Source organism: Schistocerca piceifrons, chromosome 2 (genome assembly GCF_021461385.2).
Source record: "Schistocerca piceifrons isolate TAMUIC-IGC-003096 chromosome 2, iqSchPice1.1, whole genome shotgun sequence".
NCBI classification, from domain to species: Eukaryota; Metazoa; Arthropoda; class Insecta; order Orthoptera; family Acrididae; genus Schistocerca; species Schistocerca piceifrons.
The window spans coordinates 978,817,056-978,889,144 of NC_060139.1; positions in this window are offsets into that span (position 1 = coordinate 978,817,056).

Here is a 72,089-nt window from a genome sequence, read left to right on the forward strand (position 1 = left end):
TAGTACTGCACCATTTTGCCTTCGGTATGTTTTTTTTTTTTTTTTTTCTGGGAGTGTTAGAGTGTTACTTGTGCATCAACAGTGATACACAACAGTATGAATATGTTTACTGAAGAGGAGTTGGCAGGTACGCACTTCGAGTGTGTGTCCTTGAATGCAATGGAAGAGTGGTACAACAACCTCCAACTGAGTTGTTCTCTAAGCGAAGCAACCACATCACAGCACTTGTTCATCAGTACTTAGGTACGTACGACAAACCGGATAGTGTTATACACTATCAGTGAAGAGCCTTCCACCATTAGTTACGTGCGTTACATGATCTCTGAACAAGTTACTGTTTTGAGAATGTTGCATGAACATGAACTGCACCCGTAACATTCACAGGAGATAGCCGAGTGGAGCCTGCAAATTACCTTCCACAGCAATGTGCACACAACCAGTTTCCTTGCTTTTGTTTACAAGACAGGTCGTATTCAACAATAGGAATAGTAATTCACAGTATATGGGACGACGGAAACACACGCGCTGGTTTGTCGCTCCTGTCAACACAAATTAGCAGTGAACGAGTGGAGTAATACTGCCAAAGACTGTCCTAATGAAATGACCAGAGTTTTATTCAAAATGAATCTATATGTCCTTCCTCATTTCCTGCTGAGAAGTAGTTAGCTTATATGGTTTTACATGATAGGCTGCCGGAACCCATAAAACAGTATTAGAAGACACACTGATGCAAAATTTTGACAGCAATGGGCTAGTCACTGTTTTCCTGTTCCATTGTCAGCTCGGTCGCCATACACGGCAACAGTGGATTTCTTGGGCCATTTGAGGGGCCCAGTGTACGAGACTCATGGGCCTGGTAGGATTATTGTGGCTGTTGTGAGGTGTATCAAAGCATCTGTGGCCGGCCTTGAAAGTTTCAAGGAGAGGAGTGTGACTGTATTCAAGAACCTTCACATTTATGAATTTTGGAAAATTTACTTTGAGAGTGATGCATCGCTGGTGATATTTTCCCGTAATAGGAGGAGAAAGGTTCCAGCTGAGAGTATTTCTATTTAGATGAAGAGGCATGGTAGTACCGATCCTGCTTAGCGTCTGCTATTAGATGCTGTCGAATTGCCTCATACATAGAATTCAGCCAGCGGCAGAATCGATGCTTGGGGAGTACCAGGGAGGTTACCGACTAAGGCAGTCAACAGTAGATCACATCTTCAATCTCAGGCAGCTCAATGAGTAAATATGGTAAAGATTTGCATTATTTATTCGTTTATTTTAAGAAGGCCTATTATTGTATACATCGCAAGAGCCTGCTCAGCTGTTTAAGGGAGTTTGGTATGTCAGAGAAACTCAGCAATCTGATAAAGATCTGTCTGAGTTAGTGCATGCAAAGGTGAAGGTGGTAAATCGCGTAACTAAGGAATTTGAATCTGTGACAGGGCTCAGGCAAGGAGATGGGTTGTCCCCTATCCCATTCAATCGATTTCATCATATGCGAGACCTTCCAAGAGAACCAAGTGATTGAAATTGAAGGAAAGAGATTGGCATACTTAGCCTCTGCAGACGACACCTGTTTACTCTCTAGGTCTGAACTGGAGTTGGAGCAAATGACCAGAGCACTACAGGAGGGTGCCAGCAAATTTGGGCTAAACATAAACGAAGCCAAGACAGAGTACCTCGTTATGACTTCTAGTCAAAGTCAGACTGCTGGTCATCTGCAATCACTGCAGATGGGAAACCACTCCTACAAGAGAGAGCATAAATTTAAATACCTAGGGGCAATTTTTACCGAGGACTCGTCACGTGAAGCAGATATCAATGCCAGAATACAGGCAGGAAACCGAACTTACCACGTCCCAGCACAACTGCTTCGGTCCAGATATCTCTGCAGACAGTTCAAGATTTGACTATACAAAACCCTGATCCAGCCTGGTGTTCTATATTGCTGTGAGACGTGGCATATCTGGAAGCAGGGCTTCCATAAGTTCCTCGTTTTTGAGAGAAAAGTGCTTCAGAAGATCTTCGGTCCAATGCTGGATGCAGACACAGTGGAATGAAGGATCAGACACAACCAAGTACTTGAGGAACTATGCCAATAGCTCAACATAGTAGGAACTGTCAAAGCCAAACGAATGCAGTGGACCGACCATGTGGCCCGGATGGAAGATCACAGCTGGCCTCGGAAGATCCTGGATTTCACTCCTACAGGAAAGAGACCCCCCGGGGGACCCAAGAAGCGTTGAAGGGATAGCTTCCATGAAGATTTAAATCACGCATCAATACATGAGGACGGATGGCGGATAGCAACAATGAGTAGAATTCAATGGAGGAAGAAACTTGTAGCAGCGTGCGGTCCACTGGGCATGATCACGTAGAAGATGAAGGAGCAAATACTTCCTTTCGCTTTATTTGTTCGAAATGAATAGGAGTAACTTGTGAACTACAGATGCCCTCATTTGATTGAAATGAAACTCGATATGTGCAGAAAATATAATGGCGTGACTCTACTACTGACCAGACTTCATATTTTAGAAGCATTTGCTTCCAGAATGAAGTCAGAGCACTAGCTCCACATTTTATTCATAAATTTTGAAGTGTAAGCTTCGAAATTCGAAGGAGAGGACTTTGCTTCGTATGGTCCTTTCAGCCACTCAACATTACGCGATGCGTGGACGTGTGCGTTACCACGCTACTGTGTAGAGGCTTACCAAAAGCATTAATCTGACACCAGGATCAATGTAAATTAATAATAAAGCTGTCAAAGAACTACTGAAACACTTTCCTTTCCAGTCGCAGCTACGGAAATGGTACACCAAATTCCTGGGATTACTGAAAGTGTAAAACAGTCCATATTACGTCGCTGTACGCTCTGACGTGAATGTCGCTCTACAGTCCGACGTGATCAACGTTGTTGTCATTTTGAACACAGACTAAACACACTCTGATGAAAGCGTACAAGTTTCTCGTCTGTGAGTTGTTTCATTACCCTGTTTTGTGTTTTACGTTTTGGTTACTGAATACTGCAGCCTGTTTCACTGTTGTGAAGTTACACTGATTAGCCAAAACATTATGACCACCTGCTTAATAGCTTGTATGCTCTTCTTAGGAACGACATTCATCGCTTATTCTACTTAACAGCAATCCGACCGCTATTGGTAGGCTTGTGAAGGCATGTGGCATTGCATGTTTACGCACAGGTTATGCAATTCGCGTGAATAACGGGCCCCCTGATTTGCGTACGCTGTGAAAGCGTCCGATATTGGCCCACATGAGTTCAAATGTTCAAACGTGTGTGAATTTCTAAGGGACAAAACTGCTGAGGTCATCGGTCCATAGACTTACTCACTACTTAAACTAACTTATGCTAATATCAACACACACACACCCATGCCTGAGGGAGGAGTAGAATCTCCGGCGGGAGGATCGCGCAGTCCGTGACATAACGCCTCAAACCGCGCGGCCACTCCAGATGCGTTCCATGGGATTTATATGATGCGAATTTAGTTGCCGACGGCGTTTTTGGTGCCGACCATCGACCTAGTGTAGCCAAAATGTGATTCATCTCCTGAAGAGCCGATACGTTTCCCTCGATCGATGGTCGAATCCCGGTGGTCCCGTGTCCACTGCTATCTCAATGGACGGGACGATGTCGTTGGGTCAACATGTGAACACATAGGGGTGGTCTGCAGCGGAACTCCATATTCACCTATGTACGATGAACGGTGTGCTCCGAAAACTTGTGCATGAACCAACATCGTGCTCTTTCAGCAGAGATGCCACAGATGACCATCTAGTTTACACAGCAAGCAAGCCTCCGAAGCCGACGTTCTGTGAAGAGTCGTGGACATCCAACGATTTAGCACCTAGTGGTAATTTCACTGCCCTTCTACGTGTTTCCCTAGATGCTCATGACAGTAGCACGTGCGCATTCGACCAGCTTTGCCGTTTTCGAGATACTCGTTCACAGGCTCTGCGTAATAATAACCTGCCCTTTGTCTAAGTGGCTTATCCCAATGCATTTCTCCATTTGCTGGACATATCTTCGCTAGGATGATTCTCCGGCTGTGTCTGCTACACTTACATGCCTTTGTTAGCGCGTCACGTGCCCGCAAAGCCACCAGGCGGCATCCAGCGTCGCTGTGGACAGTGATCATAACATTTGAAACGTCCCTTTAGAAAAATTTGTGAATTATTGTGCTGATAAACCTCTTACATTATCTGATTTTCAAACAGCTGAGCAAAACTGAACGTACTCAGACATTTCTCTCTTTACTTATTCTGATGAACACTAAACTGACACACAACATTTTTAGCACAACACATTCTGACTTTCAAAAATCCCTACAAAAGAATGGCCCTGACTAACAATAACCTATACCTTTCATGCATCACTTACCTCACAAAAATCTTCGTTACTCTAACTACTGCAATACAGCGAGCGCCAATACTGCCAGCTAAATAAAAGATTCTAACTACCGAAGTTACTAACTACTGATAGGCATTGTTAGCAAACGAAAGATTTTGATAGAGAACAAACAATGTATTTACCTTAATAGTGTTCAAAAGTCATTTTATATATATCCTTTCATGAGATCTAGTCCCACAAATTTACTGTCTCTGATGGACACACGACGAGATCATCCGCTCTCAAAACTCTGCCGTCCCTCTCCCCACATCCACCACTACTGGCGGCTCACCTCCAACTGTGCAACGCTACGCGCTGTTCACACCCAACTGCCCACTACGATAGAGAATTTTTCAACAATGCCAACCAGACACAGACTGTACACAGCACAGCCAGTGATCTTCATGCAGAACGCTACGTGGCGTTACCAATACAAAAACCTAAACAGCCTGCTTACACATTTTGACAAATGAGTGTGTTTTTACAGAGGCAAAGATATCTGCGGAAAAATGGATCATAATTACTGTTGTGAATGTAGTAACCAAACTTTTCCGTTACTTTAGCCCAAACACCAATGGTGTCCCTGCTACTATTCCTAAACGATATCTGATTTGTACACTTGCAAATAAGCATTTACTGATAGCCTGCTGCTGTTGCATGACAGGGACATATGGGCCCCTGTTGTTCGTTAGAGTCCAAGCGGGAGAGCTATTCCTCCAAGGTGGTGATTTTTCGTATGTTGTCTTGACTTCATGATGATGGCCTTGCAGTCGGCTGGGACGGCGTCTTATTGACGCATTTGCGACTTATCGGTCGCGAAGCAGGTGGGGCCATCTGGTTGCGTTAAGTCGCTGCACCCGGTGACCCAGCGCTCGGAGGAGCGGATTTGTGTACCGAGCGAAGATCCGTGCAGCCTGGCGGTACCTATCACGGACAGTAGGTATGTTTGAGACCGATTGAGGTCGGCTGCAGGGTAATCCCGAGGCAGGTGAAGTGCCATCCGCAGTATCCGGTTCTGTAGCCGTTGTAGTCGTCCGAAATGGGTCGCTGCAGCATTGCCCCAAACCACAGCGGCGTAGTCGAAGATCGGGCGCATAAGAATGATGTAAAGCGCAACACCCAATTCAGGTGGAAGCGCAGTCGACGGATTTAGGAAGGGGTATAGTTGTTTCTTTCTACCCCTGACCTTCCTGACGATGATGCTGTCGCCATGTTAGTCCTCTATCCAGCGTCACACGCAGGTACTTAGCTGTAGTACCCCAAAGTACGGCGATTCCCCTGATGGTGATCTGCGGGAGGTCGGCTGGGATGTGTTTACTGATAGGACAGAAACGTAAAAAAAATATTTGACAACAAATAATAAATAAAAGATCGCACAGTCTGATGAGTTGCACTTGATGACCTCTACCTAACACAACGATATCTGTCTAGCTTTGCTGTCTCTTCGCAGTGGATGGGCTGTCACTATAGCTGAATGAAGTTAAGCAGCCTCTCTCGTAGTAGTCGTAGTTCTCCACAAATAGCTACTGCTTCGTTGGAAGGTACCATTCAGCGTACTGTACTGAACCAATTTAAGTCGCAGATGGGGACTGTCTGACTGCTGGTTCGTAATTTTGTGTCCACCGTCCGCCGTATTTTGACGCTGTCGGTGGAAGGATTCGCCTGTCCGCCAGTAGAAGGCAGAAGCGAAGTAGTCTGCCGTTGACAGCGCTCCCTATTGACTGTTGTCCAATCTATCGGCAGCGCTGGAAGAAGTGGGGCGAAAGCGGGAAGAGAAGTGGTATTGTGTGCCTCATGGATCTGAGAGACGCTAGGCGATTAGTTGTGGCTGTGCGGTGAAGGTCTGTCGGGGTATTTGTTGCCTAGCTCGCTTGGTACAAAAGAACTACGATATTACTCTGTAACACCTCACTGGAGACTACACTTTCCTTATGATAAAATACTCAGATGACATGTTTGAACGATTTCCGAAGTATTGTGTGCAGAGATATGGGTTGCAACGTACTCTATGGAATACAAGTAATGTACTGTACTCTAGTTATATAACTTCAGCCGGAGCATTCATTCTATTATTTGTTGGCAATTGCAAATATCACGCTAATTTCAAATTTTATATGCTCATAATTAGTAAAATGGTTGAAATGGCTCTGAGCACTATGGGACGACCGTAGTGATCACGCGGTTCCAGACTGAAGCGCCTAGAACCGCACGGCCACAGCGGCCGGACATAATTAGTAGTAACGATTAATGTAAATTAGCATCACAAAATGCGTCAGCCAAATAATTAGTGCGTAGATAAAATTAGACTAACAAAAATTGGGTAGTACAGTGCATAACGCACCAGTGAACCATTTTCAAAATTATCGCTTCTTTTCTTAATTTACTAACTTGATGCACAGTCCGGGCAATACTAGGAAGGATGGAGGTTTCGGGTTTAGTGTTCCATCGACGATGATGTTTTGAAGTTGACGTTCAAGCTTCGAATAAGGAAATATATGGAAGGAAATGGGGCAAGTGCTTTTAAAGGAACGAAAATGGCATTCGACATGTAGTGAAACACTGAAAACTAATTTGGGAGAGAAGGAAAGGTATTTGAGTTACTGTCCTTAATTCAGTTCCAGGCGCCTCATTACTGCACGACGCCACTCGGTGGCAATCTTAGTACACAAAAGCAATCACTATCTGATTATTGAAATTATTTTACTAATTTATCTAAAAAAGTAGCAGATGTGTACAATGTTCGGTTTTTACAATGCAGTTTTTTACTCAGCTGCTTTGTTCACAAAACGTATATTGCGGAGGTGTGTGAAACTATTATTAAAGGCAGACAATAGGTCACCATACCAATAAATGAACTGCTCACGTCTGTTGAATGAGAACCATTAATTCAACCCTTGATCTATGCTGAAAAACTAGAACACGGTCAAGCATCTTTCTCCAGAGAGTTAGAGGCCTCTAGTGTTGTGTCTAGACAAGACAGCCTAGACACAATGAGAGGAAGCCGAAAGGCACGCGCTAAGCCAAAGCAGGGTGCGTGAGGCCTGAAACAGGATACGTAATGACTGCTATAAAGAAAAGTACGTGGCTTCTGGAATACTTAACTTTAATCCATCCTTTTCGTACATCTGGAGATTGTGGCGATACATGTGAGACTCTTTAGATACATGCAATGTTACTAATGGCGCCTTGCTAGGTCGTAGCCATGGACTTAGCTGAAGGCTATTCTAACTATTGGCTCGGCTAATGAGTAATGCTTCGTCCATGTAGTCACTGGCAAAGTCGTCCGTACAACTGGGGCGAGTGCTAGTCCGTATCTCGAGACCTGCCTTGTGGTGGCGCTCGGTCTGCGATCACACAGTGGCGACACGCGGGTCCGACATGTACTAATGGACCGCGGCCGATTTAAAGCTACCACCTAGCAAGTGTGGTGTCTGGCGGTGACACCACATTCCTCCCCCGTGTGATATGGCTTCCGCCCGCCGTGGGGAGGACCCCATGTTGACGTATGCGATGAGGTGGGGAGCCTAACAACAGGCGAGGCTGTGCCACCCGCACCCGGCCATTCGGTCCGAGGCGATCTAGGAAACGCCTGAAAACCTAGTCCAGGGTGCACGTGAACATGCGGTGTATGCGCCCGTAAAGAGACAGGAGGGGCCGAAGGGTCGACCTCCATTGCGTCGGGGTATCCGACGCGCGATGACGTCATGTGGTCCGGAGCGGGCAAGAGTTCCATGGCGGAGGACAGCTGGTCACGGGAAGCGATCGGCGGCGCGTGACCCAGGGAGGCGCTTGGCGGCTGCAGCGAAGCGTCCACTGCGGGCGGCGCCGGCTGGAGGACAGGCGGCAGCGGCGGAGGCGGCAGCGGCGCGTCGCCATGGGGCAAAATGGAAGGCATCGTCGGTAACACCTGGGGATAAGGCGAGCCAGTAGATGGGTCCCCAGGGCGCTGACCGGACGGCACCGTCGCTGAAAGCAGACGGGGAGCGCCAGAACCCGTGCGACGACAGAGGCGCAGCTGATTGAGATGCCGACGCACCTCACCAGAGGCCCCCAAAACCAAATACATCGCGCGGCCGAGGCAGCGAAGAATGCGCCCTACGAGCCAACGCCGTGAACCTCGATAGTTGCGATAGAATACAACGTCGCCTGGAGCAAAAGCAGAAGTCTGCCGCTGCACAGGAACCTGATGCGGCGGGTGCAGCAAAGACATCAAGGTTCGATGAGGACGACCGTGGAGCAACTCAGCCGGCGAGCGACCATCTCGGGGCTGAGAGCGATACGATGACAAAAAGAGCAACAACGCGTCCTCCCGAGAATGCGACTCTTTCAACTTCAACATCTGTGACTTGAAAGTCCGGACCAATCGTTCAGCGGCACCATTTGACTGAGGCGAAAACGGCGCGGATGTCAGATGTTGAATACCATTGGCCTTGCAGAATGACTGAAATTCTGCTTACATGAATTGTGGGCCATTGTCGGAAACAATAGTCTGCGGAAGACCTACAATGCAAAAGATAGCAGACAACGCCTGGATGGTGGCAGAGGACATCGTGGAAGACATCCGGACAACAAAAGGAAAATTACTGAATGAATCTACCACAACCAACCATCGAGCATTCCAGAATGGACCAGCAAAATCGATGTGCAAGCGTTGCCAAAGGGAAGTGGCTTTTGGCCATGCAAAGACTTTCCGCGGTGGTGCGGATTGTTGTTTGGCACACGCCATGCAAGAAGAACACATATTCGTAATTGCAGCATTGATTCCGAACCAAGTACAGTGCTGACGAGCAAGTTGTTTCGTTCGCACTATACCCCAATGGCCTTGGTGAAGAAGCCGTAAGACAGAGGACTGTAACGAACGTGGGACCACGAGTCTGGACTGATCATTATCAGAACGCAACAACAAAACACCACGTCGAACAAAAAGTCTCTCCTTCTGAGCAAAAAATCGGCGAACCAACGGATCCTCTATCCGAGACTTTGACAAAGGCCATTGCGTAGCAACAAAACGCAAAACGGTAGCAAGGACCGGGTCAGCAGCTGTGGCGGTAGCTACACGACGAAAATCAATCGGAAACGATTCGACCACTTTATCGGTTTCCGAATCACTGAACATGCAAGCAAGTTCAGAAGAATCGTATGCTCTATCCTCAGCAACAGGCAAACGGGACAACGCATCGGCATTTCCGTGCTTAGCAGTGGACCGATACAAGATATCGTAGCGGTACTGCGAGAGGAAAATAGACCAGCGAATGAATTTCTGCGCTGTACGCGGAGGTACAGGCTTGTTCGGATGAAAAAGCGACGTCAAAGGTTTGTGATCTGTGATGATGGTAAAGTGACGACCATACAAGAAACCATGGAACTTAGTAACACCAAACACGAGAGCCAAAGCTTTTTTCTCTATCTGTGAATAATTTCTTTGCGCAGACGAGAGCAATTTGGACGCAAAGGCAATAGGGCGATCATGTGACCCATCTCTGTGCGCAAGCACAGCACCGATCCCGAAATCCGATGCATCTACCATCAACAAAAGGGGTTTCTGGGGATCGAATGGCGAAAGGCAAGCTTTAGAAAGCAACGCCGATTTCAACTGGCGAAAGGCGCGTTCGCATTCCGTCGTCCAGACGAACGGAACACCTGTACGGCGTAAGCGATGAAGCGGAGCTGAAAGGGAAGAGGCATTGCGCACATTCACTCACACCTTGTGATTCTAAATCGTGAAATGTTCTTGCGACCTCATCACGCAATGCGTGAGGAACCTTGCGCGCTCGGAAAAATTTCGGTTGCGCGTTGACTTTCAGTTCCAAATGTGCTTCATTGTTCTTAGCGCAACCAAGGCCCGGTGCAAAAATGTCCGCAAATTCTTCACACGGACGAGAAACACTGCTGAAGGCACAGTCTGATTCATTGATAGGACCTGATTTACTATAGACATGTTAAACAACTGAAATAAACCTAAACCAAACAAGTTCACTGCAGTAGAAGAACGAAGAACGTAAAATGACACAAGTTTTGTTTGTCCCTTATATGTTGCAAGAAGGCTGCACTGTCCTAACACAGGGATATTCTGACCTGAATAACTATGTAACTTAACATTTGCGGCACACAACGGAGGTTTGCCCAGTTGTTCGTACGTGTCGTGATTGATCAGTGAAACAGCAGCTCCGGTATCGAGCTGGAATGCTATCACGTGGCCATGAATGTCCAAATCGACAAAAAGTTTATTGTCCTGCTGTCGACAAGAGCGACTGTCTTGTGCAATTTGAACTGACACTGGTACAGAAGCACTTGCGACTTGACGCGATTTCCTGCGACGTCGACGCACACTTTGTGTGGGACGAACACAGTCACTGATAGAGACAGTGGCACTGGACGAAGTGGAATTAACTACATGAATGTCCATGGGTGAAGGTCCACGAGCCTGAGTGTCCTTGGTTCGATTCTGGCGCGAAGCAAAGGGCCTGGAATGGTTGTGATTGGCTGATCTGAGCTTTTTCTGGCAAACACTTTGAACATGTCCTTTCTTATGACAGAAAAAGCAAATAGCTTGGCGTGACGGGCAATTTTCACGCGAATGTCTAGTAGCACACCGCGGGCATGATTTCACTGCATTTGTATGCTGTCGCGGCACACCTGGTTTAGAGCGTGGCGGCAGCTACGCGGACGTGTGCGAGGGCAGTTTACCGGGCCGTGCAGCGCTCCTGGCGGGCCATTTAATGTTACACACAGCTGGTGAAGTTGCAAATGATTCCTGAGCAAAGTCAAGCGTGTCTTGCCTATCCAATATGTCTATCACTTGTTGAAGGGAGGGATTAACTAGTTTCAAAATCTGTTCCCATATACGAACATCAGAAACGTTCTGTGCTATTGCATCACGTACCATAGTATCTGAATAAGGGAGTCCACATTCACACTCAAAAGCACAATCCCTTGTAAGGCCTTGCAATGTTGCAACCCACTCCCTATTAGTTTGACCGGCCATATGTTTTTTACGAAAGAACGTATACCTTTTTGCAACTACATTAACTGTTTTCTTGAAATAGGCATCTAAAGCAGACAAAATGTCTTCGTAGGACAGAGTTGCTACGTCGCGTCGGTGAAATAATTTCACTATTACACGGTACGTTTGCACCCCTACACACGCCAATAAATGAGGCTGCCGCTCGTTACCTTGAATTCTGTAGGCGGCGAGATGAAATCCAAACTGGCGTGACCACTCCGTCCATGTTTCCTTAGTTGGGTCAAACGGCCTAAAAGGCGGTGCAACTGCGAGTTGTGGCTGCGGTAGCGGTGAAGCGGCGGCGGCCGCATCGTTTTGCAGCGCACGTTGACCCTGGACGAGCTGTCCAAGGGCATCCAATAACGCCTGCGTCTGCTGATTCTGCAAGCGATAAAATTCGGACAGTACATCTGGCGAAGCCATGACACAAGTAAATGTAAGCAATGAGAAAGAACAAGACCGTTTCCATTGACTCGTCGGCAAAAATTGTTGTGTCTAGACAAGACAGCCTAGACACAATGAGAGGAAGCCGAAAGGCACGTGCTAAGCCAAAGCAGGGTGCGTGAGGTCTGAAACAGGATACGTAATGACTGCTATAAAGAAAAGTACGTAGCTTCTGGAATACTTAACTTTAATCCATCCTTTTGGTACATCTGGAGATTGTGGCGATACAAGTGAAACTCTTTAGATACATGCAATGTTACTAATGGCGCCTTGCTAGGTCGTAGCCATTGACTTAGCTGAAGGCTATTCTAACTATTGGCTCGGCTAATGAGCAATGCTTCGTCCATGTAGTCGCTAGCAAAGTCGTCCGTACAACTGGGGCGAGTGCTAGTCCGTATCTCGAGACCTGCCTTGTGGTGGCGCTCGGTCTGCGATCACACAGTGACGACACGCGGGTCCGACATGTACTAATGGACCGCGGCCGATTTAAAGCTACCACCTAGCAAGTGTGGTGTCTGGAGGTGACACCACATCTAGGACCCTAGAGGCAGGATACTAAAGTGGACAGTGTACCAATGTTAGCAGGTCGATGGTTAGCCAACCAAGAGAGATGGGTATGGATACTCAAAGGGTAGACACCTGTCTGATTCCCGAAATCGTTAATAAAACTATATTACTATTTTAAACATTTTTGTCCGTAAAAGACAATAGCCAATGTATCAATCGTCAAGCAGCCGGTTATGGCGGGTACACAACCTGTAAACACCCACCTGGTAATTACTGACAAGGGTGCGACCCAGCTGTGAGAGCGGTGGCGGCAGAGACGGCAGTGTCAGCAACGATTTGGTCAGTATGCTGAAAGCCACAGCTCCCCATTAGTCGCGATGTAGTAACTGGCTTTTCTTCTTCACACAGGACTTGCTGGTCTATGGAACATCAAAGGCGAATGGACGAGTAGAGCGTCGACCAATGTAGGCCTCCGTTCTCAATAGGGTAGCTACAAACCGATTAGAACTCTACAAGACCAGAAGTCACATTAATGCAGGATGGGCTCATGTGCCGTTGTATGGCGAAACAGCAATCACATTGTTCGCCCCGCTTTTCTCGTTTGGTCAGCTGTCTTGATAACTTCAGTACTTCACAATTTTACAGTCAGATCCTTTCTCTGCCATATCAGTATACTGACTTAAACTTTCTTCAGACACTTTTCCCAGTCAGCAGTATCAAGATGCCCGTCCGCCACTACGTTGCTCCTCGACTCCTCAGCTCAGTCAGGGTGTTTCAGGAGGTTTCGTGTTTGCTGCTACGCCTTGGCGGTCATTTCTCGCTGGTATTCCACCTGGGTATTGTCGCGTTTTGCTCTGCCCGTGCGTTGCTTAGGAAGACATCCTAAATTTTGCAGGCTGCACAAAATATACTATTCTCCTGTGCAATAGGGCTGCGACTGGTCTTAAAACAACTGTACATGCAACGCACTGGAATACCCCATTGACAGCATGGTGTGTTCACACCAGGCCCATACGAACACCATTTACATAATACGTTCTTCTACAGCAGAAGTTGGCATGGGATTGTACTTATTAAAATTACTAAAACAAGTATAGTGTTTAACAAGAATTATACACTCCTGGAAATGGAAAAAAGAACACATTGACACCGGTGTGTCAGACCCACCATACTTGCTCCGGACACTGCGAGAAGGCTGTACAAGCAATGATCACACGCACGGCACAGCGGACACACCAGGAACCGCGGTGTTGGCCGTCGAATGGCGCTAGCTGCGCAGCATTTGTGCACCGCCGCCGTCAGTGTCAGCCAGTTTGCCGTGGCATACGGAGCTCCATCGCAGTCTTTAACACTGGTAGCATGCCGCGACAGCGTCGACGTGAACCGTATGTGCAGTTGACGGACTTTGAGCGAGGGCGTATAGTGGGCATGCGGGAGGCCGGGTGGACGTACCGTCGAATTGCTCAACACGTGGGGCGTGAGGTCTCCACAGTACATCGATGTTGTCGCCAGTGGTCGGCGGAAGGTGCACGTGCCCGTCGACCTGGGACCGGACCGCAGCGACGCACGGATGCACGCCAAGACCGTAGGATCCTACGCAGTGCCGTAGGGGACCGCACCGCCACTTCCCAGCAAATTAGGGACACTGTTGCTCCTGGGGTATCGGCGAGGACCATTCGCAACCGTCTCCATGAAGCTGGGCTACGGTCCCGCACACCGTTAGGCCGTCTTCCGCTCACGCCCCAACATCGTGCAGCCCGCCTCCAGTGGTGTCGCGACAGGCGTGAATGGAGGGACGAATGGAGACGTGTCGTCTTCAGCGATGAGAGTCGCTTCTGCCTTGGTGCCAATGATGGTCGTATGCGTGTTTGGCGCCGTGCAGGTGAGCGCCACAATCAGGACTGCATACGACCGAGGCACACAGGGCCAACACCCGGCATCATGGTGTGGGGAGCGATCTCCTACACTGGCCGTACACCATTGGTGATCGTCGAGCGGACACTGAATAGTGCACGGTACATCCAAACCGTCATCGAACCCATCGTTCTACCATTCCTAGACCGGCAAGGGAACTTGCTGTTCCAACAGGACAATGCACGTCCGCATGTATCCCGTGCCACCCAACGTGCTCTAGAAGGTGTAAGTCAACTACCCTGGCCAGCAAGATTTCCGGATCTGTCCCCCATTGAGCATGTTTGGGACTGGATGAAGCAACGTCTCACGCGGTCTGCACGTCCAGCACGAACGCTGGTCCAACTGAGGCGCCAGGTGGAAATGGCATGGCAAGCCGTTCCACAGGACTACCTCCAGCATCTCTACGATCGTCTCCATGGGAGAATAGCAGCCTGCATTGCTGCGAAAGGTGGATATACACTGTACTAGTGCCGACATTGTGCATGCTCTGTTGCCTGTGTCTATGTGCCTGTGGTTCTGTCAGTGTGATCATGTGATGTATCTGACCCCAGGAATGTGTCAATAAAGTGTCCCCTTCCTGGGACAATGAATTCACGGTGTTCGTATTTCAATTTCGAGGAGTGTATATATATACATATATACATATATATATATATATATATATATATATATATATATATATATATATATATATTCAGAATAATAGATAGAAAGTCAGTAGTGTTATATCTCAATGAGGAACTGGAAACTTTCAGCACAGGGCGGGAGCATACAGGGGAACTCTGGCTCAAGACAGAAGTGCAGCCTGTAGAACAGTTCATAATGGGAGGGAACCTCCTTGCTATACCGTCACTATAAAGAAGATTCTAAAGAAGCAGACATTACTGCATAGTTCGTTCAAAACAAAGCTAGGGATTTAGATAGAGAGAGACTGAATGAAACTAATTTGCCTGTCAAGAGAGCAATGCGGGATGCCGTCAGTGACTACCGTAGCAAAATATTGTCAAGTGATCTTTCACTGAACCTAAAGAAATTCTCGTCGAATGTAAAGGCTGTTAGTGGTACCAAAGTTGCAGTCCGGTTCGTAGTGAATAAGACAGTAAATGAAATTGAGGGTAGGAAAAGAGAAAGCTGAAATGCTTAACAAAGGGAAGCCAAGGATAATTTCCCCAATTCAATCTCGTATCACTGGAAAGTTGAATGAAATAAGTATTAGTGTCAGTGGTATCAAACAGCTCAAGTCGTTAAATCTGAAAAAAACTCCAGGGCGCGATGGAATTCCTGTCGGTTTACATACTGATTATTCGGCTGCGTTAGCCTCTCTTTTAACTGTAATCTATTGCAGATCCTTCGAACAAAACACCGTGCCCAATTCTTGGAAAAAGACTCAGAACACACTCATCTACGAGAAGGGTAGCAGAACTGATCCACAAAACCACCATCCAGTATCCTTGACATAGTTTTCTGGTAGACTCTTAGAACAGTCTGAACTCAGACGTAATGAGTTATCTTGAACATGATGAATTCCCTAATGCCAACCAGCATGGATTTCGAAAACGGCGATCATGTGAAACCCAAATCGCACTTTTCTCACATGACATACTGAAAGCTTTGGATCAAGGTAATCAGTTAGACGCTGTATTTCATGATTTGCGAAAAGCATTTGACTGAGTACCACACCTTCGCTTACTGTGAAAGGCCATGGGGTATCAAGTGAAATTTGTGACGGGATTGAGGACTTTTTGGTAGGGGGAAGTAGCATGTTATCTTGGATGAAGAGTCATCGTCAGATGTAGAAGTAAATTCTGGTGTGCCACAGGGAAGGGTGTTGGAACACTTGCTTTTCACGTTGTATATTAATGACCATGGAGGCAATATTAATAGTAAAATGAGGTTTTTTGCAGATAATATAGTTATCTGTAATGAAGTACTATATGAAAGAAGCTGCATAAAAATTCTGTCAGATCTTGATAAGATTTCAACATGATGCAAAGATTGGCAACTTACTTTAAATGTTCAGAAATGTAAAATTTTGCACTACACAATACGAAAAAAACTTAGTATTTTATGACTGTAATATCAATGAGTTAGTGTTGAATTGGCCAACTCATACAAATACTTGTGTGTAACACTGTACAATGATATGGAAAGGAATATCACACAAAGTTCAGTCGTGACTAAAGCACGTGATAGACTTGGGTTTATTGGTAGAATACCGGTAAAGTACACTCAGTCTAGAAAGGAGATTGCTTAAAAATCACTTGTGCGATCGTTTCTAAAATATTGCTCAAGTGTGTGGGACCCGTACCAGATAGGACTATCAGGGGACATTGAACGCACACATAGAATGGCAGCACGGTTGGTGACAGGTTGGTTTAATCCGTGGGAGAGTGTCAAGAGATACCGAGGGAACTGTACTGAAAGAGCATTGAAGATAGACGCAAACTCTCCTAGAAAGTCTACTAAGAAAGTTTCAAGAACAGGCTTTAAATGATTGCTCTGTGAATATACTGTAACCACCTACGTATCGCTCGCATAGGTACGTGGGGTAAGATAAGAAAAATTACTGCACGCAGAGACGCATTCAAACAATCGTTCTTCCCTCGCTTCATACGTGACTGGAACAGGAAGAAACCCTAATAATTGCTACAATGGGACATATCCTTTGCCATGCACCTCACAGTGGTTTCCAGTGTACAGATGTAGACATAGATGTAGATGTAGACTAAGATAGTCGTTAAATGAGATTTCCAATTAGTAATTTACAGCCTTGTCCACGATTTGGTGTTAATCACAAAAGAAGCCATCCTTTCTATCGCAACGCAAGTTGTAATTACTGTAAAAATACCAGAAATAGGGCTGAAGTGTGCAAAACGAAGCACAACTGACAAAAACTGAAGACAAACAGACTCTCAGCCATATTGCAACTGTTTAAAAGTGTATGCACATGTGCAAATTCAAAATCTTTTCGGACGAAAAGTCACGTTAGTGCCTTTTTAGGTGTCAATAACAAGTTCTTAGCTGTAACTCTTCGAGTTAACACAGAGCGAATCAGTTATGGAATTGACATTTGGTCATCAATTTCAATCGGTAACCTCCAGAAGTACCGAATGTTAGGACTGCCAAAGTTAACAGACTTTCAAAGTACGCTGTTCAGTTACTGCTGTCAGATGATTCCATCAAAAAGACAATAATTTTTAACAGATGTGACATACAAACCATTTAGGAAACTGTCTACATTCGTAACTGTAAATTCATGTAAAGCAACAGATTTACTCGCACTGGATCTCTTCAATATTTTGGGCTTTACCGTTTAGGAGGAAGCGAATCAGATTCCAATTCACATTCCGAGGAAAATTCAGTTAGCTGTTGAAAAAGTCAAATGACCTCTCTTTCCCGAACTAACGACCAGTACCAAAGATAACAAGGCAAACATTATGCTGAAGCCGAATGCGATGCCGAAATTTAACAAAGCACCCAACATTCCGTTTGGATTAAAAGATAGAGTTAAGCACTAGGGCAACCACCTTGAACAGAATGAGGATATTGAGGCCATAACCAGTAACCATTGGGCAACGCTGGCTATAGTTGTTCAGAAACCGAGCGGTTCAATTCGCATCTGTACAGATTTCAGGAATACGGTTAACTGCCAGAATGTTATCGGTTGATGTAGGTTCCAGCGTAAAGTCAAGCACTGGCACTCCAGGCTGGAACGTTAGAGCAGAGAGGGCTGTGAGACGACGTCATTAGTCAGCCAATTCCACGCTGACTGACCCATCTCCAGGAACTCAACGCGATGGCAGCGCCCTCTACACAAAGAGGACATAAGCACGGCGCCGCCTGACCGCGGCCCAATTCTGTGAGTTCTACGGGAGCGTCAAGACCAGCGATCTTGATAGAAGCATCTGTATTACTCAAAGTTAAGTAATGTTGAAATGTTTAATGGTAGCGATACACCAAAATCACAATAGTTATCCGTTGTAGTTGCTACATATTTTATTACAATCAAAAGAATTATAAAATCACGATCACAATAATACAGGAGACTGCATTACAAAGCCAGATCACTTGGACAAATAACAAAGAAATTTCTTTAACCGGAACAAGACCCATAAAACTTGAAATTTGAATATGACTAGGTAAATATATTCAGGTAAAGCTTTACTTAAGTAGTACAAATGTCCATACAATTCCCATCAGAACTCACATTACTTCCAATCAACTGAGGAACAGATTAAGGGTAAGAACACAGATCTTTTAAGGTTTGACTAGCCAACTTTCCTACACAAAACTATATTCAAATGACTAAAACAATTAAGGAGATGCTTTAATTTTGACCAAACCAATCTTCAAATTTACTTACTCATTTGATTAATCAACAATATTCTTAGAATGATTACAACTAGAACATAACCATATGACCATACCCCTAAAATGACGTTACTTCAATATTGCGTGTGAATTAGCGAAAGACGCGAGCAGACCAATGATCCAAATCAATACGAGAGATCCACGAGACAGGAAATAACATGGAAGTGTACTCGGCTTTGCACTGCAATTGAACTTCAGGTGCTATAATTCTCCACCGGAAAGATGGAATCACGCAACAGTGACAACATAAACCAAATTATAAAGGAGAGAACAGGGCCTTAAATATCTCTCTGCCCCGTGGTGCTCTGCTCGTAGTATGCTCGGGTCGACCGCTGCCGATTATCTGCAACACAACACACATCAACGGCAGACAGTATTCTGAGACATAAACTACACAATCTTATCTAGAGAACAGCTGCTCAATACAACTAAACAGAAACAAATTAGCCTCCGTGAGTTACTTGGTCAGTGACACCCTTAAACTTTGATAAATAAGTTTGCTAAAAATCATGCCCTAAAGTTAAGATGACAAGAATTACCTCGGCGCACATTTACATTCCAAACTACCAAAAGAACTAAGGTAGAATAGAGGACGTACCTTAGCGTGTCTTGAAACGCCAGAGCCGGACTTACTATTCGTTGCACTTCTAGCTACGTCTTTAACCACGCTTGATGTCGGCTGGTTGGGCAAGCCACACTTCCTCAACTGCTGTCAAGATAGTTAGTCACGACACGCGGTAAGTGATAAACAACTAAAAGAATTCCAAAGGATTTTTTGTACATTGGCATATTCAATTAAGCCGCACGCAACCAACCCAAGCAACTCGGCGACTACAATTCAATCGGCCGGCGTAGCTTATAACAGACTCGAAGGAGCCTGTCCTTCCGACCTCTCGGAAAACCAAACCACCATGAGCGGTGGATCTGCCCTCACGACTCAACACGCCGTAGCCGCTGGCCCCGCTCCTTCGTTGTCCGACTCGTCCTCTTGCCGTCCTGCCTACGTACACAGTCCCACCTGACACTCGCTCCCTGCCGATCCCAACACAGTTCCCCAGCAGATCATACGCGCATCGAAGTGGACTCAAAGATCAAAATGACGATCGATGGAAACTGGCTCCAGAAACGCACCAGCTAAAATGTCATTTTTTTCTGTAATAAAAACTCATTCATACGATTTGCTTGAATTGTTGTCTAGCGGTCCGAGAAAGTAGGTTTCCTAGGCAGCCCATAGTCGACAAGTAGGCAGGATACAACAATATCCTGTTCCCAAGCCGGACGAATTGATGTCAATATTAGCCGTAGCTGTGTACGTTGCGAAGTTCGATCTTAAAGAAGCATATTTGCGAATTCCTTTGGACCAAGACCTATAGGGATTTATGGCTGTAGCAATCTGTTTGGATTTTACCGTTACAAAAGGGTTCAGAAATGGTTCAAATGGCTCTGAGCACTACGAGATTTAGCATCTAAAGTCATCAGTCCCGTAGTACTTAGAACTACGTAAACCTAACTAACCTAAGGACATCACACACATCCACGCCCGAGGCAGGACTCGAACCTGCGACCGTAGTGGTCGCGCGGTTCCAGACTGAAGCGCCTAGAACCGCTCGGCCACACCAGCCAGCTACAAAACGATACCCTTCAGAATAACCAGCCCAACCGAGTTCATTACAACAGTATTTAGAACAATTACAGTAATTTGGAAAACTCCAAACGGTGTGACGTATCTTGACAATATATTTGTCTCCGGCACAACTCCAAAGAACCTCTTATAGAATTTGGAATCTGTTTTCAAAATTCTGCAAGGGGCAAATTTGAAATGGAACTAAGGTAAGTGCATCCTTTTTCAACGTGAAGTGCAATACTTGGGAAACATTCCATCTGCACATGCCATCATTCTGAATCCCAAACACATTGACGCCATCAAAAAACCGTTCCGCTCTCAAGGAAATCAAGCAGTTATGTTTCATATTACGACAAATAATTTATTTTAGATAGTTTCTTCCTTACGCAGCTTCCATCACTGAAACACTTCACAAGTTGTTCCGTAAATGCGTCAAACTGAACTGAACATCGAACGCTGACACGCACTTGCCAAATTAAAACAATATTAGCTTAAAGCCAAATGCCTCTGCTGCTCACAGTAGCTGAAGATTCTTCAGACTATGGCATAGGCGCCGTTCTGTTGCATTGATGTCATAGTTCTGAATGCCCAGTCCCGTTCGTTTCAAGGACTCGGAGAATGGTACGAAGAATTCAGAATCAGATCGAGAAGGAGGCTCTTGCAATTGTACCTACAGTCGAAAAATTTTATGATTACATTTACGGATGTAAATTTTTCTTCAGAGACTGCAACCGTCTGGTCGCTGCAACTGGAAAGAACAATCCTGTTCCTACACCAACATTTCAATCTTTGCAGCGCTGGCCGCTATTTCTGTCGAATTACAACTCTGAAAATCTATTCAAGTCCACAGCGCAACACGTGATCGCAAAATTAATTTTATGTCTGCTAATAAGACAAGACAAAATGTTTGACTCATCAGCTGATGTTTGTCGTTCGGCGGATATAAGTAGTCATGAAATTATGCAAAATTTTTATTTACTCTTAAATTTATTCGCCAAAAGTATACTAAATGATCATTTTTGCCTAAATTCAAAGAGAGTGACCTGCGATAAGAAGTTACTGAGTCAGCCAGAGATGAAGTCCTACTGGAAGATGAGGCATGCGGTTACAGCTGTCATTTCTTTACTGAACCGTGGTAAAAAAATTGCTGTTTTGAAGAGCGCGCCGCAGCGCGTTGTGTGAAGCAGTCTTCCTCCGTTTCTGGCGGTGGCGCCGCTGTGGCAATCGCAGCTTTGATTTCTCCCTCTGGTGGGAAAGCGGAAAGGTTGCCTGTTCACGTGCATTTAAGGGGCGCGATGCGCTCGGCGGAGAGTAAGTCTGAATCTGTCAGTCTGGGCGAGTCTGGTCAATTGGTCAGCCAAGTTAGTCTGGGTCTGTCTCTCGTACTCATTGGTGAGGCGGTTAGTGTCTGTCTGTCGTTCGTAGTGCTAGTATGTGTTAGGCCACCAGTCTGCTCGAGTTTGCTCAGGTAATGAGCATTGGCGGTTGGATCGATCGGTTGGTCGGTCGCGCACTGGGACAGATGACTTGTCCGTCTGGAGCGTCGGCGCATGTGAGGTCGCCACGTGAGTCCAGTGGCCGCGTCGTATAGTGAGCCGTAGTGACTTCGCGGCCAGCACGAGAGCAACAGGAGTCAACCCACGACGTCGGTCTGGCCGGCGCGAGCTGCGACGCCGTGAGACGGGAGATCGGCGCGCCTTCCTGCGTCCGTTGAAGCAGCTGGCAGTGGACGGTTCGGGAGAGCGTTTTGGGGGTGCTGCGCCAGGTCTCCGCCAGAAATGGCAGTTATTAGAAGTTAAGTGATTAGTGATATGTTGTTTCAGTTACTAGTTAAATTCTACTTGTGTTCTTGGCCAGTCTCTGGTTCCCAGCTGGCTCGCCTGTCTCTCGTCCGCATTTGTTAGGCAGTTAGTGTATGTCTGTCAGTCTGCGGTACGTTAATAGCTGCCTCTGTCATGTTTGTCGGATTCGGTGTTAACGAATTTATTGATTAATGGCCGAATTCTTGAAATATGTTTTTATCTTGCCTATCATTTTGCGAGGTGGTATATGTATAAAGTAGAGCATGTTGCACATTTTATGTAAGTCTGCATTTCATGAGTTTTATTGAAATAGTCATTTTAGGCTACAAGGTTGCCACCCTCCCAACGTAAGAGTCCCTTAAAAATAAATAAAAAAATAAATTGCCCTTTCGGTGGCAAATAATTTGAATGCTGGACATTTCCATCCTTCTTAGGGGGTGCATAGTTTACCTGTTTGTGTGAGTTGTTAAAATTTTTTTTGTTTAAAGTAATCTGGTGTGATGCAGATTTCCTCCAGTGTACTTTTTCAGAGGTTGTTGTGAGCGGTCATGGCTACGGCCGTGTTGAAAGAGAGCAGGCAAGCTTCTCAGCCCGAAGGCTCATACTGTTAATATTGTTCTTTCTGCCTCTAAATAAAATTGTAACTTGATATTACGAGGGTGCTTTTCCGCTTATAATTTTAAATCTGTTTTTGAGAAAGCTTTTATGAATAAAATTCACATTTGGTAAAAGTAATTTCATTTTCAATCAGTTACTTCCGCGCTCACCTCGTGTGATTAAATGTGTTAATGTTCTTGATGAATCGCTAGTAAATAAAGTAAATTCTTTAAGAAAAGATTTTGAAAGTAAATTCACGGTTCATGTACATTCCGAGCAAGGCACGACAAGAGTGGTTCTTACTGCGGTGCGTAAATGTAATATACTAGAGTTGCTACGTCAATGCCATTGGTGTATATTTAGTACCAAACGCATTTCAAGAGAGCACTGCTGTACTAAACTGGTGATCCCCCGATGTCTCAGAACATGTCCTACCAACCGATCCCTTCCTTTAGTCAAGTTGTGCGACAAGTTTCTCTTCTCACTAATTCTATTCAATACCTCCTCATTAGTAATGTGATCTACCCGTCTAATCTTCAGCATTCTTCTGTAGCAACACATTTCGAAAGCTTCTATTCTCATCTTGTCTAAACTATTTATCGTCCATGTTTCACTTCCATACATTGCTACACTCCATACAAATACTTTAAGAAATGACTTCCTGACATTTAAATCTATACACGATGTTAACAAATTTTTCTTCTTCAGAAACGCTCTCCTTGCCATTGCCAGTCTACATTTCATATCCTATCTACTTCGAACATCATCAGTTATTTGGCTCCCCAAATAGAAAAACTCCTTTACTACTGTAAGTGTCTCATTCCCTCAGCATCACCTGAGTTAATTCGACTACATTCCTTTATCCTCGTTTTGCTTTTCTTGATGTTCATCTTACGTCCTCCTTTCATGACACTGACAATTCTGTTCAACTGCTCTTCCAGCTCCTTTGCTGTCTTAGACAAAATTACAATGTCATTGGCGAACTTCAAAGTTTTTATTTCTTCTCCATGGATTTTAAATCCTACTAAAAATTTTTCTTTTTGTTTCCTTTAATGCTTGCTCAATATACAGATTGAACAGAATCGGGTATAGCCTACAATCCTGTCTCACTCCCTTCCCAATCACTGCTTCCCCTTCATACCCCTCGATTCTTATAACTGCCAACTGATACCTGTATAATTGTAAATAGCCTTTCGCTCCCTGTATTTGAGCTATGCAACCTTCAGAATTTGAAAGAGAGTATTCTAATCAACATTGTCAAAAGCGTTCTCTAACTCTACAAATCTTAGAACCGCAGGTTTGCCTTCCCTTAGTCTAATTTCTAAGATGAGTCGTAGGGTCAGTATTGCCTCACGTGTTCCAACGTTTCTACGGAATCCACACTGATCTTCCCCGAGGTCGGCTTCTACCAGTTTTTCCATTCGTCTGTAAAGAATTCGCGTTGGTATTTTGCAACCATGACTTATTAAAATGATAGTTCGGTAATTTAAAAAAAAATGGCTCTGAGCACTATGGGACTCAACTGCTGAGTTCATTAGTCCCCTAGAACTTAGAACTAGTTAAACCTAACTAACCTAAGGACATCACAAACATCCATGCCCAAGGCAGGATTCGAACCGGCGACCGTAGCGGTCTTGCGGTTCCAGACTGCAGCGCCTTTAACCGCACGGCCACTTCGGCTGGCGGTAATTTTCACATCTGTCAACACCTGCTTTCCTTGGGGTTGGAATTATTATATTCTTCTTGAAGTCTGAGGGTATTTCGCCTGTATCATACATTTTGCTCACCAGATGGTAGAGTTTTGTCAGGACTGGCTCTCCCAAGGCTGTCAGTAGTTGTCTACTCCCGGTGCCTTGTTTCGACGCTCTGTCAAACTCTTGACGCAGTATCAATCTCTCATTTCATCATCATTTACATCCTCTCCCATTTCCATAATATTGTCCTCAAGTACATCGCCCTTATATAGACCCTCTATATACTCCTTCCACCTTTATGCTCTCTGGGTTTCCATCTGAACTCTTGATATTCAAAGAAGTGGTTCTCTTTTCTCCAAAGGTCTCTTTAATTTTCCTGTAGGCAGTATCTATCTTACCCCTAGCGAGATAAGCCTCTACATCCTTGCATTTGTCCTCGAGCCATCCGTGCTTAGCCATTTTGCACTTCCTGTCAATGTCATTTTTCAGATGTTTCTATGCCTTTTTGCCTGCTTCGTTTACTGCATTTTTATATTTTCTCCGTTCATCAATTATATTCAGTGTATCTTCTGTTACACAAGGGTTTCTACTAGCCCTGGTTTTTTTACCTACTTGATCCTCCGCTGCTTTCACTATTTCATCTCTCAAAGCTACCCGTTCTTCTTCTACTGTATTTCTTTCCCCCGTTCTTGTCAATCGTTCCCTAATGCTCTCTCTGAAACTCCCAACAATCTTTGATACTGTCAGTTTTTCCAGGTCCCATCCCCTTAAATCCCCACCTTATTGCAGTTTCTTCAGTTTTAATCTGCAGTTCATGACCAATACGATGTGGTCGGAGTGTATATCTGCCCCTGGAAATGTCTTATAAGTTAAAACCTGGTTCCTAAATCTCTGCCTTACCATAATATAACGTATCTGAAACCTTGCAGAATATCCAGGCGTCTTCCATGTATACAACTTTCTTTCATGATTCTTGAACCAAATGTTGGCTACGATTAAGTTTTGCTATGTGCAAAATTCTACTAGGCTGCTGCCTCTCTCATTCCTTGCCCCCATTCCATATTCACCTACTATGGTTCCATCTGTTCCTTTTCCTACTATCGAATTCCAGTCACCCATGACAATTAAATTTTCGTCTCTCTATACTATATGAAAAATTTCTTCTATCTCATAATGCATTTCATCCGTCTCTTCGTCATCTGCGGAGCTAATTGGCATGTAAACTGGTACTACTGTGGTAGTCGTGGGCTTCGTATCTATCCTGGCCACAATAATGCGTTCACTATGCTGTTTATTGTAGCTTACCCGCATTCCTAATTTTTTTATTCATTATTAAACCTACTCCAGCATTACCCCTATTTGATTTTATATTCATTACCCTGTATTCGCCAGACCAGAAGTGTTGTTCCTCCTGCCACCGAACATCACTAATTCCCATGATATCTAACTTTAACCTATTCATTTCCGTTTCTAAATTTTCTAACCTTCCTGCCCGATTAAGGGATCTGACATTCCTCGCTCCCACCCGTAGAACACTAGTTTTTTTTCTGCTGATGACGACGTCCTCCTGAGTAATCTCCGCCCAGAGATCCGAATGGGGGACTATTTTACCTCCGGAATATTTTACCCAATAGGACACCATCATCATTTAACCATACAGTAAAGCTGCATGCCCTTAGGAAAAATTACGGCTGTAGTTTTCCCTTGCTTTCAGCCGTTTTCAGTAGCAGCACAGCAAGGCCAATTTGGTTAGTGTTACAAGGCCAGATCAGTCAATCATCCAGACTGTTGCCCCTGCAACTACTGAAAAGGCTGCTGCCCCTCTTCAGGAACCACACGTTTGTCTGGCCTCGCAACAGATACCCCTTCGTTGTGGTTGCACTTATGTTACGGCTATCTGTATCGCTGAGGCACTCAAGCCTCCCCATCAACAGCAAGGTCCATGGTTCATGGGGGTTCTTGCTATTTGATGGATATTGACCAAGTCACTGTAATGATGGCTAAATGCCGTCTATTTCTGAAATAGCAGTCAGTTCCGCCTCGACATTATTATCCGTGACCACAGGCAGCAGAACCCTGGTCACGTCTGGTTAACGATTTCCAAGACTAATTTCCTAAAGCTGTTGAGTCGTCCTCATCGAAGCTTTCTCCAAATTTCCATGTGTGATGTAGATGTCATCGATCTCGCCAAAGATCATTCAGGCTTTGTTAAACGTCGTCTATACTGAAGGACTGTAATAGTCTATTTTCACTGAAAACAGCACACAATTTTCTTCTCAATAATTTAAACATTTTTGTGAAATCTTGTATTTTACATCTCAGGACTGCACCGCTACACCATGTGGCCAACGGACATGTTGAAACACTCGAACGAACTTTCAACTAGCACATGACTCAGCTGGTTCAACTCTACAGTGATTTATAGACCTTAATATCTCAGTACAGAGCCACGCTATTTGACGCACAATCTCCAGTGGAATAACTACGTGAAAGATTACATCGAATATTAGCGTAAATTTTAAAGCTACTTGGGCATCCACATGCTGAGCCTCAACAGCAGTCGATACAAAAAATTTTAAACTGGATGATGCAGCAGTCATTTCAGTTTAGAAGATTGGGAAAAGACGTGATCACAGAGCAAGTCAGCAATGTTATGTTTAAGATTAAATATTCAGATGGAGTCGCAACGCACCTTAAGAGTCAGATCAGGTTCCACTGCGCTCACACCCATGTACTTAGAGCTCCTAGGCTGTTTTCTTTTACAGAATCAGAAGACCGATACCCAGCCAGGCAACTGAGACTGCAGCTGGCAGTCAACTCCTCCAGCACTTCCAGCACTAGACTGCAGCTGCATCTAGCCTGCAAGGAATGGATGGATGCGGATGTCGATCATCCCACTTCAGACCAGCCTCTGGACGTCCAAAAGGTGAATGCTTGACAGGCCACCCCCTCACCGTGGTTTTGCGTGAGATTCCTACAGTGCCACAGGCGAATGCCAGGGGGAACAACATAAATGCATCCAGCAAACACACACGTTGGCGAGCATGGAAGTGGGACGATAACGAAGCCAGCTCTCTCCCCCTCCCTCCCACTTCACGGGAGGGACATGACATACCTGTGGTGTCACCGCCAGACACCACACTTGCTAGGTGGCAGCCTTTAAATCGGCCGCGGTCCATTAGTATACGTCGGACCCGCGTGTCGCCACTGTCAGTGATAGCAGACCGAGCGCCACCACACGGCAGGTCTAGAGAGACGTACTAGCACTCGCCCCAGTTGTACAGCCGACTTTGCTAGCGAAGCTACACTGACCGATACGCTCTCATTTGCCGAGACGATAGCATAGCCTTCAGCTACATTTGCTACGACCTAGCAAGTGTGGTGTCTGGCGGTGACACCACAATACCAAGCAAGAGGTACGCAACAAATACCACGAGTGGCCGCAACGACACACAGTCACTCGCCTGGCGTCTTTAAGGTCTGTGAAGTAGCCTCCAGATGTCACTGGCAAACTGTGAACCTCTTCCTCCTTCTGCGCCATTCATCCAGCGAGTTATATGTCTGTCAACAGGAAACGCTTTCAACTCCGAATTACTTCACCTCTGTCCTGCACTGATGGATATAGGAAACCTTCCGCTGACCGTCTCAAACCGTGGCTCACTGCGGATGATCGCATATTTACGAACCAACAGTCACACAGTTCACTTCAGTGCGAGTAGTTAGTACAGTTTGCTGAAAACTACCCTCCTACTTAGCAGTCGCTGTTTATGGAGAACTGCGACCAGTGACAGAATGTTTACAGAATTTTATTCCATTATCGTGAAAGGTCAACAATGACCAGCGGCATGAGAATAAAGAAAGCAATTAGAACCACTGCATTACAGAAACATAGTGTGTATCCACAGGACACGTGGCCTGTAATTGAAAAAAAATGTGATGATGATCTCACCATTGGCATAAGACTCCAGAATAGTCCCCCTTACGATCTCTGGGAGGGTACTGCCCACTAGAGGTGACCATGAGAAAAATATTGAATGACTAACGAAAGGATAACGTTCTATGAGACACTGTGCGGAATGTGAGAAGTCTGAACATTGTAGGAAAACTATTAATTCTGGAAAGGAACGTGCTAATGCTCAATCTAGATATAGTGGAGGTTAGTGAAGTGAAATGGAAACAAGACAAGGATTTCTTCTCAAATGAATAGATTAATATCAGCCCCAGCACAAAACGGTGTAATGGGAGCAGGGTTTGTTATGAATGGGAAGGTGGGGCAGAGAATGAGATGCAGTGAACTGATCAGTGATAGGTTTATTCTCATCTGAATCGACAGCAAACCAAAAGCGACAACGATAGTTCTGGTAGAAAATCAATAGATAAAAAAGGTATATGAAGGTACTGAATGTGTAATACAGTACGTAAAAGGAGATGGATGTCTGGTAGTCATGGGAGACTTTGATCCACTGGTAGGGCAAGGAGTAGAAGAAAACATTACGGGAGATTATGGGCTTGGTACAAGGAATGAGAGAGGAAAAAGACTAATTGAGTTCTGCTATAAATCCCAGGTATTAAGAGCGAACACTCTGTTCGAGAATGACAAGAGGAAGAGGTACACTCAGAAAAGGATGGGAGATACAGGAATACTTCAGTTAGATTACAAAATGGTCCGGCAGAGATTTCGAGATTAGATATTGGATTGTAAGAAAGCAATTTTTTTTTTTTTTGTCATCAGTCTACTGACTGGTTTGATGCGGCCCGCCACGAATTCCTTTCCTGTGCTAACCTCTTCATCTCAGAGTAGCACTTGCAACCTACGTCCTCAATTATTTGCTTGACGTATTCCAATCTCTGTCTCCCTCTACAGTTTTTGCCCTCTACAGCTCCCTCTAGTACCATGGCAGTCATTCCCTCATATCTTAGCCGATGTCCTATCATCTTGTTCCTTCTCCTTATCAGTGTTTTCCACATATTCCTTTCCTCTCCGATTCTGCGTAGAACCTCCTCATTCCTTACCGTATCAGTCCACCTAATGTTCAACATTCGTCTATAGCACCACATCTCAAATGCTTCGATTCTCTTCTGTTCCGGTTTTCCCACAGTCCATGTTTCACTACCATACAATGCTGTGCTCCAGACGTACATCCTCAGAAATTTCTTCCTCAAATTAAGGCCGGTATTTGATATTAGTAGACTTCTCTTGGGCAGAAATGCCTTTTTTGCCATAGCTAGTCTGCTTTTGATGTCCTCCTTGCTCCGTCCGTCATTGGTTATTTTACTGCCTAGGTAGCAGAATTCCTTAACTTCATTGACTTCGTGACCATCAATCCTGATGTTAAGTTTCTCGCTGTTATCATTTGTACTACTTCTCATTACCTTCGTCTTTCTCGGATTTACTCTCAAACCATACTGTGTACTCATTAGACTGTTCATTCCGTTCAGCAGATCATTTAATTCTTCTTCACTTTCACTCAGGATAGCAATGTCATCAGCGAATCGTATCATTGATATCCTTTCACCTTGTATTTTAATTCCACTCCTGAACCTTTCTTTTATTTCCATTATTGCTTCCTCGATGTACAGATTGAAGAGTAGGGGCGAAAGGCTACAGCCTTGTCTTACACCCTTCTGAATACGAGCACTTCGTTCTTGATCGTCCACTCTTATTATTCCCTCTTGGTTGTTGTACATATTGTATATGACCCGTCTCTCCCTATAGCTTACCCCTACTTTTTTCAGAATCTCGAACAGCTTGCACCATTTCATATTGTCGAACGCTTTTTCCAGGTCGACAAATCCTATGAATGTGTCTTGATTTTTCCTTAGCCTTGCTTCCATTTTTTGCCGTAACGTCAGAATTGCCTCTCTCGTCCCTTTACTTTTCCCAAAGGCGAACTGATCGTCACCTAGCGCATTCTCAATTTTCTTTTCCATTCTTCTGTATATTATACTTGTAAGCAGCTTCGATGCATGAGCTGTTAAGCTGATTGTGCGATAATTCTCGCACTCGTCAGCTCTTGCCGTCTTCGGAATTGTGTGGATGATGCTTTTCCGAAAGTCAGATGGTATGTCGCCAGACTCATATATTCTACACACCGACGTGAATAGTTGTTTTGTTGCCACTTCCTCCAATGATTTTAGAAATTCTGATGGAATGTTATCTATCCCTTCTGCCTTATTTGACCGTAAGTCCTCCAAAGCTCTTTTAAATTCCGATTCTAATACTGGATCCCCCATCTCTTCTAAATCGACTCCCGTTTCTTCTTCTATCACATCAGACAAATCTTCACCCTCGTAGAGGCTTTCAATGTATTCTTTCCACCTATCTGCTCTCTCCTCTGCATTTAACAGTGGAATTCCCGTTGCACTCTTAATGTTACCACCGTTGCTTTTAATGTCACCAAAGGTTGTTTTGACTTTCCTGTATGCTGAGTCTGTCCTTCCGACAATCATATCTTTTTTGATGTCATCACATTTTTCCTGCAGCCATTTCGTCTTAGCTTCCCTGCACTTCCCATTGATTTCATTCCTCAGCGACTTGTATTTTTGTATTCCTGATTTTCCCGGAACATGTTTGTATTTCCTCCTTTCATCAATGCACACCCGACTCGCATTCGGGAGGACGACGGTTCAATCCCGTCTCTAGCCATCTTGATTTAGGTTTTCCGTGAATTCCCTAAATCGTTTCAGGCAAATGCCGGGATGGTTCCTTTGAAAGGGCACGGCCGATTTCCTTCCCAATCCTTCCCTAACCCGATCTTGCGCTCCGTCTCTAATGACCTCGCTGTCGACGGGACGTTAAACACTAACCACCACCATCACCACCTTTCATCAATCAACTGAAGTATTTCTTCTGTTACCCATGGTTTCTTCGCAGCTACCTTCTTTGTACCTATGTTTTCCTTCCCAGCTTCTGTGATGGCCCTTTTTAGAGATGTCCATTCCTCTTCAACTGTACTGCCTACTGCGCTATTCCTTATTGCTGTATCTAGAGCGTTAGAGAACTTAAAACGTATCTCGTCATTCCTTAGTACTTCCGTATCCCACTTCTTTGCGTATTAATTCTTCCTGACTAATGTCTTGAACTTCAGCCTACTCTTCATCACTATTATATTGTGATCTGAGTCTATATCTGCTCCTGGGTACGCCTTACAGTCCAATATCTGATTTCGGAATCTCTGTCTGACCATGATGTAATCTAATTGAAATCTTCCCATATCTCCCGGCCTTTTCCAAGTATACCTCCTCCTCTTGTGATTCTTGAACACGGTATTCGCTAATACTAGCTGAAACTTGTTACAGAACTCAATTAGTCTTTCTCCTCTTTCATTCCTTGTCCCAAGCCCATATTCTCCCGTAACCTTTTCTTCTACTCCTTCCCCTACAACTGCATTACAGTCGCCCATGACTATTAGATTTTCGTCCCCATTTACATACTGCATTACCCTTTCAATATCCTCATACACTTTCTCTATCTGTTCATCCTCAGCTTGCGACGTCGGCATGTATACCTGAACTATCGTTGTCGGTGTTGGTCTGCTGTCGATTCTGATTAGAACAACCCGGTCACTGAACTGTTCACAGTAACACACCCTCTGCCCTACCTCCCTATTCATAACGAATCCTACACCTGTTATAGCATTTTCTGCTGCTGTTGATATTACCTGATACTCATCTGACCAGAAATCATTGTCTTCCTTCCACTTCACTTCACTGACCCCTACTATATCTAGATTGAGACTTTGCATTTCCCTTTTCAGATCTTCTGGTTTCCCTACCACGTTCAAGCTTCTGACATTCCACGCCCCGACTCGTAGAACGTTACCCTTTGGTTGATTATTCAATCTTTTTCTCATGGTAACCTCCCCCTTGGCAGTCCCCTCCCGGAGATCCGAATGGGAGACTATTCCGGAATCTTTTGCCAATGGAGACTTCATCTTGACACTTCTTCAATTACAGGCCACATGTCCTGTGGATACACGTTACGTGTCTTTAATGCAGTGGTTTCCATTGCCTTCTGCATCCTCACGTCGTTGATCATAGATAGAGACTCATATCATAATTTAGTAGTGATAAAGATTAGTTAGGGACAACCAATACACAAACAAGTGGGATACTAAAGAACTAAGAAATGAAGAGACTTCCTTGAAGTTCTACAAGGCTATAGTTACTGCGATAAGGAATGGCTCAGTTGGCAGTTCAGCTGAGGAACAACGAACAATCACAGAAATTGAAAAGAAAATCATAGTACAAAGAAGGTAACAGCGAAGAAACCATGGGTAACTGCAGAAATACTTCGTTTCATCGACGAAAGAAGAAAGTACAAAAGTGTTCAGGGAATTCAGGAACATAGAAAAAAGTCCCTTAGGAGTGAAATAAATAGGAAATGCTGGGAAGCTAAGGCGATATGTCCTGCATGAAAATGTGAAGAAATCGAAAATGAAATGAAAGTTGAAAGGTCTGACTCAACATATAGGAAAGTTAAAACAATATTCGGTGAAATTAAAATCAAGTTTGGTAACATTAAGAGCGTAATGAGGATTCCACTCCAGAGGAGAGGGCAGATAGATGGAAAGAGTACAATGAAAGCCTGTATGATTGGGGACACTTCTTTGATGACGTGACAGGAGAAGAAACAGGAGTCGATATAGAAGAAATAGTAGAGTCAGCATTTAAGAGAGCTATGGAAGACTTAATATCTAAAAAGCAGAAGAAATATATAACATTCTATCACAATTTTTAAAAACGTGAGGGGTAGTGGAAAGAAAACGATTATTCACGTTGGTGTGTAGATTATGTGATCTGGCGATATATCATCCGACTTTCGGGAAAACATCATCCACACGATTGCGAAGACTGAAAGAGCTGACAAGTGCGAGAATTATGGCACAATTAGCTTAACACCTCAGACATCCAAGTGACTGAAAAGAATAATATACAGAAGAATGAAAACGAAAGTAGAGGATCCGTTAGATCACGAAAGGTAAGGGCAAAGGCACCAGAGTCGCAGCTGTGACGTTACGGTTGATAATGGAAAAGATTCATTCATAGGATCTTTCGACCTAGAAAAAGCGTTCGACAGTGTCATGTGGTGCAAGAACTTCGAAATTCGGAGAAACGTACGGGTAAGGCATAGGGAAAAATGGGTAGTATACAATATGTGCAAGAGCCAAGACAGATCAGTAGGAATGGAAGGCCAAGAACGAAGTGTTCAAATTAAAACGAATGTAAAAAAGTGGTATAGTTTTCGCCCTTACTGTTCGATATAAACATTGAAGAAGCAATGAGAGAAATAAAAGAAATGTCCAAGAATGGAGTTAAAACTCAAGGTGAAATGATATCAGTGAATGTGAAGAATAATTGCAGGATCTGGTGAGTGAAATGAACAGTTTAATGAGTAGATAATATTGACTGAGAGTAAACTGAACAATGACGAAAGTAATGAGAAATGAGAACAGGGAGAAACTTAACATCAGGTTTGATCAGGAACTAGATGAAGTTAGGGAATTCTGCTACCTATGCAGCTAAATAACCTATAACGAACGGAGTAAGCAGAACATAAAAAGTAGACTAGTATTGGCAAAAAGGGCTTTCCTGACGAAGATGAGTCTAATAGTCCATAACAGAGACCTTAATTTTAGGAAGCAATTTTTGAGAATGTGTAACTGGAAGATAGCATTGTACGGTAGTGAAAGATGGAACGTGGCAGAACTGGAAAAAAAAAAGAAAAGCAAGGCGTGTTAGATGTGTGCTTCAGAAGAATGTCGAAAATTAGGTTGACTGTTAAAGTAGGGAATGAGGAGGTTCTGCCGCAGAATCGGCGATGGAATGGAATGTATCGAAACCACAGAGCATAAAAAGGGACAGGATGGTAGGTCATCTGTCAAGACATCATGGAAGCGCTTTTTACGGCGCTAGTGGACGCTGTAAAGGAAGACAGAGAATGGAACACATCAAGAAAATAATTAAGGACGTAGGCTGCAAGTGTTACTCTGAGATGAAGATGTTGGCACAGGAGAGGAGTTCGTGGCCGGCCGCATCAAACCAGTCAGAAGACTGTAGACCAAAAAAAAGTGACAAACATATTCTGCCAAGAGACAGGAAAGATAGTTACATATTATTGTGTCAGGTATAGGACGTGCCACAAAGCAAATTTTGCGAAATATACATACCATTTTGTAACAGGCGCTTATTAAATATCGTTCGTTACATTTATGATGTTGACACACCTTTGTTATAGTGGCGCCCTATTAAATAAGTGCTTCTTTGTAAGTGGGCGAATCAGCCACCATTAATGAACCGTAGGAAGGAAACAGTTTTCTGCAACTGTGGATGTTTGGGATGAATTATTTGTAGCATCTAGTTACTACATTCATAACAATAATTATGATTCATTGTTATTGCAATTATCTTTCCTTATGTGAAAGTACGTTCACAACAGCGAAATAGTCCGTAATATACAAAAATGAAAACATAAAGCACTAGAAAAGCGTGAATTAACAACCCATAGACGAAGCAGGTACATCTTGATCGCACTGTGTTCAGTCTGTGTTCAAAATATTGACCTCAGTGATTACGTCAGAAAGTACGAGCACTGCGACGTAACACAGATTGCAGTACAAGTTCAACAGTCCCTGAAGATCGGCGTATTACTTAAGCAGCTGCGATGATCATGCAACGGAAACTCCCCACTTCACCGCATCAGATTTATTGGTAAGCTGGTGGAGTGGATAGCCCGTCAAAAACTAAACACAGATCAAGCAGTATAACTGGAGCGAGGTGTACTGAACAATGAAAAAAGAAGCAGAATATAAACAGCGAACGGTCCAAGCTACCGTCGTGCAACATGGAGCGAACTGCAACAACGTCACCTTCGTCCTGTTTTCATGCTTGACGTATGTACACTTTTTGACGAGCCATCTTACCACTAAATATGAGGGGGGGTGGGGTGATGAGAAGATTTTCTTGTTAGTAGGCTGGCTCACTAGAAAAGCGACCATAGGCTCCTACGTTGGGCTCTTCTCATGCCTAGCGACCGTGTTGGCCTTGAAACAAAACCAAAATGGCTAACTTGTCGTTGTCAAGTGTACCCTTGTCGTTGTCAAGTGTAGTTGTTCACGTCGTTAAAAGTGTTTCCACTCCTATTGACGTAAAATCACGTAAGTTAACGAACTTTCAGCGGCACAGCTTCTAGGAACATTGCAAGGACATCTTAAAAGTTCTATTTGAATACAACTCTGTTCAGTTTATCAGGAAAATACTTGGCAATATTACCCAGTTCGTTCATAGCAATCTCGTGTAGACAGGAATTCTTAATTTTGCTTTACTAAATTTCATCTGCCAGCATCAATGCTGGTTCATAGAAATTACTGTGCACTGGCAGGGTCGATGCGAGAGTATACCTACTTGACAATTACTACATACACTATGTGGTAAAAAGTTTCCAGACTCCCTCAAAAACATACGTTTTTCATATTAGGTGCACTGTGCTGCCACCTACTGCCAGTTACTCCATATTAGCGACCTCAGTAGTCATTATACATCGTAAGAGAGAGCAGTATGGGGGGCTGCGAGGAGCTCACGGACTTCGAATGTGGTCAGGTGATTGGATGTTAGTTGTGTAATACGCCTGTACGCAAGATTTCCACACTCCTAAACATCCCTAGGTCCTCTGTTTCCAATGTGATAGTGAAGTGGAAACGTGAAGGGACACGAACAGCATAAAAGCGTACAGGCCGACCTCGTCTGTTGACTGACAGAGAGGGCCGGCAGTTGAAGAGGGTCGTAATGTGTAATAGACAGACATCTTTCCAAACCACCACACAGGAATTCCAAATTGCATCAGGATCCACTGCAAGTACTATGAAAGTTAGGAGTGAGGTGAGAAAATTTTAATACCATGCTCGAGCGGCTGCTCATACGCTACACACCACGCTGGTAAATGCCGAAATACGCCTCGCTTGGTGTAAGGAACGTAAAGACTGGACGACTGAAGAGTGGAAAAACGTTGTGTGGAGTGACAAATCACGGTACACAATGTGGCGATCCGATAGCAGGGCGTGGGTATGGCGAATGCTCGGTGAACGTCATCTGCCACCGTGCAGTGCCAACAGTAAAATTCGGAGGCGGTGGTATTATGGTGTGGTCGTATTTTTCATCTAATTATTCATATATTTTCACCGTGAATTTAACCCCACTCCTGAACCTATATTTCATTTCTGCTATTGCTCCCTGCATAGATTAAACGCTTTGGGCGGAAGACTGCATTACCGTTTCATAAAATTTCTAATCCGAGAACTTCATTCTTGCCACACAATCCTCATTTTTCAATCTTCGTTCTTTTATGTGCATTCTTTTCACCACTTTTTCGTATACTTAGAATATTTTGCACCATTTTACGCCGCCGAATGCTGTTTCTAGTTTGAGAAAGCCTTGATTTTTATTATTTTATATGTTTATCCACGACTTTACGATGAAACTGCAGAAATTGTTGGTTATCGTATAAAGCTGTCCACCTCTTCTTTCTCAGTGGGATGAGCTATTTTGTTGCCTTGATGCGTGATAGAGTGTTATGACGTAGGGATATCAATGTCTACCAGAGGATGACACGTATCTGATAACAGACAAACAAAATTATTACGTAACATTATTTTATGAGATGAATTAAAACATTATTACAGCATGTTTCACTTTTTCTACACCTAATAATTATACTGATCTTCCGATCTTGGAAGATCCGTCCACAAAACAGTCTGGAAAGAATTCAACAAGTATGTTGTGTAGTACTTTATGTTCAGCCTTAGCCGCTTATACTGTTACATCGCAATATAGAGGAGCTAATTATCTCAGTAAACTCAAAACTGTATTGTGCACCTTATATGAAATTTTGTTTGAACTTCCTTCAATTCTTTTATTGTTACTTACGTTTTATATTCCTCTTTTCAATGATGTAAACATTTACAGTAACTTGATACATTGTAAAACGTACTCTCTATTGCCAATTTTTGTCATTTTAATGGTTTCCACGTAGTGTCTTCCCGAAAAAAATGCAATGTGTAGTCATAATCATACTTGAGGAACGTAGAACAGTAAGTAAAGATTCAGTAGTTGAACCTTAAGTAAATATTTTTGAAATTAAAGAATACAAGCCTGATACTTATTCTGGCAGAGGGGTTTGCAATATCATTTCATCTTTTGTCTCAGCTTTTACTGTGTTATCGTAGCTTCTGAGCAGCTTTAAAGAATTTCTACACGCAGTAATGCTTTTTCCGTGAATTCCAGAACTGGTTATGTTCTCATTTTTTATGTGCGTATCATTATCCTAGTAGTTCAGTACAAAACGATTATTTTGGATTATGGTAATTAGATGGTACAGATGTAGAGATACTCTCCGCATAATTAGTAGTATTATCATGACTTTAGGGTATTGACGGTATGAATTTCTTACACTGAATGTACGTCCACACTACATTAGTTAAAAATTTGAATGAGAATCTCTGGTAAGAGATATAGGCGGAGAATACTGCAGAGAATATTGTATACAGAGGCTGTAAATCGAAAAATTCATTGTATTATACTACTCTTCCATGGGAGCCTAATAACTCAGCAATTTGTTTTAATACTCATCTCTGATAAAGTTCTTCATGCGACTTCTTCTGTATTTAAAATTGTTTCGAACAGTATTACGACTATTAACAGATATTTCTGAAAGCTACATTACAAGTATGGATTCTGTATTCGCAAATGGAGGACATTCATAGCTACCGACGTTAGCTGCTCGCAGTTAAACAGCACTGAAACAGAACATCGAATATGCGCTCTGTGCACATTGTTTACGTGTGACAGATATCCTAATGGACATAACGGCGCTCAGTCAAACACTGCTGCATTGGAATAGATCATCTGGGCTCTTTGGTCGCTGAGGGAGCGATTTCAACGTTGTTTCTGTGTACTGTAATCCTGTTCGCTTAACAAAGCTGATGGACAACAGGTCCGATCCTATATCGGTTGGAAATAATTCAAAGTCCAACAAACCGCTTTCAGCACAGATCGTAGAACAGAACTCAGTTTCATTAATGGTGGTCATGTCGCCCACAGATGCGTGGGAGGTTTCACGACATTCGGCAGCTTGCAGCCATGTTATTTTTATCTATTTATTTTATTTACAAGTCAAGTTCCGTACGACCAAATTTAGGAGCAAATCTCCAAGGTCATGGAACGTGTCAGTACCTGAAATTACAACATAAAAGTAATAACAGATGAGAATAAAACGCTTATGAACCCGAAAAAAGTCAGTCCATAAGTCACAACAAGAATTAGCTTAATTTTTCAATTAACTCCTCGACAGAATAGAGGGAGTGACCCATGAGGAAACTCTTCAGTTTCGATTTGAAAGCGCGTGGTTTAGTGCTAAGATATTTGAATTCTAGTGGTAGCTTATTGAAAATGAATGCAGCAGTATACTGCACACCCTCTCCACAAGAGTGGATGTCCGATCCTGATGCAGGTTTGATTTCTGCTGAGTATTAACTGAGTGAAAGCTGCTTATTCTTGGGAATAAGCTAATATTGTTAAAATTAGAATGGGAAGAGTTGACCCAAAATGTAATACCATACGACATAAGCGAATGAAAATAAGCAAAGTAGACAAATTTTCGTGTTGAACGATCTCTCACTTCAGATACCGTTCGAATAGTAAAAATCACTTCATTAAGTCTTCGAACAAGATCCTGAACGTGGACTTTCCACGACTGTTTGCTATCTATCTGAACACCTAGAAATTTGAACTGTTCAGTTTCACTAATCATATGCCGATACTGTGAAACAAAAACGTCAGTCCCTGTTGAATTGTGTGTTAGAAATTGTAAAAACTGAGTCTTACTGTGATTTAGCGTTAGCTTATTTTCTAGAAGCCATGAACTTAAGCCATAAACTGCACTATTTGAAACAGAGCCAATTTTGCACACAACATCCTTTACTACCAAGCTAGTGTCATCAGCAAACATAAATATTTTAGAGTTACCCGTTATACTATAGGGCATATCACTTATATAAATAAAGAACAGGAGTGGCCCCAACACTGATCCCTGCCCCCCCCCCCCCCCCCCCCCCCCACTTGGCTCAGAATCGTCTGGCCATCTCCGCGTGTGCACCAATTGAAGTGAGCTTGTTTCTTCCATTCCTTATTTTGTGATAAATGTTTTCATTAGAAGAGTAGGGTAGAGGTCAGTGCACCTTCGCTAGTATCCATCTAAACAGTGCTGAGAAGATTCTGTAATTAAATATTTGGATGTAATGTATACAGACCGATGATATTTTAAATATGAGAGGCTATTTCCCGCTAACCCACCAAGAGGGGATCCTTGTCACAAAAAGAAAAGTAGTGGAAAAGAGATCTAGGGTGTTCAAAGCCGCCGGAAGCACTGTGTATGCCGTTGCGCAGGAAAAAAATACACGGGAGGGAGGTAGCCACCTGTCGCCGCATAAGCTCTAGGTCGTCATCCGGACTGTGTCAGGTGGCACACCTGATTTAACGGGTTAAGGTGATCCTATGGAAAGATGTTAGAGAAGTTGTTAGCGCCGTTCAGCCGCCCTAACTGATGTTTTTCGTTATGAAAACTATTTAATCAGCTATAGACACAATGTCTTGTGTGAAATAACCATGGGTGTCTTCGTTAATTTTACTTCTCTGGAAAAAAAAATGCTGTACATCGTTCATAAACTTAACAAAAGCTATGGTTTGTCGCATACAACAAACTCAAAGATGCGTTGTTAAGCCGCCCTCTCATGGGACGTGAAAAGGCATGTAAACGAGGAGCTGATGACGTCACAGCGTGAACCTCGAGGCCCACGAGAAAGACAGTCCACGGCGTTTACGTCACAGCACGTGACACTGCAGGTCTTACGAGTGACAGCAGCCGTGTCCGGCGGGGAGCGAGTAATTATTCCAGGCGATGAGTTTAGTAATTCTTGACTGCAAGTTTAATTGCATGCAAATTCTCCATTACACACGACAAAATTTAATGCTTTTAAAGGGTACCTTTCAAATTACATATTTGCAACTCACTGTGAAGCGTCAGTTGAGACATCTGGGATCTCATATTATTGCCTCGGGCACAGATACGTGGTCGATGAGATGCGACGTCGTCTCATGTCATAAGCAGACGTAGGAGCCACCATATTGTACGGACATGAGCTCTGTATTTAGTGTCTTTTATTTATTGTTATTATTATAGAGTATGTGGTATGAAAATGGCTCTGAATGCTGTGGGACTTAACATCTGAGGTCATTGGTCCCCTAGACTTAGAATGTGGTATGAAAATAACCTGTCTGAAATCACCAGCAAACTGAGGATCTTTAGAAAACCTGTCGTTTTAGGTATGATCTGTTATAACAAAGTAACAGGAAACTACATGTCGGTAGTTAAGGGCTTATAATATTTGATGCTTTAGTGTAATAGCTTTTGTGCTATGAAAACATTCCGTTTCACTGTTGTGAGACTATGTTGACCTATCTAAAGCGAGTCGGTTTGGCAAACTTTGTCATGCTTAAATAATGACATTTGTCGACAAAACAATGAATAACGTATACCATATAAGGAGATTCAGCTGCAATTTCTCTTGTGTATCTTGTATATTAGCTGCCTTTTCCCTGCAGTCCTTAGAGGTTACCCTATTTTTCTCAGAATTTGAAACTTCGTACACCATTCTTTATCCAGATCGAAAAATCCTATGAACGTGTCTTAACCTTTCTTTAGTCTTGCTTCCGTTATCAATCGCAACGAGAAAATTGCCTGTCCGTTGCTTTTACATTTCCTAAGGCCAAACTAATCGTCATCTAACATATTCTCAATTACCTTTTCCCATTTTTCTACATATTATACTTGTCAGAATCTTGGATGCGTGAACTGTTACGCTAATTGTGCTATAATTCTCGCTCTCTTCGGCCCTTGCAATTTTCGGATGTGTGTGGGTGATGTTTTCCTACCTTACAACCCAGTATCTGATTTCGAAAGCTATGTCTGAGCATAACATAATCTAACTGAAATATTCCCGTATGTTCCGACCCTTTCCAAGTGTACCTCCTCATCCTGTGATTCTTGAACAGAGGATTCACTATTGCTAGTTGAATTTTTTGCAGAACTCAATTAATCTTTCTCCTTTCGTATTCCTAGTACCAAGTCAACGATGCACCATAAACAAATTAGCCATTTAGTATCCTCATGTACTTTGTCTATCTCTTCATCGTCTGCTAGCGACGGCGGCATGTATGTCTGAACTATGGTTGCCTGTGTTGGTTTGCTGTCGATTCTGATGAGAATAACCCTATCACTGAGCTATTCGCAATAACTAACTCTTTGGCCTATCTTTCTATTCATAACGAATTTTCTCTTGCTGTCGATATTACCCTAAAGTTATCCTACCAGAAATCCCTTCCTCTTTCCATTTATATTCACTGGCCCCCACTATATCTAGAATGAGACTTTCCTTTCCTCTCCTCAGTTTTCTTGGCTTCCCTTCTGTGTTCAAATTCCTGATACTGGACGCCCCGATTCGTAGATCGTTATCCTATCGTTGGTTATTCAATCTTTCTCTCACGGTCACCTCCCTCTTTGGAGTCCTCTCCCGGATATCCGATTGGGGGACTAGTCCTGTATCTTTTGCCAATGGAAACACCATCATGACACATTTTAATTACACGCCACATGTAAGGTGTATACACATTATGTGCCTTTAACGCAGTGGTTTCCATTTCCGTCTGCATTCTCATGTTATGGCGTTGGTAATCGCTCATTTTTCCGTCTTTAGGAGTACTTTTTCCACCCCAAGGCAACATAGTGATCTGATCTTCTGTCCGCCCCTCCGTTCCCTTGGACAATGCCGTTGGCAGAACGGGGGTGACTCATTATGCTGGAAGTCTTTGGCCGCCATTACCGACGATTTTATTCAAAATTTAATTAGTGACCGATTTTTTTTTCAAGATGTTGTGGTTACGATTTTCTTAATGTTTTTACGTCTGGAAGCTTATAACCCTGTAAGAGAAGACGTGAAAAGGAGACGAAACTTTTAGGCCTCTTGCGAGGTCAGAAAGTAGGGCTAAGATACGTCTCTCTTTAAAGATCGACCACGTTACCACTATTTTACATTACTTAAAAACAAACTTAACTTTTTTCGTTTCTATCCTTCCCTGGGGAGGAGAAAATGAATAAAAAAATGGAAGGAAAATTTCCTCCACCAATTCTGCCCTAAGTAAGAAAAAGGGCTACCAGTTTCTTTTTTTATGTTTTTTTGACAGTCCTGCTAATTCCTATATCCTAGAACTGACTTATTGCCAGGATAAAAAAGATTACGGACCGTGTGGCCACAGATCCAGTTCACAGAGTGAGTTTTGGTGGTGGGGTAAAAAGTCCTCTCCGGGAATAAAAGTATGTCACTGTCAATATGAGCGTGTGTTAGGCTAGTGAGAAACGCCAAAATGTGCTGCGCAAGCATCCAGACAACGGATCCTGGACCACAGTGGAACCATTGGTCGTCTGTGCCGTCCATTTCACAGTGGGTGCAGAGGAGCGAATCGGCTGGATGGATTCGATGCAGTCGATGTCTGTTAACGTGTTTGCCATTCACTGTGATACACAACACTGACTGAGATACTTGACTTCGATGGGTTCGGGCGGACGGCACTGTTCTAACACATTGTAAGCTGTTGTCGTCTGGTACAAAGGCGTGGGTGGTAAAGACTGGTAGACACAACTGAAGATCAGGGAATATCGTCGGCAGACAAAGAAAGTGGCGCAAATTCTTGCAATTGGGGTCCAGTGAGGCTCTGCAGGCAATGATGCCAGAGAGTTATAGTTGGGAGCTGACGTACAACGCTATGACGCTGATCGGAACTTATATTAGTCCCACCCCACTACGGTCTTTGGGACTGCAAAGGCGTTCCACTTGGAATAACGTCCCTGAGCTGTATGAGCAAAAGGCTATTAAGAGACGCCTGGCGAGGACATATGGGAGCGGTAGTACCTGAGCCACGTATGGTAAAAGGGAGGCCAGATAGATCACGTATGTTCACATGTTGCGAGCGTTGGATAATATCGAGGGCTAGTAGCCAGTGATTTGCAAGTTTTGCTCTGTTTGTACCAAACGCCTAACATTGGTAGCCAGTGACCGACGGAGATCGGCTGTGAATTCAATGTCAAGACGTCGAACGGTGGCCGCGACGCTAAGGGGGATGACGCCGATCTCCAATAGACGAATGAGCAAAAACTTGGATTTGGACACGTTGAGAGAGCTGGCCGATGCTTCGCCATAGTTCGCCATCCTATGTCGGGTTTGCTCAAACTTTACCCTTACTGCGCAGATAAACGACTAAGTCGTCTGCTTAGGTCATGCAACAGAAACGGTATCTGAGCAATATCATACTTTCCCAACGTTGGCGCAGCCCCAGGAGCAGGAGTTCCAAAGTGAAAGCATATGAAATAATCAAGAGGGGGGCAGCCTTGTTGGACAGATCGCGCTATGACCAGGGACGGCGTGAATGTATGTCACTCATGATGGTGGTTAGGGTCACATGATGCGTAGATACTTATGATACACACACCAAATAGGGTTAGGGCTACATCCCAGTCTTCGACGTCCTCTGCAGGGAGCCCATCCCATAGAAGGATGGTCACACCACCAGCAGTGACAAAAGCATGAGAAACGTGAGTGATGTACCGAGTGGGCAATGGGAAGTCAGCGATGAACATCTTCTGTGGAAGTACAGTATCGACATCCGTAGAGTGGGTGGTGTCAGTTCGTGAGCTCAGACTGTGGCAAGATTCATTGTGGTGACATGATATTCCTGGGTGCGGTCACTTTCGATCGATGCGTTATGCGTGACTGAAAGCAGCCGGCAGGTGTAGACCTCCCGTGTGCCACAGTGGCCATGATTACTAACAGGGTGTCAGCTCAGGTATGCATCAGCTCGGACACGTTGACGTCTGATCCACTCCTTCTGCAACATCATCGGCCCAGGATGCTGACGTTGAAGACAGGTGGTGGTTGTGTACTCTCAGAGCAGGTGAAGCGAATGCTGTGACAAAAGATCGGTGGGGGGGGGGGGGGGAATGCGTCGTCCTCAGGCTGTTACAACGTTGAATACATGTTATGGACTGAGACAAGCAGTGTCACAGGAGGGGGCCTGTGGCGACTGCACCAAGTGAGTGGATGCAATATGAGACGTCACCGTCAGACAACCAGCTGTCATCTCACAATGCTATCTGAAGGAGGAAGTCGTCAGAGCTTGTTCGACAGCTTTTCTCGCTCTGCTGGGCCGACCGCTGTTTCCTGATGTGTTGTTCTGAATCAGAATGTTGTCCCCCATCGTCCGCTGCCGTATTCGTCTGGATAAATGCATAAGTAAGCGCGACATCGAGTTCTACGTCCGTGGTTCGTACATGGTGTTCGGTAAAGATTCTGATACTCCTGGTGTGATCATTGAAGGTGACGCTATGCTGGCCCCGTCGGCGCGTTGTGCTGCGCTGGGTGGCTTTGACGAGGCTTCAGGCGTATCCTGGAGTGGCGTGGCAGGAGTCTGTGCTACCGTCGCGGTACGGGTAGGGACCTGAGGGTCGATGGTAGGGTCACTTCACCCAGTAATGTCTCTATCTAACTTCAGTGTAAAAATTCGTAAGAGACGTGTCGTTCCGGACCACATCCTGGGCACGTTCGTGGCTGGCCATCGTACGTGACGATGCCCCCCCACCACCAATCATCAGATACGATGGAACATGTTTTGTCAGCTCAACTTTGATTTGCCGGACGCCATTTAGTACCACTTCTCCGCGAGGCGACCCAAAACCTTGCCATATGGTTCAAAAGCGGCAGTAAGCACTGCTTGAGGTACTTCGAATGGGAGATCAAACACTCGCAAGATCTGGAGAATGAATCCAGCATGGTACAACGTCATCACACCTACATGTCCATCAGAGTGTTTACATTTTAGTCCAGTGGCATGTCGGACATCTTCAGTGAATAGCTACATTTTGACGTATACAACACTTCCTGTGATGGAAAACTGTATTCCGATCACGTCCAGGGGCTTAAATGCAGAGCGTCTGGGATGAACTTTTCAACTTCAGAAGCTCTTGGTCGTGGATGTTCGGCCTGAAATGTCACTCTGATCGTCGCACGGCGGTAAGAGTGCTCCATGATGTACATTATTAGGATACTCTACACACAGAAATATCGCGACGTGGAAATAACTCCGAGAGCGGAGCGCTGGCCGTCGTGCGGAGTGGTTCAACACGCTATCACGCTTAGAGTGCACTCTGATTCGAAATGGGGATTGAGGACATTTTGATTACTAGATCAGGGGTGTATTCTATAAGAACGTTAATTAAATTCAAAATTGAGGAAGACGACTGCGAAAAACTAGTCTTAGCTGATGCTGAATCCTGAGAGATGCCTCGAATCGGTAGGTCGCGTTTCGCTCTCAAGTGAGTTTATCTTTGACCAGGGAGCATCACTCGTAACCTGGATCAGCATGCACGGGGCTTGATCTTTTAACATTCGGCATAGAGGTTCGCCGAGGAGCAGAGCCGGGAGTGGGTCACAGTTTTGCACAACTTGAATGTCTCGTATTCTGTGTCCGTGCTTCGTAGCCAAAGTCCTTTCTGGTGCATTAGAAGTTGTAACACCCCACCCGTCACTTATCTGGTTTTGGCGTGTGTTCACCCCAGCTAATTGACTAACAGATCAACAGAGAGTGCAAAACTGCCGCAATATCGGATAACGCAAAGTAAGTAATAAGGCCCTGTGACTCCTGATTGAACCGCAGTGGCAGTGTTGACATTAATTGATTCAGAATTGATCCCTTTTAATTAAAAAGGGGTGCACATTGATGTTATATTCAGCTATTGAACACCAGATGCAAATGCTGAACATAAAATTAATTAAGAAAGTGACTTGGGATTTCAACTACTTGATTGAAAACACATGCAGTCGATTAGCACAGATTTATTTTAACTCAAGACCTTCAGTCGTCACATTACATGGCTCTCCTAACAGGCAGTGGTAATAAATTGCGTTTGCGTGGAGTAAAGCGCGATAGATCCAAAGTAATTCCTATCGACTGACCCAGGCGTAATGCGAAGTGCGAGAAGAATTCTACAATACACGGCCCATACAACCCTCGTGGAAACTTTGCCGATGGGATCCAACAAATTAATCAGTGGCGGAGCGGGAGCAATATCACCGAATTCAGCGTGGCGGCGCGGCGTCGTTATGCGGACGTCGGCCGACCTCATGGTACTGCAAGGCTGCGCTCGTCTATTCACTTCTAGCTATCTTGCTCAGTACATAGCTGAACGAAAACTTTCTATCTCCAAGCTCAATCGTTCCGTTTGCTAAGTCCTAAACTGCAGAGATGCTCACTCTCTCTCAGGCAAGCTGAGTAAAGAACGCCACGTCTGCACTCTAGGCAAGCTGAGAACGGAAGACCACTACAGAGACTTCTCCCTGCCCGCTCTTCGCCTCAGTTTCGACTCCAGCAAATTCACTTACGCCAACTGCAGCAGAGGTCGCGTTAATTATACATCGCATCCCAGCGCCGACCAATGCCTGCTCTGGGAAGTGAACAAATTCCCACAAAAGTTCCCTTCCTCTCAACTTCTGCAATTTAACTCCTCCCAGGCCACACATCAAGGTTAGCGTCTGCACAAACACCAATTTTTCCGGAATTTTGACTCCCAGGAGAGTACATCAAATTCCTTGGTCCTACGTTTCCATTGGAGGCTGGTGTATTTCATTCTGTCACTCTACACCTGATTTACTTCAGACTCTGTGGACCGTGAATTCAGCGTGAAGTTGCTATAGTCACGAACATGCAATTTTGACGTCTTTTGACCGCTCCACCGTAGCTTTGCGTGGCTTTCTTGCATGTTTCACTGAAAACGGGACGACGGACATTTATCAACAGGCGTACAAGTTCTCTGTCTGCTGCCCGGTACACCAGCATGGGGTCAACCACCCACTCACTGTCACTCATCTTAAGGCAGCTGGAGGCCGCGCCCCGTTACCGCTTTCTCAGAGCTTGAGCTGCCCTAAGCTGCCTATTGTCGCTTCCCTTTGCCGCTCCCCAGCCAGCCACGATCACTCCTGGGATAAACTAGCCTCCAGTAAATCGACGCGTTTCCACAAAGTATTCATGTGGTGTGAATTACTTTAAAACCATCACCCGACATTAATTATTCCAATACGTCCATACTGTACCCTCTACAAGATGCATTGTGCCTTGTCAGTCATTTTTGTTCAGCCCTACTGTTCGCTCAACCTGAGTTAGGTGATATTTAATGACTTCATGTAGGGGGCATAGTTCTGGCCCTCTTACAAAGTGATAGGGTCATTCTCATTAGAATCGACAGCAAACTAGCACCAACCACGATAGTTTATGTATACATACCAATGTGGCATGCGGAGTATGTACAGAAAATATATGAGGATATTGAAAGGAAAATTCAGTACCTAAAGGGAGATGAAAATCCAATAGTCATGGAGGACTGAAATACTGTTGCACGGGAAAGAGTAAAAGAAAGGTCGCGGAACAAAATTGGTTTTGTAGTAGCAATGAGAGGGGAGAAATATTAATTTAGCTCTGCAATGAACTTCAGTTAGTATTAGCGAATGCTTTGTTCCAGAACCACCAGAGGAGGAGGTGTACCTGGTAAGGACCACGAGATATGGGAAGATTTGAGTTTGGTTGCTTCAATTTCAGACAGAGATTTTGAAATCAGATACTGGTTTTTAAGGCATACCTAGGAGCAGATAATGATTCAAATCACGATTTAGTATTGACAAAGAAAAGGCTGATGTTAAAGACTTTATCAGTAAGAATCAATGACAAAGAACTGTCACACGGAAGTACTAATAAATGAAGAGATTCGCTTGAAGTTCTCTGTGGCTATAGAAATTGTGATCAGGAATAACTTAGTAGACAGTTCAGCTGAAGCGGAATGGACCATTCTAGACAGGGCAATCACAGAAGACGGAAAGAAAAACATCTGAACGAAGAATGTAACTGCTGACCGTGCCACCTTGGATGGATCAGAGTGTGGACGGCTGCGCGGAATAAGCCGCCTAACGTTTATCGCCGTAGCAGCGTTCTTGTGGACAGCGTCTAGCAGAGAAGGAGGCCTACCACTCGGGGAACGTGGCTCTCACGCCGACGTCAACCTATGTTCCACAGCTGGATACTTATGACAAGTCAGTACGTTTTGCAAATTTCTCCGTAATTAACATTGTCGTGTGGCAGGTTGTGGCCTTGGGATAAGACAGTTTGCTACGAGGCTGATTTTTTAATCTCTTCAGTGGCTTCAACCGATGGTGCTATGTGTTCTGCTGCTCGTGGCACTAACTGTTGTAGACTTGGTTTTACGGAGCCGGACAAGATGGATTTAAATTGTTAAATTTGTATGCGGTGCAACCCAGTATCTCTTAAACTATATTTTTCGTTTCTGTAAATATTAAATTTTTTGAGAACCGCTCCCCTTGAAATTTTGTGGTTCATAAAAGGATTCTGTATTGCACTACCAGCTTGTGCTTGGTCTGAATGGACTATTTAATCAGGGTAACTTGTAAAAATTCGGTGTATAAACTCTGCTTCCCTTTCTGTGTACTGACGGGAACTGCCAGCCTTACTTGGTACAGGAACTCCCTGTGCTATAGGCCTCAATTGTTGTTAATACGAAGAATCGGGTGCGAGTATAATATTTCTTGTTTAATGGCTGTGTCTGGATTTAGTCCTTTCGTTAAAAGACCTTGATCCTTATTTCATTCAAGGTACTCTACTGGCCATTGAAATTGCTACACCAAGAAGAAATGCAGATGATAAGAAATGCAGGTGATACGCCAGTATGGCAATGACGAATACACGCTTCCAATGTGCGTTCACCGAGATGTCGCCAAACAGTGATGCGACCATCATGATGCTGTAAGCAGAACCTGGATTCATTCGAAAAAATGACGTTTCGCCATTCGTGCACCCACGTTCGTCGTTGAGTACACCATCACAGGCGCTCCTGTCTCTGAATCGGCGTCAAGGGTAACCGCAGCCATGGTCTCCGAGCTGATAGTCCACGCTGCTGCAAACGTCGTCGAACTGTTCGTGCAGATGGTTGTTGTCTTGAAAATGTCCCCATCTGTAGACTCAGGGATCGAGACGTGGCTGCACGATCCGTCACAGCCATGCGGATAAGATACCTGTCATCTCGGCTGCTAGTGATACGAGGCCGTTGCGATCCAGCACGGCGTTCCGTATTACTCTCCTGAACCCACTGATTCCATATTCTGCTAACAGTCATTGGATCTTGACCAACGCGAGCAGCAATGTCGCGATACGATAAACCACAATCACGATAGGCTACAATCCGTCCTTTATCAAAGTCGGAAACGTGATAGTACGCATTTCTCCTCCTTGAACGAGGCATCACAACAACGTATCACCAGGCAACGCCGGCCTACTGCTGTTTGTGTATGAGAAATCGGTTGGAAACTTTCCTCATGTCACCACGTTGTAGGTGTCGCCACCTTTTGTGAATGCTCTGAAAAGCTAATCATTTGCATATCTCAGTATCTTCTTCCTGTCGGTTATATGTCACGTCTGTGGCACGGCATCTTCGTGGTGTAGCAATTTTAATGGCCAGTAGTGTATTTATTCGAATCGTTGCTTGGGCACCTGTGCTTCCTAGACTCCTGTTTTAAACTAATTCAAACTACGCCTTTTATTTCTAATGTACGCGCTTCTGTGTTCAATAAAATTACTTGGATTTTACAAAAATTTCAAATATGTATTTAATTTGCCAGTCAAACTTGAAGCGTAATCTGAAGTGAGCATTCTAATTCTTGTTGGAGCCAATGCGCGACTGCGAAATTTTTGACAGCATTGCTATTAATTTTTGTGCGTATTCAATTTTCCTTCTTAGCCTGTTGGTAATTGATATGAGGTGTGTATCCTGCTCTCCGTTTTGAACGGATGTGTGTTGTTGTAGATGTAGATGTTAAAATTCTTTGGCGTTGAATACATTCAAAGATAAATTTGTTTATAAAGAAAGACACTCTTCCGGCCAATTACAGTGTGTAACGTGTTACCTTGATCCATTGTTATTGTATGCATTTTAAGACTGTATTATCTGTAAGTTTTAGAGTGAAATAGTGCCAGAATTCCTTGACAAGCCGAACCTGGGAAGCCTCCCGGTTACCTGGAGGCGTCAGGGCTTAATCTTATTCTCCCACACTTCAGCTGACATTATTTATTTGCGCTGTTAATTTTACATTGACAAGGAATTTAATTATTATAGTGAATTGTGTTTGAAATTTCATTGTGAAACGAATGGTATTCAGTCTCCGTTTTCCCACTCCATCCATCCCTAAGTGAACTAAGCAGCTAGCCGCGTTTCAAGCCCAGTAGCTTTAAGGCAAGTTTGTGGGAAATGTTGTGGACGGATTTATGTCAAAATGCATCTGTAAAATCACGGGAGGAGGAGGAATCATATAACTGGTTTCGTGAATGTGGAGATTACTTCTGTAATACTGAAGTGTAATAGACAACAAGTTTGAAACTACTGTCAAAAGATTAAGTGACAAATTAGACTCTGGTGTTTCAGAGTTAAGAGTTAAGTTAGATTCTAATACCGTTAAATTAGATGCTAATAATGGCGTTGTGAAAAGTGATGACTCTGGTGTCTAACGTTTCTGTCTGCTACTGTTATACTATAGCCTCAAAGCTGGAAGCAGATCGTATAATGAAACTATACTGTTAAAGCAATTATGCTATAAAGCAACAGTGCAGTGTTATCCTCTGAAAGGAATTTTATGTTGACTCTGAAGTACCTAACGGAGGTGGCTTATCGGAAGTGAAAGTCAGAATTACGTAAATATTTAAACATTAACAAATCAATATTTTACCTATCCACACTGTTCAAAGAATAAAGAAAACGGTCACCAGCCAAGTTAGGTATGAGAGTGATTAATATCCTTCTTCAAGAAAATAGATATGATTAACTTTAATGGACAGACACAGCCATACTTCATCACACGAGAGTGCAATGAACTCGGTCACTAGCAGATGTTGACGCTAAAGAAAGTACTGCTAGTTATAGGAGAACAAGGCTATTTGCATAAGTACAACAGATAATGACATACACTTTTGCCTTCAAGGTTTGATCAAACTGAATGGTTTCAATAATATTACTGTTAAAGCGCACTTTAGGAATATACAATTAAGCATAGATTTAGTCTCTCTTTTCAAATACTTTCCTATCTGACATGAAATGTGAATATGGTTCACTGCAAAATTATGTATTGTGCATATATTAAATCTCTCTCTACTAAATACTTTTCTACTTAGAATGACAGTTGTGTGTATTTCACTAACAAACACTTTCTCACTGACCTTTGAATAAAAGAAGTTACTGTTTTCATAGATAGTGGTCTTTCTATTAATCGTTATTTATCTTGAGCACAATAGACAAACTGTGGGCCCTGTTACACTATTAATAAGCACTTTCAATACACAAGAGGAACCCACTACTCTACAGAACTTGACAGTAATAGCAAGAACAATTGAAACTTTCTGTAGTTAACTTTGTGCACTTGGACTACTTTCAATTGGAGGGGGGGGGGGGGGGGGGGCGCTTAATCTTGACCACTGTAGTACAGCAACATAAACGCACTTTCATTACATTAGTGAAACAATCACTTAGCAAGCATGAACAACTCTCAACAGTTGCAGTTCTGAACTTTTACTGCAGTGAAACACAAAATTGAGATATTTGTAAGATGCTTTCAACAAACAATATTAATTTTAGCACACCCTTTTGCGACATTAACTTTAATATTCTTTCAATAAAGGACACTCGGTAAGCACTTTAGCATGAGAGGGACCCTAAGTGGATATGTTACTGAGAATAAATCACGGTAGGTAGAAGAGTTCAAGTATAATTTACGTTATATTTGAGCACACTATAACTTCCAATGAGCTGATCCTTCACTGTACATTACTATAGTTCGTCTGTTCCATTACAGTGATTGCGTAATGTGGTGGCGAGTGCACGTTGGTAGGTTGATTTGCAGGTAGAATTTCTGGGCTCTGTCATTTGTTGGTTGCCATGATAGATATCAATTCCAACATAATTCCAGCTAGTTACTGCATCCCTCCGAGGCTTTGGAACATTGGAAAACGGCACAAAAAGCCCCTCTCGGCACCAGCACAATTCACAACCTTTTCGTGAGCTGTTGTTGGCTGGTAGATCATCCACAACTAACTCTTCCGTCCACCATTCTATCCATGCCAAACACATTTTACGCGCGTTAAAACGTTCCGTTCCGGAGGGGAACCACAATACCTTTTATACACTGCTGGCCACCGTAAATGCAACACCCTGAAGGAAGCATCCGAATCAAGTGAAATTTACACCATGGGTTTGCAGCGATGAGATATGCAACTGATTAGAATTTCAGCGCAGACGCACATCACGCGCGCCTGTGGCGCCACCTCATAGCGCCATTTAAGGCTTGGCGATTTCGACGAGTGTACGTTCGGCACGTGTGTTTACCTTGTGGTTGTTTCACAAGACGATCAGTTATGCCTCGTAGACAACAGCGAACATCGTTTGATCAAGTATCCGAGTTCGACAGAGGAAGGATAGTGGCTTACCGAGATTGTGGATTATCATACAGAGAAATCGCTAGTCGTGTTGGACGAAACCAAACAACTGTAATGCGGATATGTGAACGTTGGATGCAGGAGGGTACGACGGACCGACGTGGTCGATCGCATTCACCTCGGTGCACCACTGCACGTGCTGATAGGCAAATTGTGCGCATGGCAGTGACGGATCGCTCAGTGACATCCCGAACCATAGCACAGCACATTGCGTCTGTAACGAATCATCCAGTGTCTGCGCGTACCATTCGACGCCGTTTACAGCAGAATGGTCTGTCCGCAAGACGTCCATTGCTTCGTCTACCATTGACGCAGAACCACAGACGTCTCCGTCGCCAATGGTGTGATGACAGACGGATGTGGACGGCAGAATGGAATGACGTTGTCTTTACTGACGAGGCACGCTTCTGTCTGCAGCACCACGAAGGTCGGATTCGAGCGTGGAGACACCGTGGAGAGAGGATGCTGGACAGCTGCATTATGCACCGCCACACTGGTCTTGCACCGGGTATTATGGTATGGGGCGGTATTGGATATTACTCTCGCACGCCTCTAGTACGCATTGCCGGTACTTTAAATAGCCGGCGCTACATATCCGAGGTGCTGGAGCCAGTTGTCGTTCCTTACCTTCAGGGCTCGGCCACAGCCATATTCCAACAGGATAATGCGCGACCACACGTGGCACGCATTGTCCAAAGGTTCTTCGTCAGTAACCAGATTGAAGTGCTTCCCTGGCTGGCTCGCTTTCCGGATCTTTCGCCGATAGAAAACATGTGGTCCATGGTTGCTCAATGAGTGACCCAGATTACATCCCCAGCTGCCACACCAGACGATCTTTGGCAACGTGTGGAAGCTGCTTGGGCTGCTGTACCCCAGGAACACATCCAACGTCTCTTTGACTCAATGCCGAGACGTGTGGCAGCGGCGATCTCCAACAATGGCGGCTACTCTGGCTACTGATTCTGCAGGAACTACATGTCACAGACGTCTGTAAACGTAATCATTTGATACTTGGTCAACATGTTATCTACAAAATAAATTTTGTTGTGCTACCTCTTGTCTTTCTTGGTGTTGCATTTACGGTGGCCAGCAGTGTACATATAAAGAACTAAAAGCCATTAGTGAGGATCGGTCTTTACATACCAGCAAACATTCGTTTTAAATAAAACATATCATTTGGACGTATTGATAATTTTACACAAAATTATTCAGACACAATTATTCAATTTTAAAGACAATCACAGAGATTTTATGAGAAAGACATTTGCTCATATTGTGCGTATTACACTTAATACAGTATCGAATTAATCACACAATAATTACAGAAGTTCAACGATGGGATGTTAAACAAAACAGAAAATACATCAGCAAAAAAGGTGGGTAGATTCTGAGCTGTGGTGTTACAGGTGTCTCAGAGGTAAGAGCTAAGTTAGATTCTAATACTGTTAAATTAGATGCTAATAAGGGCGTGGTGAAAGGTGATGTCTCCGAGTTTTTTATTCTGTTCTCAATAGTGCTACTACTCGTAGGTCGACTTGCCGCTTCACTGACGCAACGTGCCTCCCTCTGCCGCTAGAGCACTCTCAATTACAGCTTGTTACACGGCGGTGTGTAACGTAACTATGTCGGAGCGTGAGGAACTGCGTGCTGTAATTGAGTTTCGAATTAGATGAGTTTGTCCGCTCACGGAGCAAACCTCTCCTTCAACATTATAGTGCCGGGTCACACAAGAGCGCTGCGACATTTGCAACAACCCGACACCTCCATTTCACTGTTACCGACCATTCTCCACAAAGTCCCAACTTGGCCTCATCCGTTTTTCGTTTGTTTCCAAAACATAAAGAACACCTCACTTTGCAGCGATGAAATGTGCAAGCAATGGTGTGTTTGTGGTTCCATCAACAGAGCCAAATATTCTATAGTTTGGAGAGGTGAGTTTCTCTCCAGGGCCACAAGGTTTAGAAATATACTACTGCCCATTAAAATTCCTAGGCCACGGAGATGACGTGCTACAGACACGAAATTGAACCGACAGGAAGACGATGCTGTGATATCCAAATGAGTAGCTTTTCGAAGCATTCACACAAGGTTAGCGCCGGTGGTGACACCTACAACGTGCTGACATGAGGAAAGTTTCCAAGCGATTTCTCATACACAAACAGCAGTTTACCGGCGTTGCCTGGTGAAACGTTGTTGTGATGCCTCGTGTAAGGAGGAGAAATGCGTACCATCACGTTTCCGACTTTGATAAAGGACGAATTGTGGCCTATCACGATTGCGGTTTATCGTATCGCGACATTGCTGCTCGCGTTGGTCAAGATCCAATGACTGTTAGCAGAATATGGAATCGGTGGGTTCAGGAGGGTAATACGGAAAGCCGTACTGGACCCCAACGGCATCGTATCACTAGCGGTCGAGATGACAGCCATCTTATCAGCATGGCTGTAACGGATCGTACAGCCACGTCTCGATCCCTGAGTCAACAGTTGGGGACGTTTGCAAGACAACAACCATGTGCACGAACAGTTCTATGAAGTTTGCAGCAGCATGGACTCTCAGCTCGAAGACCATGGCTGCGGTTACCCTTGAAGCTGCATCACAGACAGGAGCGCCTGCGATGGTGTACTCAACGACGAACATGTGTGCACGAATGGTAAAAGTAATTTTTTCGGGTGAATCCAGGTTCTGCTTACAGCATCATGATGGTCGCATCCGTGTTTGGCGATATCGCGGTGAATGCACATTAGAAGCGTGTATTCGTCATACTAGCGTATCACCCGGCGTCATGGTATGGGGTGCCATTGGTTACACGTCTCGGTCACCTCTTGTTCGCATTGACGGCACTTCGAACAGTGGACGTTACAATTCAGATATGTGACGACCCTACATTTCAGCAGGACCGCATGTTGCAGGTCCTGTACGGGCCTTTCTGGATACAGAAAATGTTCAACTGCTGCCCTGGCCAGCACATTCTCCAGATCTCTCACCAATTGAAAACGTCTGGTCGATGGTGACCGAGCAACTGTCTCGTCACAATACGCCAGTCACTACTCTTGATGAACTGTGGCATCGGGTTGAAGCTGCATGGGCAGCTGTACCTGTACACGCCATCCAAGCTCTGTCTGACTCAACACCCAGGCGTATGAAGGCCGTTATTACGGCCAGAAGTGGTTGTTCTGGGTACTGATTTCTCAGGATCTATGCACTCAAACTGCGTGAAAATGTAATCACATCTCATTTCTAGTATAATATATTTTTCCAATGTATACCCGTTTATCATTTGCATTTCCTCTTGGTGTAGCAATTTTAATGGCCAGTAGTGTAGATACGAACAAAGGTGTACGATGTTAACGAAGTTTATTTTACTTAAAAATGTTTAGGAGTTCTCACATAAATTCGGCGACATTACTTTCCATCAGTCAGCTGAGAGTAGTCGCACTTGAGATTTTAAGCAGAAACCGCACTCTATCAAGAGTGCTTACGAGAAGTAATAAAGGAGTATGAAATTAGCTGCACAAAGAAGAAACGTGGGGGTCTATAGTAGAACCTAAGCGTAAAGATGACTTACGTATTAGATGTGAATTGTCTGTCAATCAGGAGTACCTAACGAAGTGGGTAACGTAAGTAAAAAACGTTGACCGTAGTTATGGTGGTTAAAAAAGAAAGGGAATTAGTATTACTCAAGCTAGCTTCACACTATATCGAGGACTTTGTAGGCCTGGTTATGTTTTTAAAGTAATTTGATACAGCTGGCGAAGAGTTCTCGGGCTTCCAGCCGGGTGGCGGTGTCTTCAAACAGCGACGTTTCGACGAGTGACATACTCATCATCTTCGCCAGCTGTATACGCCGGGAAAGCATACATTCACATTTAATTTGATACAGTTTTCCCCAAAGGCTGGTCCGACATTAGAAGAATTAGATACATTGTTGGATACTTAACGAGAAAGTTGCAGAAGTGGGGTGTTAAATACCTATATAGCTTTACGACTTTCGGCAACCTTAAGTTAGCTTTTAAGAGACACTTCGTGTGTCCGGATGAATTCACTAAAGTGTACAATGCTCATAAATCTAAGAACAACAATTATGTAAGTTGTAAAGGATATGCAGACGAGAAACTGAGTTCAGTGTATGTCGAGGAACGATGATTATCAGTAAAGATATTCGAGTGTGTTCTGAGTTCAGTCTTTATGACAGTGAGAATATGTGAATGCATTGAGATATTGACGTGTTTTGCTTCAACTGTGGGGGAAGGGGTTACTCTCTGATGGGAGATCGATGTTTGTCAGTAATAGATGCAGTGCAATGTCACGCATTGAACGCCATGTAGGTGCAGTTTATTTACTAGTGGTAAGTGAATGGTTTAACGGAAACATAGGAGGACACTTAATGTTTATCTATGCTCCAGAGGAGGAAGCGATGGTGTATAGAGGAGATCCCATGACGACTCATTACGGATGCGCTGTACCTCTCGAGCCCTGATACCTTACATTAATAATCACCTGTTATTTAGCTTAAGTTATACAATATTTTCTTTATATATATATATATATATATATATATATATATATATATATATTACTTTTGTACTTACTTGTGAGACTATAGGTATGTTACATATTTGATCAGTTACTGTTAAAGCAAGGAGGACAGCAGGAAGAAATTCCTTTGTGTAATTACAGACTGTGTTAAGAACTAAGTTGTTTTGTTTCCTTTTGTAGGCATATTATTAAGTGGAATAACTGGAATAGCGACAGAATATAATCTTAACAGTGATATACTGTCTTGCCACCGCTATAGCGTTACATCTTGTTGAATTCTCTAATTACTAGATTAAAATTGAATGACTTAAGGAACACTTTGAAGTTCGAAGGATTTCGTGTTATGTGAGACACACTGATTCCCCGAGTTCTCAGTGCTGATGGATATAGGAAGAGAAGCGCCTTTCAGCTGTGTCTGGTTTGCCGATGGTTAGTAATAGATATAATGTTGCTATTGAATTCGTTTGAGGATATATTCAAAAGAAGCTTTGGCCCTGATTTGTTTATTGTTAGGTGAAAGAAATTCTGCAGTGATGATTTGAATATTTATGAAAGTTAAAGAAGTCATTTTAAATGTTCAATTGTATGTCAGCTGGGTTTGACACTAGTTGTAACTGTATCTTTAGTTGAACTATATCGTACTTTAGCATAACAGATACGTGAAGTACTTTTACCACGTCAGCAACTGCATGGAGCAGGGGATTAGTAAGTACTAGGCTGCAGTAGATAAAGTTCTGCTAAAATTATTGCCTTTCTTTTCTAGGTGTCTAAGGAAATTTATCACAATCATTAAGAAAAGCATATTCCAGTTAACTACAATTTCAACAAGAGACTGAACAAATTAAAAATAGCTAAAAATCTTTTTCTTTTAGAGCTGTCAATAAGACATTAAAATTAAAGAAAGAATTATTTTAAATACTCACCCATATAGGTTACGCCGGCCGCTGGTGGCCGAGCGATTCTGGTGCTACAGTCTGGAACCGCGCGACCGCTACGGTCGCAGGTTCGAATCCTGCCTCGGGCATGGATGTGTGTGTTGTCCTTAGGTTAGTTAGGTTTAAGTAGTTCTAAGTTCTAGGGGACTTATGACCTCAGCAGTTGAGTCACATAGTGCTCAGAGCCATTTGAACCACACAGGTTACAGCGTTCAGTATACAACTGCTGTTATCACAATTTTAAAATCAGTGAAAGAACAAGGTAACACATTTCAGTTACATCTGCAAATATTGTGTTAGTAGCAAGGGTGATAGACAAAGAGTCTTTAAATGAATTGAAATTCATCAGCAGATCTCGTGAAGCAATCAACACCCTGTATATGTGAGCAGTAGGATAATAGGGTTACAACAATTTTGATATCAAATAGATATGCAAATTAATTAAATTGATCATTTAATTCCCCTCCAGATCACTCCCATCCCTCTCACCGAACACGCTCACCCCCACCCCCACCCCAGGATGACGTCATGTGTGATTCTGTGCCTGAATGTGGGGGCCAGCCCCCTACCCCTCTGGCGGCCGGTGTGGCCGAGGGGCTCTAGGCGCTGCAGTCTGGAATCGCGTGACCGCTACGGTCGCAGGTTCGAATCCTGCCTCGGGCATGGGTGTGTGTGATGTCCTTAGGTTAGTTAGGTTTAAGTATTTCTAAGTTCTAGGGGACTGATGACCTCCGATGTTAAGTCTCATAGTGCTCAGAGCCATTTGAACCATTTGAACCCCTCCCCCTCTCCACCCTCATCCACACCCTCCCCCATCTACTCTATTCACAGAAATTTCGAATTTTTGCGAGAAGTTCTTTGTCCCAGGACTGTATTGACGTCCCACCCCACCCACAACCCAGGAATTGCGGGAAATTAAAAATGGTGGTACTCTTTCATGGACTAGAACCTTGGTCCTCCTGAATGGAAAGCCCATGTGCATCCCCCCAACACATGGAAACGGTCCAGATGCAGGAGGGGAAGGTTATGGTAGTGTAATTTTTTATTTTGGTTGAGATGCTGATGTAAAGATCGGTTCTAATTATATAATTAATCATAAAGGTTAGATCTAATTACACTATTATATGAACAGCGCTCCACAAGGACGGACTAAAATCGCAATAAAGCTCAAAAACTGGCGATACCGTAAGTCTGGTGTTACCCGGGAAAAAGGCTGGAGTGTAATGTACTTTTTATTTTTATTTTTTCTATTTTTCTTTTTTGCGGGTAATCTGATAAGCTGATGAGATGCTGCTGTTCGACAGAGAGAAGTTTAAAAAGTATATTACCTGTAGACATACAGCTGAGAACAATGTCTATAGTTGTTTGATATCAGAGTTTCTCTACAGACGCTTGCTCAAAATCCATCGTGCCGCCAAGGTAATCGAAGCCAGAAAAAAATGGTTCAAATGGCTCTGAGATCATCAGTCCCCTACGACTTGGAACTACTTAAACCTAACCAACCTAAGGACAGCATACACATCCATGCCCGAGGCAGGACTCGAACCGGCGACCATAGCAGTCGCGCGGTTTGTAGCGCCTAGAACCGCTCGGCCACCCGGGCTGGCAACCGAAGCCAGTACACACTTCCACAACAGATGGAAAAAAATGCATCGCAGTTCTAATTAGACTTCGAAATTGTAATGAAAGAACCAGAACTCATAATCAACAGCTCATAATGCGTGTATTAGGGAAAATCTTCATTCCCAAACTCTGTAATATAGTTGACAGTGCATTCTTCTCGACAGCCGTTCACAAACTGCCGAAAATAGAGATCCTCTTCCCCCCCTCCACCCTCCCCCTCCCCACCGCACTCCTCATCACTACCCGCTCGCCCTCCATCCATCTATCCACCTATAGGGTGGACACAGGCTTTTTCAAACAGTCAACTGATACAACCGAGCGCCTCGCTTGTGCGACCCGCACCAGGCCATTCCCCATAACCTCTCAGACACTGCACTCCTTGAGGCGATGGTCCTTCGACAACACAAAAGCAGGTACAGTTAACTAAACTGTCGGAGATAAAAAAAGGACGGCCACCAAAAGTGCAACTAGTTCATCTAAAACATAACGACACAGCCCCCACAGGCCTCCTCCTGGTCAGAGCACGGCTGTGGCCGCGATAAGCCGCAGTAGACACACTCCCTGCGCCCCGAGCAGGCCGTCGTTCTGCGATGGAGAACAATTGTATTTAACGTCATGAAATTCTTTCTGGTGATCTGTTAAATGTATTTTTCAGAAAGCCTGGACACTTCAGGAACAACAACTGAATTCCGGAGTGCGCTCCAGACAGCTTTTTCAAAAGTCAGCTGTTTGGGAAAGAGGAAGTCTTGTGCCTGAAGCGAGTCCAGCCTCACACTAGAGGGTCTTCAGTACAATGTTGCCCCTTGAGCACATTGCTGGGCAGTCGGCGTTTTCAAAGCTGACAAAAGCTATGCATACAACAGAGCGTGATGCATGCATCCCTAAGAGCAAAACCGTGTTTATTAGGGAAATGCTGACTTCGGGTTGTTTGTCTAAAGGGACAGCCCGACCTCTTTCAGAACTGTGCCACAAGGCCGCTCAGAGCAGTGGAGTGTAACATTTGTATTTAACAACCACACGTCTCATATAAAAAGACATCTATTAAAGAAGAAACACAATCGCGACGATAATAAATGTCCTCTTTCCACGAAAACAGGGTCCATTATCTTCTAGTTTTATGAGCAAAATTGGTATAATTTCTATGTTCAACTGCATCTCATTATTTTGCGACATCCAATGAAGAGCACCACTGCCGATACAGATGATCACCAGAGAATCGTAAAATCAGGAAAAAATTCCACTATTTTGATGCGAAAATTACCGATCACTGAAGAATGTACGTGTTATTTCAAAACCGTCCCCAGAGTAAAGAAAAAGCGAAAATTTAAACTCTGAGGAAAAAACATCTATGTTAAGCAAGTTCTTTGAGCTTGATGGACAAATTACACGACCAGAGAGTGTCTCTTGCGTTCAAATCCGTGTCTGTAAATAAACTGTCATGCGCATGGGTATTAAAAACATTTCAGACACTTGAAGTAACATTATAGAATACAATCTTTCATGCCATTAGCTCACATGTCGGAAGAAACGCATTTTACATTTGACAGCAAGAAGCTGTAAGTCAAGAGAAGGTAGCTGTTTTCTACATTATGGGATGTCTCGTTTCCCCAGTGCAATGCTATATCATACTGGCGTTTATGAAACAAATCATGAGAGTCTCTCTTGTAACAGAATCTCCTATAAGATTTTACCACGCATCTCTGTTCCGTTACATCGAAATGCTTACCTTTGACAATTTTGGTGCATAACTCACCTCTACCGACATGTCTGGAAAGTTTCTGTGGTACAGCAGCAGATTGTAGCGTTCTAGTTTTGTAAGCAATTTGATCATTACAACCTGTTTCACGCAATTTACTCACATGTCGGAAGATTCAACAACGGGATATAACTCAAGTGGTGTCTACTTTGCAGTTAGAGGTGATGAAATATGAAATAACACAGGATGTGCGGTTACACCTATTTTTTAAACACGCAGTCGTGACGATACTAATAAAAACGGTCATGGTTGAAAGAGAATAGATGCAATCGACTCCTCTCAGTTTTGTGAGCAAAATCTGTGTCGTTTTGAGACAACTGTCTGCATCCAAACTTTAACCAGCTATAGCACCCCTTGTAAGAAAACCTTCTATAAGACTTTACCACGTCTCTTCTTTCTGATATGTTGAAAAACAATTACCGTCAGCGTGTTGTCATCGAGCATATTCAAAAATGGTTCAAATGGCTCTGAGCACTATGTGACTTAACTTCTGAGGTCATCAGTCCCCTAGAACTTAGAACTACTCCAGTACAGACGGCAAAACTTTGAGCCGATCTGTGCGAACGACTTAGAGCACTGGCCTCAAGTTCCAAAAGAGCGATAAGTGTAATACGCTCGATGGCCGGCCGGAGTGGCCGTGCGGTTCTAGGCACTACAGTCTGGAACCGAGCGACCGCTACGGTCACAGGTTCGAATCCTGCCTCGGGCATGGATGTGTGTGATGTCCTTAGGTTAGTTAGGTTTAATTAGTTCTAAGTTCTAGGCGACTGATGACCTCCGACGTTAAGTCGCATAGTGCTCAGAGCCATTTGAGCCAACCATCACATGTAAACATACAGCTACTACAACACACATGTTGGGTGAAATAAAACACAGAGGCGATGTTTCTCATTGACAAAAATGTGGAAGTCATCGCAACGTATGGAAACTGGGAGAGTGTGCGATGTTGTAGAGCGCTTACAGAGCACCTATCCGAAAGTGATGACCTGCACAGTTACTCATCTTCCCCGGTGGCAGTGTAGCGAATTTTCAGTGTTCCATTTCGAAGAGCATTGCTCCCTCACTTCGCAGTCATGCACATGTTTTCTATTCCGGTGATGACCGTAGTCTCTATACGTATGTGTGTAGTGCTGTCAGCGGTGGGCGGTTGTGGTTGGTATGCATACTTTGCTATCTGTTCGCTTACAAATTACACTGACTGTGGTGAGCACTCTGTAGCTGCGAAGAAGGGAAACTCTCACGGTCCATGATGCTATGTACAGTCGACACACTTAACTACCGAATAACTTATGACTTGGATAAAAAAGTGCCTGAAACCTGCATTTCGCAAATGTTCTGACGTGGTTGTGTGGATGTATCAGAATTAGGCGATGTAAGCAAAAGTAGTGAAGCTCATATGTCAAGCGGTAAGAGCTCATACTTACGGAGAAAAAGAATATCAGAGCAGCAGCAGAAATCACTTCTGTACTCATGTTACTTCCCTGTTGCGGATCCCTACACGGTAGATTGGAAGTCAGATGTACGTGTAGAACTGTGTCAGACTATGAGTTTCCATCGAGTGCGTGGCTACATGAGTCTGCAGACAAGCTCGCTGATGTGCCGTATCAGTTCACGGATTTGTTTTCAGACTAAGTGTTTCCAACCTGCACCACTCACTGAGTCTCATCGAGGTATGAGGCGAGTGTTACTATGCTTTTCAAGTCCTTTCTGTGCAAAATGCGTGCATTTAGATAATCAGGAAGAGGGGAATTCTTAGGCTTTTTAGAAGGCAAATGTGAAGGACACGCAAATATCCTCGTATAAAATCAAACAACGCATGGGCATGCCTGAAATATGACCACATACCTGCGGTAAAATATTAAAAAACACGAAAGAAACACAAAACCCATAAAAATCAACGAAAACTTGGTACAGTTGACGGGAAGTACGTAAACGTGAGGGAAATACGACGAAAAATGTAAAACTGCCAAAAAATCTAGCAAAATTACTTAAATTAGAGAAATGCAGGGAATTGAGGGGTGATGGGGAGGGGGAGGGGGGTATCCAGTCACTGAAGACCGAGAAAATCTTAAAAATTATGCCCTGGTTGCTCCCGCGTAAGAAGTTGCTGCTCCGTATGCATTTTCCTGCAGCACCTCAAAGTATCAGCTACCGAAATTTTTCAAATCGGTTTTTCTTCACTCTGTTTCCTAGTGAGACATATCCACATTCATCAAAACCGATACTACAACTATTGCTAATGATATGCATGAATGACATGGGAAGTGTGATTGAGGACATGTACGTTTCCCACTTAAAAAGGCGTATAAAATCCATTAATTTCCTAAGAGATGGAGCAACAGTCTCCAGACTTCGTTCTAACTGGATTATAAGCAGCTCGAGCTGTGGCTACACACTGACGATGCCTTCCTAGGATATCAGAATAGTGTAGAAGGAAGTAGTTTTATCATTTGAAAGTCACCTTTGTGAATGGAGTAATATACATGTGGGGTGTTTGTGTATCTGATTTGGGACAAATATATCCTCCAAAAGAGTGTTAAGAGCGTTGCGTTCTGCAAGACTGATACTACGGAAACCGTATCGTTTTAACAATACAGCATTTTTAGATGGGGAATCATGTAATAATCGGAGTGTGCGTTTATGTGCTATGATCATTTCTCTCATGCCGGTACCTTCCTGGTACTGACTCCGGACAGTGGAATAATGCTTCATTTTTGGTTGCACAGTTAATTTATGCGAAATCTTTCAAACTCCATACATCTGGACCTCCATCATGTGCAAACAATACGTTTCTTATTAACAGAATCTTCCGTCGGTTCTTGGTAGAACAACATTATAATTATAAATGAAAAGCACCAGTTTGCTTTTGTTCTACAATATTGTAGAACAAAAGCAAACTGGTGCTTTTCATTTATTATTAATACGTTTCTTCTTAACCGTCTGTTATAGCAAAGCAGTACTCATGTCTAGTACACACCGATAAGAAGTGCAAACCTCGTCGACACGTACACATCTGGGGAGATTTTGTGCTTTTGGATAGGTGCCGTGGGTAAGATTAGCGTTACTGGAAGGATTGGTCAAGGACAATATAGGAGGTATCTGTCTCCGGCTTTATCCAACGAATGCGAAAATACTCTGTGGCGCCCACCTACACAGGGAAAGATGGCCAGCGTTTATCACAAATTTTGCACTATAATCGATGCGCTGGAAATATGTAGATAACTTCTTTGCATCGGAATAGGACGCTGTCTCATACACTACGGTGTATGCGGTAGAATGGATGTACTTCACAGTCATCTCGTTGCATTCTCAGTCTAGTACGAGGGTAGTCCCAAAAGTAAGGTCTCCTATTTTTTATAAGTACATAGAGCTGTTTATTTCTACAATGGTATACATCAGTTTACAGCTAGAACATTTAGCTATTTTTCGACATAATCACCATTTCTGTCCATGCATTTTTGTAGACGCTGTAGCAGTTTTTGTATGCCCATGTCATACCAGCTCGCCGCCATGCTGGTCAGAAAGTAATGAACCTCTTTTTTCACCTCGTCGTCGGAGATGAGTTGCTGGGACCACAATTAACGCTGACAGATACTGTGAGATTGAAAAAACTCAAACGGGCAATTCAGAAGCAGAGAAGAGGAAAGTTGAGCTAGGGCGTACACATTCTCCATGACAACGCTTGCCCACACACCGGTTGGCAAACTGTTGCTCTCCTGCAACACTTTCAGTCGAACATAATCACCCACCCACCCTATACTCCTGACTTGGCACCCAGTGACTATAACCTTCTCCCTAGATTAAAAGAACATTTGGCCGGAAAGCGATTCGTCTCCGACGACGAGGTTCATAGCTTTCTGAACAGCATGGCGGCGAGCTGGTATGACATGGCCATACAAAAACTGCCACAGCAAAATGCATCGACAGAAGAGTTACTTTTATTAAGCGATTTAAATAGCTTCACTATTCCGAGGATACCCACTTTCAAGTTACTCCTATTGGCAGCTGTTCTTCATTCGAATTCCGGAATATTTACTTCGTCGTCTCTTGTGAAGGAATTTCGAAAGGCTCTGTTTAGTAACTCTGCTTTCGCACCTCTGTCGTTGATAGTATTTCCATGGCTATCGTGCAGAGAAGGCGTAAGTTTCGTTGTGTAAACTATCATAAGCATCTCGCGCTAAATTTCGAGCTTCCGTAAAATATCGCCAATCTTGGAGATCTTGAATTCATTTGAATTTGGCATGCTTTTTTTTCGTTGTTTCTACAACAGTGTTGCGAAGAAGCCCTAAGTCTCGCAGCGGTGGCCCCACTCGGGTTCTGACTGCAGCGCCAGTATTAGGCGGCACATGAGATAGTCCAGTGCCTCGGCGGAGAGGTCCCGATGAGCGAAGATGTGCCGCTGTAAACAGCTGATGCGCGGAGCTATACTTGTGGACCTACTTGCGCGCACGTAACTCGGTGGAGGGAAGCAGAACAAGTGAGGAGGAGAAGAGGAACTTGCCCCGCCATCTATCGGTTGCAATATGACACTCGGCGGCCGAAACCCTGGGAGGGGACGCCTGCGATGTATTCATAACGCAATGCGTCGCCGTCCGCTTGGTTGCCGGTCCATCATGCTCACTGCTGGTATAAGACACAAACATTCGCGCTTTCCGAGAAACTGCAAAACTACATTTAACGGCACAAACATAACTTCACAGTTTCAAAGCACGTCATCAATAAACTATAAGGCTTCCTCTTAACCGACAGATGGGTGTGACAAGTGAGGTCAGTTACTCCAACTTACAAAAATCAATATTCTCTTCAGTTACAGTAACATTTCTCTCTGCAGAAATTAAGTTTAAATGAAAAATGAGTTTACTTGATTTGTGAAAATACTAATAACAAACTTGGAATCAGCTCAGATAAGTACTTCAGGAACATTAACATTTACGCAAACATCAAAAATCATCTTACCTTTTGTCGTTATTTCTTGGTTTTTACTTAAGTTCAATGCGTGCTGAACTTTCAGTAGGTGTGTGAGGGCAATCTCTTACTCTAAACGCACGAACCCTGATAGAAGGAGACTTGTCAGGGCTTGTCGGCTATTGAATATGACATGATGAGGGCCATCCAGATTCGGGAAGGCAAGGATGATGATTTTAGTACTATCCGGAAGTAAATTAAAACAGGAGAGGCAACACAAGGCGGGAAATTATAGGCCGGGAAACTTAAACACAAATCCGAAAAAGAAACAGCACGTGTTCTCGCATAACTCTGTTGGGCATATTCAAGACTCATTCGATGAAGTCTTGCGTCACACTGCTGCCACCACAGTACTGCATATCTGCGCTGGAACCAAGAGAATACGATGAGAGAGTTTAGGGCGCGCACAAAGCCACAGAGTCGTTTTCCCCTTGCTCAATAAACTAGCTGAGAACGACAGAAATCGCTAATTCCTGTGCAAGGCATCCACCGCTATGCTGACTCAGCGTGTTTGTGGCCCGCTGAGATTTTCAGTGAGTTGCGGGAACCCTCATCTTCCTCAGGATCATCTCAGGAAGGGAGCTGTTTAATAATAAGGTTGGCTGAAGTAGGACTATCGACCACGCTCTGGAGAGCATGTTTCTGACAAACTGTGTGCGCATAGAACTTTCACTGTGAAAGGTTTACTCGTAAGGGAAAACCAGATGACCTGTGCAAATAGTTAGCACTCTATCGGGTTAAGTAAACAACAGGTAACATAGTATTGGAGAAATAAGTAAATGCAATTATTTACAATAAAAGATATTATGTTTTGGATAGTAGTAACTAATATTAGTCTCACTGCAAAAAAATTGAATCGACATCATTATGTACAAAACGGTTAATTGTAAAATATATGAAAAGCAGTTACTGCCTTTGTCGGATTAATTTTACTTTTTTTAACGTCTTCACTTTACAAAACTTCTTATAAAAGAATGTTAGCAGCTGTAAAGCGATAATCATTCACTATTTGGCTGTATGTATCTTTACCACAAAAATAAATCACTCAACCTGTGAACTCATGAAAAATCCACGTATAACTGTCCTTAAAAAAAGAGAGAGAAAAAATTACTGTTAAATACAAACCTGTCCTTCGAAGCATTTACTGTTGGTCACAGTGAAGGCTATTTTCATTCGGAATTCTTGAGTCATCATTTGGAAACACTTGGTTGGGGGTTAAGGTGTGAGGTTAAAGCAGGGCAAGAGCAGCAGTGATGAACTCGCTTAAGTGAGTTGCCACTGATCTCATAACATTAATTAATGTCAGGTCAGCATTTAGATTTCATATTAACATAATAATAGTATTTTTCTCTAAAATTAGTGAGATTGGTAAGGTTTAGGATTGGTAAGCAGGGCACGTTAATTAAAGCACAGCATTTCTAACATCACAATGATTAATTAGGGTTTGAAAATTGCAGTGATCTACACCGATTACTCATTTCTATAAAAGCAATGAGATTAATTCAAAAAATCTTTGAAGCAAAATAGCCTTATCGCCCCAACTTTAGATTAATACAGATTTACACAGATACAAGCTTAACATATCTACAGATCTGAGCTCACTAGTCAATATACTTGCGAATATGAAAAATAATTTGTAAAACCTATTAGGTATAAAAAATACTCAAATAGCAAAGTCTCATAAATGCGTGAATTGAGTATTATGGAAAACATTCGGAAATATGATATGATAGCCTGAAAGGTATACACAGTCATCAGCACATTCTCAACGTTTGTGGTTCACATCGGCGGCGCATCTGAATTCGTGCTCGAGAGCTCAAGTGACAACAACAGGCAGGAAGGCCTGCGCACACCAATAACGGTTTCTAGAACACACAAAACCAATATTAGTACACAGTTTACAAAAATACTAAAACCGACAGCCAAACACAGGGCAGCGGTAAAAGCAGGAAGAGATTTTAAACGTTATAGTGTGACAACCGCAGTTACTATTGAAGCAGTAGTTCATTACGCAGTCTCCAATGACGTGAAACTTCACTTGATAAATGAGGCACTCGGTCGTAAAACATTGTATCTAACAATTTTTGCCATTTGGCGTTTTTGGCAACATCGGACTTCTTACAGCTGATTTCATGGATTGGTGAAGGAATCTGCGCGAGATGTGTACGTTGTAAGAAATTATGTTGGTATTATGCTATGGTGACAGCTGACTGCAGGTAAAACATTGTAAGTAACAAACATGGCGGCCCGACACAGTCTGTTCCGTAGTGATGAACTTAAATCGAAAGTTTCGAGCTCTAACAATAATTCTGACTACTGTTCTTCCTGTAATAACGAAGATGAAAGCGCAGAGTATTATCCTGTTTATGAGTGCAAACAAATCGGATGCAAATTACTCCTTAAAAAGGTAAGAACAGATGCCTTTATTTCTTATGTACTGCACTTACCAAGTTTTACTGCCTGTTCCGTATTGAAACTTTTCAAAAATGGAAATTCTGAACGTTCCTTTCATCAAATATGAACTGAGTACGTGGTAATCAAACATCATGGTGTAACTGAGCTCTTCAGAAGAAATGTCTACCTGAAACGTAAAAACACAACACTTTTACCTTACGTCTTGTAGTGTAACGACTTAAGCGCTTGACTACCAAGCCAAAGGTCACGAGAATGAATCCTGGTCGGATCACGAAGCGTTTTCAATTAATCTTCGGACCGATCGTTTTCAATAAGATACGAATTACGCCAGATACAGCCGCGGTTCGGCTTTCGCGATGAACTGTAGATCCCTTCTCTTGTAGGTTGGGGATACGGGAACCTCCCAAGTGGCTTCAAGTTCATAGACTAGCAATAGAATCGAGAGGCACACGAAATTTTTACTATTATCCCTTGCACTTTTTTTTAGAAAGAAGGGTAATAAGATTTTAGATACAAGTATTCCTTGTTTTGTTTGAGAAATCGAACGCGCTCAATATCAACGAGGATTGTGAATCGAAACCATGTACCAGTAGGTCTATAACCAACAGTCATGATGAAAACAATGTGGACGTAAGGTCACCTACTGCTTCTGGAAAATCTAATCCGCCTAGTAGAGTCCGTTATGCAAAATCGTCGGTACCTCTTGAACAAAAGGATACTGTAGATGATCAGGAAAAATCAAACAAAAGAGGTAGAAAAAGGAAACGTGGGGTAAACCAACAGGAAAGAAATAAAAAATAAAGAAATTTAGGTAAAAGCTATTTGCCATATCGAGGAAAAGGAAATCCACAAGCACCTCGAGAAGCAGGCCCAAATTGCCTTTGCAAGAAAAAATGTTTTTCAAAGATTGATGCTGACGAACGACACTCTGTGTTTGAAGAGTTCAATGGAATGGGAAACTACAACATCCAAAACGCTTATCTATTTGGTCTAATGGATGTTAGAAAAACTGCCAGAAGTACGAAAAAGAGTGGAAGTCCCTCTCGAAGAAAATTTACCATTACTTACAGTATCTTGGTTGAAGGGCAAAAAGTACAAGTATGTAAAACTGCTTTCCTCAACAACCACTGACTGCAAAAAAGTAGGGGGAGAGTCGAAATTTTGGTTTAAAATAACCAATGGCGCTCATACTCCACCATCAGGTAAAAGAGGTGCACATGGGCACCACAAGAAAAAGTATTCAGAAGACGATATAAATAATGTGCATACTTTTATATCAAAACTTCCCAAATGCTAAAGTTACTACACCATGCGCAAAAGTCCTTATAAGATGTTTATGTCTATGGAATACACAGTTAAACATTGTTTTGAAGAATATGCTCAGTTCTGTTCAGAAAGTGGTAGCAGTCCTGTATCTTCAGACAAGTTCAGAAGAATATTTACGGAAGAATTTAATATAGGATTCAAGTCTCCTGAGACAGATACATGTAAGGACTGCGACTCAATGAGAATTGAGCTGCAAAAAGCCGTAAACGATAAAAATGACGCTAAAGTCCAAGAAATTGGACACAAAATCGAGAGACACCACCTACATGCTGCTGCCGGCAAAAAATTTTTGCAAGTTGCCCCAGAGGACAAAGAAGCCCTTGTTCTAATATTTTATCTCCAACAGGCGTTGCCCACTCCAAAATTATCCACTGGACCTGCATTTTACAAAAGAAAATTGTTTTGCTACAACCTCAGCATTCATGATTGCTCCAATAACGTAGGGTACTTTTATTACTGGGACGAGGCTTCTGCTAGGAGAGGAAGTGATGAAATTGCAAGTTGCATATTGAAACACTTCACCGTGAATGACATACAGTGCAAGAAACTGATAGTACTATCAGATAACTGCTGTGGTCAAAACAAAAACTGGACAATAGTCGCTCTCTGGCTTAAATTATTGGCAAGTGGCCGTGTAAAACGTGTTTAACATGTTTTTCCAGTAGTTGGACATACTATGTTGCCATCAGATAGAAATTTCGGTCGAGTAGAGCAGTATGTGAGGGATCACATTTAGTATGTGTACCGTCCGGAGGAATGGGGACAGATCTTGAAAATCGCCCAACGCTCACCTCCCTTTAATGTGTACAGAATGCAGCAGGGAGATTCCTTTCAAGTTTCTTCACTGAAGGCATTGTTTAGAGCACCCAAGAACGTAATTGCTCCGTCTGTCAAACTTCTGCTGGTCCGCGAAGAACCAGATTCCCTGACTGCTTATAAATCATATTTCGGATCTGGTGAACAAATATCATTGAAGCTGAAAGGTCGTCCTCTTACAGAAGATTTTTCAGGGGAAATTTAACGCACCTCTTCCACTGCTGTATAATACTCCAATACCAGTCAATAAGGAAAAATTGCGCGATGTTCTCAGCCTGTTCAAGTATATTCCAAAGGCTTATCACGGATATTACACGAGCTTAGTTCCTGAGCATTAAATGTAAAATTATTGTATCTAAAAACTACTAATAAAGCAATTGGTAATGCAACTTTTGGCTACTTTATTTTATTTCCAATGTGATTATCACGTTACACCAAAGCACTGTAAACATCCTGGTAAGGTTCCATCTATGTGGTAACTGCCACGTACCAGAAGCAACATTTAACGTCAGTTGTTGTGAAACATGGTATCTGGCAGATAACAAAATAGCAATGTCTCGTACGTGAATGAAAAATATGGTATCTACGGGCATCTTTCCTCTGATTTTAGTTCTTATATTCGCAAACAAAATGTTATGAGGAGCAGCTAAGGCGAATTTTAGTT